The 71014-nt window shown below is 40.7% G+C and overlaps 2 protein-coding genes across 2 annotated transcripts; both read left to right on the top strand.

The window, feature by feature from the left end:
- Positions 1 to 10299: 10299 nt before the first annotated feature.
- LOC309445523 (maltase-glucoamylase-like) lies at positions 10300 to 49711 on the top strand (the record flags this gene model as incomplete). Its single annotated transcript, XM_082064401.1, has 47 exons — positions 10300 to 10423; positions 11461 to 11534; positions 12931 to 13051; positions 13443 to 13552; positions 14172 to 14323; positions 16190 to 16361; positions 17574 to 17673; positions 17946 to 18058; positions 18595 to 18720; positions 19319 to 19450; positions 20044 to 20163; positions 20781 to 20894; positions 21748 to 21832; positions 22277 to 22394; positions 22574 to 22745; positions 24090 to 24206; positions 24687 to 24841; positions 25393 to 25477; positions 26523 to 26579; positions 26847 to 26971; positions 27912 to 28000; positions 29159 to 29208; positions 29820 to 29990; positions 30649 to 30798; positions 31809 to 32021; positions 33670 to 33824; positions 34472 to 34640; positions 35509 to 35605; positions 35713 to 35825; positions 36267 to 36392; positions 37041 to 37169; positions 37398 to 37505; positions 37750 to 37812; positions 38173 to 38307; positions 39082 to 39166; positions 40027 to 40165; positions 40914 to 41047; positions 41498 to 41532; positions 41619 to 41735; positions 42524 to 42672; positions 44357 to 44441; positions 44572 to 44628; positions 45079 to 45203; positions 45848 to 45936; positions 46632 to 46681; positions 48964 to 49134; positions 49649 to 49711. 47 exons carry the CDS (start codon positions 10300 to 10302, stop codon positions 49709 to 49711), a joined length of 5439 nt encoding a protein of 1812 aa, XP_081920527.1.
- Positions 49712 to 54094: 4383 nt separating this feature from the next.
- Positions 54095 to 55336, top strand: LOC309445514 (olfactory receptor 14J1-like; the record flags this gene model as incomplete). The annotated part of the gene is made up of 1 exon (XM_082064387.1): positions 54095 to 55336. The coding sequence occupies one exon, from the start codon at positions 54095 to 54097 to the stop codon at positions 54980 to 54982; it is 888 nt and encodes a 295-aa protein (XP_081920513.1). The 3' UTR covers positions 54983 to 55336.
- Positions 55337 to 71014: the final 15678 nt, after the last annotated feature.

Here is a 71014-nt window from a genome sequence, read left to right as displayed (position 1 = left end):
GATTCATCCATGAAGGGATTTCTCCTGTCCCTGCCATTTTCTCTCATTTCTTCCCTTCTTCACCTTCCTGTGCTGTCACTGTCCATTGCAAGGAAAAGGCCGAGCTCAGAACCCGAGTGAAATATCTCAACAGGGCTTCAAAGGGGCAAACCCCTCACCAGCTGGGGACAAATTTCAGTATTTCTGGGTATGGTCTGAAGATCTAAAATGACTCTGAGCAGGGGGAAGGATCTGCTGAAGCAGAAACTGGGCCCGAAACATGTCAGTCTGGCAGCCTATGACTCACAGCTCTTCAACAAGATGTGCAGTTTCCAGCCTGGCAGCCTTGGATCTCCTGCAATCAATTGTTTCAGGAAGATCCGCCCCTGCAACGTGAAATTCAGCTTTGTAAACCCCCGACACTCGCAGCAGCATCCTGAGGAACAACCTTTGCTCAAGGTCAGGGCTGGAGTTTTTAGAGCAGCATCAGGGTGGTCCCTCTGCCCAGATGCTGGTGAGGGTCCTAAGCAGAAGCTTCCCATCAAGGCCAGTTTGTTTCCTGGGTGGAATAGCATGGGTTTGGGCAAGAAGGAAAATGCTGGGTAACAGCAGGGGACACAAGTGCCATAGTGCTGGGACTGGAGATGGACCTTCTCTCAGCACAGGTGGCCAAATGACAGAGACCAACTTGGATGATTTCATAAGCAGAGATAGAAATTGGATAGAAATTGGTTAATCTGAGAGATAAACAGGACAGTAAAGAACCCTGGCTCTCCCACAAGTGAAAGTCCAGCCTTGCTGTCCTTCCTTCTCTGATCCCTCATGGCCCTGGCCCAAAGCTCAGGTGGTCTCCACTGCCCCGCACGTCAATGTCCTTCATGCCTCCCTGGCTGCACTTTCATCCTCTTCTTTCCCCTCCATCTGAGGCGAACCCCGGCCGGGGCGTCGGTGGCCACAAGGACTCATGGCCATGTTGCACCAAGGAGGAGGCACTGGTGGAGGGTGGGGGCTGCCAGGACCACTCCACCCTGTCTGGAGACCTTGGCCCTGAGCTGCAGGGTGCCCAGGGGGCGAGGAGGGGGGGCGGGGGGAGGAGCAGCCGCGTGTCTCCCAGGTGCTCACTGGGAGGACTGGGGAGTGGGGGGAACTGGTATACTGGGAGGAAGGCCCTTTAGGTACTGGAAGGAGAAGAGTAAACTGGTATGCTGAGAGGTAAGCAGGTTTTTAACAATTATACTGGGAAATACAGCGTTTTTCACTGGTATACTGGGAGGAAAGCGGATTTTAACTGGTATATTGGGAGGATAGCGATTAGTGACTTGTATGCTAGGAATATATTTCTTTTTAACTGGTGTACTGAGAAGACAGAGGTTCTTAAATGGTATCCTGGAAGGAGGACTGGCTTTTCACTGGCATACTGGGTGAAGTTTTCTTTTTAACTGGTATGGTGGGAGGAAGGCCTCTTTCATTGGTATGCTGGGAAAACAAGAATCTTTTCACTGGTGTACTGGGAGGACTGAGCTTTATTACTGGTATACTGAGAGGATGTGAGAGTTTTACCTGGTATACTGGAAGGTCAGTTGTTTTTAACTGGTATACTGAGAAGAAGGGGACTTTTTCTTAGTATACTGGGAGAATGGCAGTTTTTAGCAGGTATACTGAGTAGATTTACGGGTATACTGGGAGGAAGGTGGGTTTTTCACTGGTATACTGGGAGGAGGAGGGAGCTGCCTCAGGCCTGGCATTAATCCAGGGCCATGGGCAGGGGCCAAAAGTCCTGCTAATAAACCCAAAAAAGGGGTAGAAATGCACAGTGAACCCCAATAAATTGTGGGTGCAAGGAACCTCATGCAGAAATTCCTCACAGTGGGCGATTTGACAACAAAGAAAACACTGTATTCCATAAATATGATAACCTGGGGGAGATGCTGTGAGCTCTGTCTGCTAAATAAGACAAATTTAAGTTTCATATTAATAATTTAGCTTAAGAAAATGCATAATAAATAGAATTAATAACTTAGAATTATAAGGTTGTGTGATTTTTAATGTACTCTCTGCCTCACATTATTACTAACTTAGATTTGCTGAAATCCTAAGCCCTGTGTTGTAAAGTGCTGGTCAAATTTACCTAAATTGCATTTACTTCTTGGAAACAAAAGCAGCTGTGATGGACACCTGAAAAACAAGACCTGGTTTGCACTTTATTGAGAAAAACAGAATTTATTCGGGTAAGATGAGGCCTTCAAGACAAGCATGAAGCTGCAGACCACCATGGACACCATCGTGATGAGGCCATTTTAGCACTTTGCTGAGGAACAACAAGGTTAATTTGGGCAAAAAACAAAGGTCCAAGGTCAGTGAAAGGATCCGCTGACCAGGAGAAGAGCCCAGACTTGAGCCCTGAGGTGATCTTGGTGCCCCTGGGGCCACCACTTTGTGTTTTGAGGTGATCTTGGTGCCCCTGGTGCTGCCATTTTGAGCCCTGAGGTGATCTTGGTGGCACCATTTTGAGCTCTGAGGTGACTTTGGTGCCACCATTTTGAACCCTGAGGTGAGGGGCCCAAAACTGACCCCAGGATTCGAGGTCACTGCCCTGGTCCCACTGGCCAGACTCAAATATTGCAATTGGACTGAATCATGGTGTGGGGGATTGGTAAATAGTCGGTAAAGATACAAAATCCCCAGGACTTCTATGCAGGGCTGGAGCCTCTGTGAAGGCACCAGCTCTGGACAACCCTGCTGCTGTACCATTTAATCAAATTATTCACTTCTGCAAACTTTGATGCCTTTGGGTATCTCTCGAGAGACCTGGGATCTCAAGTGGGTCAAGATGCAGAATGATGGAATTTTGAAATCCTGACCAAGCCATATAAAGAATTGTGTCTGCACATATAACCCTTTGGCTATTTGACCTGTTTTCCATCTATGTCTCTTAGACTTAAACCATTGACCAAGCCTGGGATTAAGTTTGGATCCAGTCGCATCCACACTTTTCTGAGGAGTTAAGAAAGCAAGAGGGTCCATTCTGAACCTCGTGACTCAATGGAAGGGCCTCCTCCTGCCATTTTGCATCTCCTGTCCCATAAAAATAATTGAAAACCAATTCTTATGCAATGGTCCTTGACATATTCTGTCCATTAAATGGACCTTGCTGGCGAACTCTGTTCATTTACATTTTTCTTTGCGTTCTAAACACGAACAGGACCCCAAATTGCTTGTCCACAACACCAGGTGAAGGCCACGGAATCCCGGGATGGTTGGGGTTAGAAGGGGCCTCTGGAGATCATCCAGTCCAACCCACCTGCTAAAGGAGGTTCATCTAGAGTGAATCGCACAGCATTGTGTCCAAGCGGGTTTGAATGTCTCCAGAGAAGGAGACTACACACTGATGTCTGCTGTCTACCTTTGAAAGGTCTTGGGAAGTGGCAGAGGTTCCTGAAGACAGGAAGGTAGCAAATGTCGCTCCCGTCCTCAAGAAGGAAGATTCAGGGAACCGCAGGTAGGTCGGCCTGACCTCCACTCTGAGAAGATGATGGAGAAACCTCCCCTGAAAGCATTTCTTGAGGCACGGAGGATGAGAAGGTGGTGGTAGTGGTAGCTTGGAGACGAGCACATTGTGCTTAACCACCAGTTTGCACCAGCTGGAGAGGAGTTTCACCGGGAAGGACCTTGGTTGTGGTGGACACGAGGTTGAACCTGAGCCAGTGTTGTGGTGAAGGCAGCCAATGCTGTCCAGGGCTGTGGTGGGCAGAGTCTTGCCAGAATCACAGAATCATTTTGGTTGGAAAAGACCCTAAAGCCCACCGAGTCCAACTGTTAACCCAACCCCATCACTAACCCATGTCCCTGAGAACCTCATCTCCACATCTGTTCAACCCCTCCAGAGATGGTGACTCCACCACTGCCCTGGGCAGCCTGTTCCAACACCTGATAACCATTTTGTGAAGAAAGCATCTCAAATTTCCCACCTCAACCTGCCCTGCCACAACTTGAGGCCATTCCCTCTCGTCCTATCAAAAGGTTGAGGGACGTGATGCTTCTCCTCTGCTCAGTACTGGAGAGGCCACGGAGTTATGTCCAGTTCTGGGGTCCCCAGTACAAGAGGGACACAGGGATACTGGAGAACATCCAACAAAGGGCCATTAGGATGATGAAGGGCCAGGACCATCTGTCCTCTGAAGAGAGGCTGAGGGAGATGAGGAGACAGAGCTCAGGAGAGCCCATGGATGTGCAGAAACACCTACCTGGTGGGAAGTGATGAAGAAGGTGGACCCAGGATCTTCTCAACGGATCCCTAGAACAGGAGACAAGTGGGCACAAATTAAATCGCATTAAATTCCCAGTTTCTGAGTTTCACAGAGTCCCACAGGCACCCCCCCAAATATCCAAAATCCTCATGGTTCTCTCAGCTCCTCCTCATCAGGTGCAATGTTCAGCTTGGCTTCTCCAGTGCTCCACCTGGAAATGTCCCTCTGACCCACCTGTTAATCACCGAAGACCTTTGATCCCCATCATTGAGTCTGTTATCAGTGGGCCACCCTTGGTGGCTTTGTTTATTGCTACCGGTTTTATTTGTTACCACTCTTGGTAGGCTGAAAAGGTCTTTGAGGAGATAATGTTCGTGCAGCAGATGGTGACACCTTCCACATACTTTTCCACCAACCACTATCACAAAGCTCTACCAAAACTCCTACCCCTGATCCTTACCCAGTCCTCAACCCTGAAATCACGAGGCTGAAGCCCAAAACCACCAACCCTTCCTGTGTCCCTTGTCCTGATTGCTCCACCCTAAACTGGGAGCCAGTTCTCGTCTCGAGACCCACAGAATCACAGAATCATTTTGGTTGGAAAAGACGCTCAAGATCATCAAGTCCAGCCATTAACCCAGCCCCATCACTAACCCATGTCCCTGAGAACCTCATCTCCATGTCTGTTCAATCTCTCCAGCCTGGCTGGGGTTGAAAGGACCTCTGGAGATCATCCAGTCCAACCCACCTGCTAAAGCAGGGTCACCAGAGCAGATCACACAGGATTACATCTTGTTTGAATGTCTCTGGAGAAGGAGACTCCACACCCACCCTGGGCAGCCTGTTCCAGGGCTCTGGCACCTCAAACTAAAGAAGTTTCTCCTCATGTTCAGATGGAACCTCCTGTATTTCAGTCTGGGACTGGGTTAGGACTGGGTTAGGGAGCAATTAGGTAATCTGGACATATATAAATCCATGGGTCCAGATGGCATTCACCTGCGGGTGCTGAGGGAGCTGGCTGAGGTCATTGCTGGACCACTCTCCATCATCTTTGCCAAGTCTTGGGAAATGGGAGAGGTGCCTGAGGATTGGAGGAAAGCAAATGTCACTCCAGTCTTCAAAAAGGGCAAGAAGGAGGACCCGGGTAACTATAGACTGGTCCGCCTCACCTCCATCCCTGGGAAACTGGTGGAATGACTTCTCCTTGGTGCCATCTCAAGGCATATCAGGGATAAGAGGGTCATTAGGGGCAGTCAACATGGCTTCACCAAGGGGAAGTTGTGCTTGACCAACCTCATTGACTTTTATGAGGACATAACAAGGTGGATGGATGATGGCAGGGCAATGGATGTGGTCTACCTTGACTTGAGTAAGGCATTTGACACAGTCTCCCACAGCATCCTCACAGCTAAACCGAGGGAGTGCAGTCTGGATGAGCGGGTAGTGAGGTGGACTGTGAACTGGCTGAAGGGAAGAAGCCAGAGAGCCGTGGCCAATGGGGCAGAGTCCAGTTGAGGCCTGGATCTAGTGCAGTGCCTCAGGGGTCAGTGATGGGGCCTATATTATTCAATATATTCATCAATGACTTGGATGAGGAATAGAGTGACTATCAGCAAGTTTGCTGATGACACCAAGCTGGGATGAGTGGCTGACATGCCAGAAGGCTGTGCTGCCATCCAGAGACCTGGACAGGCTGGAGAGTAGGGAAGGGAAAAATTTAATTAAATATAACAAGGGAAAGTGTAGAGTCCTGCATCTGGGTAGGAACAAGCCCAGGTGCCAGTATAAGTTGGGGAATGACCTATTAGAGAGCAATGTAGGGGAAAGGGACCTGGGGGTCCTGGGGACAGCAGGATGACCATGAGCCAGCACTGGGCCCTTGTGGCCAGGAAGGCCAATGGTACCTGGGGTGGATTAGAAGGGGGGTGGTCAGTAGCTCAGAGAGGTTCTCCTGCCCCTCTGCTCTGCCCTGGGGAGACCACACCTGGAATGTTGTGTCCAGTTGTGGCCCCTCAGTTCCAGCAGGACAGGGAACTGCTGGAGAGAGTCCAGCGCAGCCACCAAGATGCTGGAGGGAGTGGAGCATCTCCAGTGTGAGGAAAGGCTGAGGGAGCTGGATCTCTGGAGCTGGACAAGAGGAGACTGAGGGGGACCTTATTAATGTTTACAAATACATGAAGGGTGAGTGTCAGGAGGATGGAGCCAGGCTCTTCTTGATGACAACCAATGATAGGACAAGGGGTAATGGGTTCAAACTGGAACACAAGAGGTTCCACTTAAATTTGAGAAGAAACTTCTTCTCAGTAAGGGTAACAGAACACTGGAACAGGCTGCCCAGGGAGGTTGTGGAGTCTCCTACTCTGGAGACATTCAAAACCCGCCTGGACGCCTTCCTGTGTAACCTCCTCTAGGTATTCCTGCTCTGGCAGGGGGATTGGACTAGATGATCTTTCAATGTCCCTTCCAATCCCTGACATTCTGTGATTCTGTGCCCATTGTCCCTCATCCTATCTTTGAGCACCACTGAAGAGTCTGGTCCATCCTCTTGACATCCATCCTGGAGATATTTATCACATTGATCAAATCCCTCTCAGTTCCTCCAGCTGAACAGCCCCAGTTTCCTCATCCTTTCCTCATCAGAAAGATGCTCCAAATCCCCCATAATCTTTGTGTCCCTCCGCTGGATTCTCTCCAGTAATTCCTTGTTCTTCTCAAACTGGGGAGCCCAGAACTGCACTCCAGACATGGCCTCACCAGGGCAGAGCAGAGGGGGAGGATTCTCCTTCCTTGACCTGCTGCTCACACTCTTCTCAATGCCCCCCAGGAACCATTGGCCTCTTGGCCACAAAGGCACATTGTTGACTCATGGCCAACCTGTTGTCCACCAGAATTCCCAGGTCCTTCTCCGCAGAGCTGCTTTCCAGCAGGTAGACCCAACTCAATCTCCTCATGCAGGAAGCTCATCGGTAGCCCAAGCGCTCAATGGAAACCCTGAGCAAAAGAACAGCAGCTCTTCATTAGCAAACACAAGCAACTGTTCAACATTCTGCAGTTCAAACCATCACGAAACTTCCTCCTACAGCATGTGACACCACCTCAGTTTCTCTTTGTACTTTCACTAGCAATAAAATAGATTATTATTATTTATTTTTTCCACGTGCAGTAATATAAAATTCACGTTCTCTTGTCGTGTCTGCAGCGAGGTCTCCAGTGGCCACCGTTATCTTTATAGCTTCATGATGAGCGGTTCCCTCAGTTCCTCCTCTGATTCGGTTGGGAATGCGGCCAGTTGGTGCAAGAAATCAAACTAACAAAGAAGTGTAAAAGAACCACTGAGATTCTGGTTCAGATATTGGCTCTCCTAACTATAGTTCTTCATATTAGGCCCCCAAAATGCTATTTTGGCCCATTTTAAAAAACACTAAGATTCAGTTTCAGACCATTGTTATCCTATATATGGTTATTCATATTTGGCCCCAAAAAGTGCAATTTTGGCCCATTTTCAAAACCTCCAAAGTTCTGTTTCAGACCGTGGTTGTCGTATCTATGGTTCTTCATATTTGGCCTAGAAAATGCTATTTTGACCCATTTTCAAAACTGCCAAGATTCAGTTTCAAACCATGGCCCTGCCATCTACAATTCTTCAAACTTGGCCCCAAAAATGCAGTTTTGGCCCGTTTTAAGAACTACCAATATTCCATTGCAGACCGTGATTGTCCTATCTATGGTTCCTCCTATTTGGCCCCAAAATGCTATTTTGGCCATTTTAAAACCCACCAGCATTCCTTTTCAGACTGTGGTCCTTCTCTCTGCGGTTCTTCAAACTTGGCCCAAAAAGTGCAATTTTGGCCCATTTTTAAACACACAGAGGCTTAAATTTTGGTTGAAATTTCAAGACTCAACTAGGAAAACAAATTGAAATTTCTTGGTGTAAAATTGTTCTAGAATGAAAAATCCTGATTTTTGAGCCCAGCTTCACTATGGGATAAACCTTTTTCAGGGTGACCTGTAGGTTGGGGTTAAGCCAGGCTTAGTGGGCTTCTGTTTCCTTGTGTGGAAAATTAAAAAAGCAAAGTAAAAATAAGGGGAAAAATGGATTTTCTGAAGTTTTCATCTGTGTCAGCAGGATCATTGAGTAGTTCTGTAGTTAAACACAAGGGAACATGTAATGGTTTCTCCTCCTTGCTCTTTGCACAAGGAGGAGCTGCAAGTGTTGGGACTTTGAGTCGGGACTTTGTTCCCCACTTTTAACAGAAAAGCAGAAAATTAACCCCGAAAACACCCGCCCTAAAAAAAAAAAAAAAAAAAAAAAAAAGAAAAATAAGATAAACTATTCCATAAAGGGGGAAGTGCAGGAATAGTTTGTATTTTCCTTTTTCTTTCTAATTTTATTTTTTTTTTTTTACTTTCTGAATGAAGCTTTTCAATACAAATTGACATTTGTAATTCATTTTTTTCAATAGAGTTTCTGAATGAGGCTTTTCAAAGTGAATTGACTTTTGTAATATGATTTTTTTTTTTTTTTAGTTTCTGAATGAATCTTTTCAACACTAATTGACTCCTGTAATACAATTTTTTAAATTCTGTTTTTAGTTTTATTTTTTCCCTTTTTCTCCCTGAATGCCCGGGGAAGGCATTGAGACATTTTGGTGTGAGAAAGGCAGATTTTGGGGGTAGACGTGTTGTTCCTAGTGCCTGATTTTTTCTTGGAGGGTGGATTTGACTCAGGGAGGTCCCAGGCAACTTTGCTGAGTTGAAATCAAATTTTCACAGATTTGCCAGAATATTCTTGCCTTCAATTGACCATTTTTCAGGAGATAACTAATAATAATTAAGAATAAATAATTGATAATTAACAATTAATTCCTGCAAATTTAATCAGGATACAAGAAAATACCTTGGATTTTATAGCCTTTTAACTTGTTTTCACAATCCTGACTTTTTCATTCCTGAATTTTGAATTTACAGGATTTTGATTTTGCAGGAAATTTGCAACAGCAGAAAATAGAATTAAAGAAAAACTCTGTTTCTGGTGACTCTGCTGAATCTGCAAAACGAAGTTGTAAATCCTTTAAAAAAAAGAAATCACATGGCTGCCATTGGCCGATGTCGTTAGCAAGTGATGTGCCTGGCTGATAACGAGACGGAATAAAAAGTGGATTTACAGCCAAGTGCAAATGCCAGAAAAGGACAAAAAGGCCGTGAGGTATGTAGGTTATTTTACTGGTTTTCTACGACTTTTTGTTATTTTTGCTGCCTGTTTGCCCAGTGGTCAAAGAGACATTTGTAAGTCAAACATCCTTTTTTTTAGTATTTAAATATTTGGGAAGGAAAGAATGGAAAATTGTATTTTGTGGTGGTTTGGGGTGTGTGCTGTGGGCAAGAAAAATTGTAATAATAAAAAAAAATAAAAAGAAAAATAAAGATATAATAGTAAAAATAAAATAAAAATAAAATAATAAAATGAAATAAGAACAAGAAATAACAACAATTAGAATAAAAATAAATATAAAACCATGAAAACAACAACAGTAATAATAATATTTTAACACTTTTTTTGGTCATTAATTACAATTATAATCATTATTATTTCATTTTTCTTCCAAAATTAATGTTAATTCTTAGGGGTCTTCATCAATATTCAGGCATTGCAGAGGAGCAGAGACTTTTTTTTAAATTTCTATTTTATTTTTCCTCTATTTTACAAATAACTTTCTCACCCTGTAGATATATATAGATAGATATATCTATATAGATCTATATATTAGGGCCAATTAATATTCTCATTTATACAATAGGATTTTGTTTTGTTTGGAAAAAATCAAGCTTACAAAACCAAACTGTGCAGATCGATTCATTTTTAGTTTGGGTGTTTCAGGAAAATGAAAAAAAAATCTTCATAATTAGAGTGGAATGAAAATTTTGCTTTGTGAATATTTAAATGGATTTTGCAGAAAAGGAAAGGAAATGTTTGCACTTGGCCCTTCTGGTAATAGGGATGTAATTTAAGATGGAAATAATTTCTAGACTTTCCCAAAACTGTAATTTTTTTGTTTCCTCCTTCTGGACAGAGATGGAAAAGAGGAAATTCAGCAAATTGGAAATTGTATTTATTGTTCTTTTCTGCCTGGTGGTGGCTGTGGCCTGTGTACTCATTGGGATTTTAGCGACGAGGGAACCTGCATCCCAGAGCACCCGTAAGTGCCAAATTAAAAAAGAAATCAAATGATCTCTTTGATAGAATCAAATTACATGTAAAATTAATATATTAAAATATAGTTACACATAATAGATAATAAACTATATAAATGCATATAGAATTTTAATTTTACTTTTATATATGTCTCTAAAATTATATAGAAATATAAATATTATAGATATAAATACAATTATAATATATATAAAAATAAAATTTTAAAATTATTTAGAATTTTAAAATGATTTTATAAACTGCAGAAATTTGGCACTTTCCCCAGGATCTGATGGGGATTATTTATATGTATGTTATACAAATAAAACTAATATAGATCAAAATACAAATATAAGAGATATAATAGATACAATTTAAAATTTTAAAATATTTAAAATTTAAAAAGTATTTTATCATCTGTGGAAATTGGATGCTGCCCCCAGGATCTGATTATTTTAATGCATTTTGTGATCTAGGTCTTCAGAAATGTGGAAAAATCACCAACTCCTAAAAAAGAAAAAAAGACAATAAACATTTTTCTTCTGCCGTTTGCAGAATTTTTTATGGCTCTTGATGTTTTATCATTAACCAAAGTTGAACCAGAGTCACGTGCTGATAACAAGGATGTTGAACTGTGGAAATACATGAGACACAGTGTAATTAAAGGCAAATTTTATTGCGTAATAAAATAATATTCCCCCTAAACCTCAATTTCCTTTTGCTTCAAATTGGCAAAAGAGGAGGATGAGAAACAACTTGGGAAAATCATTAAAAGGACACTGTATAATAATAAAAATAATAAAATAGAATAACAATAAAAATAATATTAGAATTACAATTAAAAGTAAAAATAGTAGTAAAATTAAAATTAAAAGTAAAAATAGTAGCAATACTAAAATTAAAATGAAAAATAACTTTACAATTAAAATTAGTTGTAGTAGCATTAAAATTAAAATTAAAAATAGTAGTAGTAGTAATAGTAAGAATAATAAAAATTTTAATTTAAAATCTTGAGTTTAATCTCTTAATTTCTCTCCTTCACAGAATTTTCCCCAAATTGCCCCAGTGTGGAAATAACGGAGCGCATCGACTGCATCCCGGATGAAGTTGCCACCAAGGTCTGAAAATGAGAAAAATCTGTAAAAAAAAATGCCACTATAGGCTATAAAACATGGGATCAATTATTCCAATAATTACAAAAGAATATAAACTTTTTAATACTAGAAAAGTGATTTTTTTAACATTTTTTTTGGTGAGGTGCAGCCATCAACAGTCACCAATTTAACCAATTTCAACCCAAGCTGGATTTTTCTCCTCAGAGAAATTTTCTGCAATTGGAGCAGAGACAAAATCTATGTGTTGATTGAAATTTAAATTTTAGGCAGAAATATTGCAATATTTTCTGAAGCAAATTTTATGTCCATTGGTAATGGAGATCAGAATTTAGAAAATCGAGCATTATTTTGGTTTTCTAGCAAAAAACATTATCATACTGTCATAAAATAACATTTAATACAATTTGGCTGTGGAATTCATTTATATTTTTGAACTGTACCAAGTGACCCACAATAAATATTAACTAATAAATAAAGTTATAACAATATAATAATAATAATAGTATTAATAGTACTATTAATAGTAATAGTAATAGTAATAGTAATAGTAATAGTAATAGTAATAGTAATAGTAATAGTAATAGTAATAGTAATAATGGTGATTTGCTACTGCTTGTTTTACTGCTAAGTGGATTCCGGCTTAAATACTCCCTGGGAAAATGACAATGTATTTAAATGACATGTAAGCTCATTCCATGCAATTTATTTAAATAATTATTTAAAAATACATATAAACTATATTAAAAAAATACATTTAAATAACACTTAAAAAGACACTTAAATTACATTTTAAAATTACATTTTAAATTATTTTTTCTTTTTTGGTGGGGATGCAGCAGCTGTTGGGTGGGTTATATGGGCTTTATGGGTGTTTTATGGTTCTTATAGCCCAAAGAGAGTGAATGATTATTTATACAAAGTGATAAATCCTGTCAAAGCCCAAGTTATCAAAGGCAGGGTAATAAATAATAAAATAAAACAAGTCCAAATAAGACATCCAGCTTTTATCCTGCCTTCAGCACATGACTTTTTTCTTATTTTTGCCTCTGTTACCACAATAATTCCCCAATTTCTCTAATTTCTTCACCAAATTCGTGTCACTTGTGGTCTTAAGAAAGACCAAATGCCCAAATTTTCATTTTATTTTCAGAACTAATTAACAATTTTCCACTTCAATTCCCCAAACATCTCCATGCTCTTTGCCACCTGAAAAACCCATTTGGAGCCAAAGTCGAAATATGGAAATGATATATTTGGAGTGGGTGGGCATAATTTTGGCATTTCTCTGTACAAAATGTGGGGTTTTCATCCCCAAATCTGTGTGTTCAAATATACAGAGATATTATAAAAACTGGGGGGGGGTATTATTTGTCCCAAAATGTGGGGTTTTTTGCCCAAGGCGCTGTGCGCACGACGTGGTTGCTGCTGGAGCCCCCTCAGTGCCAGCAGCGCCCCCTGGTGCTTCTTCTCCTCTGACCACGGCTACAGGGTGGACACAGGGCCACGGGACACGCCGCAGGGTGAGTCCACACATTTTATTATTTTATTTTATTTAATTTTATATTTTATTTTATTTTATTTTATTTTATTTTATTTTATTTTATTTTATTTTATTTTATTTTATTTTATTTTAATCTATGTTTTATTTTATTTTTTTATTTAATTTTATTTTATTTTATTTCTTTTAAACTTCATTTCATCTCATTGCATTTCATTTCATTGTTGTATTTAATTCCATTTCTTATTTTATTTCTTCCCTTCCCTTCCCTTCCCTTCCCTTCCCTTCCCTTCCCTTCCCTTCCCTTCCCTTCCCTTCGTTTTCAATTGGGTTTCATTTGTTTTAAATTTCTTTCCGTTTCATGTTATTTTACCTTATTTTAGCTTATTTTAATGTCATTATTTCCCCGCCAGGGCTGGAGGCGACACTGACTCGTCTCCCATCGCCATCACTCTTTGGCCAGGATGTCAGCTCCGTCCTGCTGACCGTGCAGTTCCAGACACAGACCCGGCTGCGCTTCACGGTGATTTGGGCACCAGTTGGGGCAGATGTGGAACTGGGGCAGAATGGGGTGCTGGGGGGGTGTATAAAGGCCAATAATTCCTCTTCTCTCTGAGAAAAATTGCAAATTCATTTCAAAAAAGATCTGATTTTGTCTTCCATTTTTTTAAAACTCTCTTCTTTCTTTTTCATTTTTTGTCTTCCCGTTTCTTCATTTTTTTCTTTCTTTACTGTTTTTCCTTATATTTTTCTCTCTTTTTTAAAAAATTTTTTTCTTTCCTTTTCCTTCTTCTTTTCCTTCTTCTTTTCCTTCTTCTTTTCCTTTTCCTTTTCCTTTTCTTTTTCCTTTTCTTTTTTCTTTCCCTTTCCCTTTTCCCTTTCCCTTTTCCCTTTCCCTTTCCCTTTCCCTTTCCCTTTCCCTTTCCTTTTCCTTTTCCGTTTCCTTTTTTCCTTTTCCTTTTTTCCTTTCCCTTTCCCTTTCCCTTTTCCTTTTCCTTTCCCTTTCCCTTTCCCTTTTCCTTCCTATTTTTCTTTTTATTTTTTATTTTCCTTCATTTTTTCTTTTTATTTTTTTCCTTCCTCTAATCTCCAAATCTCTAATTTTGTTCACTAAACCTCCTTTGTCCTTTAACCCTGCACAGCTCACGGACCCACAGAAACAACGGTTTGAAGTTCCCCACGAGCATGTGGGCCCGTTCATGGCTCCGGCCGCCTCCACCCCGGCCTACACCGTGACCATCCAGGAAAACCCCTTCGGCCTCCGAGTGACCCGGGCCAGCACCGGAAAAGTCGTGTGAGTCATTTGGGGGCTTTTTCTCCAGTGGTAGACTAGTGGTAGTCAATGGTGCGGAGTCTAGTTGGAGGCCAGTATCTAGTGGAGTGCCTCAGGGGTCAGTACTGGGGCCAGTATTATTCAATATATTCATTAACGATTTAGACAAGGGAATAGAGTGTTTGCTGATGACACTAAGCTGGGAGGAGTGGCTGACACGCCAGAAGGCTGTGCTGCCATCCAGAGACCTGGACAGGCTGGAGAGTTGGGCGGGGAATAACCTAATGAAATTTAACAAGGGAAAGTGTGGAGTCCTGCATCTGGGCAGGAAGAACCCCAGGTTCCAGTATAGGTTGGGAAATTACATATTAGAGAGCAGTGTAGGGGAAAGAGACCTGGGGGTCCTGGTGGACAACAGGATGACCATGAGCCAGCACTGGGCCCTTGTGGCCAGGAAGGCCAATGGCATCCTGGGATGTATTAGAAGGGGGGGGGTTAGTAGATCGAGAGAGGTTCTCCTTCCCCTCTACTCCACCCTGGTGAGACCACATCTGGAATATTGTGTCCGGTTCTGAGCCCCTCAGTTCAAGAAGGACAGGGAACTGCTGGAGAGAGTCCAGTGTAGGGCAACGAAGATGATTAAGGGAGTCGAGCACCTCCCTTATGAAGAAAGGCTGAGGGAGCTGGGTCTCTTTAGTCTGGAGAAGAGGAGACTGAGGGGTGACCTTATTAATGTCTATAAATATATAAAGGGTGAGTGCTATGAGGATGGAGCCAGGCTCTTCTTGGTGGCAAACAATGACAGGACAAGGGGTAATGGGATCAAGCTGGAACACAAGAGGTTCCACTTAAATTTGAGAAAAAACTTCTCAGTGAGGGTGACTTTCACATGAATTTGGCCAGATTATGAGATGCAGATGACAAAAATTAGTAGTGGCTCATGATAGTGGCTCATGATCCCTCTGCAGAGGGATCTGGATAGACTGGAAAAATGGGCCGATTCCAATGGGCTGAAGTTCAATAAGGCCAAGTGCCGGGTCCTGCACTTTGGCCACAACACCCCCCTGCAGCGCTCCAGGCGGGGCACAGAGTGGCTGGAGAGCAGCCAGGAAGAAAGGGACCTGGGAGGACTAATGGACAGGAAGCTCAACGTGAGCCAACAGTGTGCCCAGGTGGCCAAGAAGGCCAATGGTGTCCTGTCCTGTATCCAAACCAGCGTGGTCAGCAGGCCAAGGGCAGTGATCCTTCCCCTGTACTCTGCACTGGGGAGGTCACACCTGGAGTATTGAGTTCAGTTCTGGGCCCCTCAGCTCAGGAAAGAGATTGAAGTGCTGGAGCAGGTCCAGAGAAGAGCAACAAGACTGGGGAAGGGACTTGAACACAAGACCCATGGGGAGAGGCTGAGGGAGCTGGGCTTGTTTAGTCTGGAGAAAAGGAGGCTTAGAGGTGAGCTCAGCACTCTCTAGAACCACCTGAAGGGCAGTTCTAGCCAGGGGGCGATTGGTCTCTTCTCCCAGGCAGTCAGCAATAGGACAAGGGGGCTTAAACTTAAGTTTAGGCTGGAGATTAGGAAGCAATTCTTTACAGAGAGAGTGGTCAGGCATTGGAATGGCTGCCCAGGGAGGTGCTGGACTCACCGTCCCTGGAGGTTTTTAAACTGAGATTGGATATGGCACTTAGTGCCATGATCTAGTAAACGGACTGGAGTTGGACCAAGGGTTGGACTGGATGATCTCTGAGGTCTTTTCCAGCCCAGTCGATTCTGTGATTCTGTGATACAAATTCTTAAATAAAAATTTGGGGTTCGGGGGGGGTGGAGTTTAGCAATATGAATGAATAAAATAAAAAATTGTACACAATATTTGATCTTTTTTTTTTTTCCCCCAGGTTTGACACCACCATTGGGCCACTTATCTACTCTGAACAATTTTTACAAATTTCCATCAAACTCCCCAGTGACAACATCTATGGGGTGGGCGAGCACGTGCACAAGCAATTCCGACATGATGTCAACTGGAAAACGTGGCCCATGTTTAGCCGAGACACCGCCCCTTCCGCTGTAAGAACTTAACTTTTTTAGATTTTCCTCCTTTTTCGGTAAATTTTGGAATTCAGCCATAGTTGGCACATCAATATCCACCAAGTTATTTCCCTTAGACGCTCATCGAATGTGACAAAAATTTGAGATACTGCTGAAAAAAAATTCCTGTTGGAGTAGACTTTTGGAAAGATTTGGATTGAATTGCTTGGAGTTTGCAGCAAATGAACAAATTGATATTTCAGCAAATTGCTACATCAATATCCACTGAGTTTTTTTCCCTTAAATGCTCTCCAAGTGTCACAAAAATGTGAGATACCACCAAAAAAAATCCTGTTGGAATAGATTTTTTGAAATATTTGGATTCAATTGGTTGGCTCTTTTCCTGTCCGTGCACCTGTGTGCAAAATTCAGTAGATTTAGAATTTTTCCTTTTGTTGTCTTGTATCTTAAGAAATAATGCAAACGTGCCCTTCGCAGCAGGTCTGCCTGCAATTACTTTTTTCTCCATTTTCTACCTTTTTTCCCCATTTTCTACTTTTTTCCCTAGGTGATTTCTAGGGCACACACTTTTCAAAAAGTGTAAATGCATATTCTTCCATCTGCAATGAGACGTTTTACCCCAAATCTTCATCTGTTTGGCAAAATATCGCTCTATCACTCTGTCAATGTGCAAACTTTTGTGATTTAAAACCAGTATTTCATTTTACATTTGTGATTTCATTTGATTTTCTATTTCAAATCAGCTTTTATATTATTTTGCTTTGTTTATTCCTTTTTCTGACTCAGATTTGCGACAGTTTTTAGGGGGATACACTGAATTCTGAGTGACACGAATGTGATTCAGGGAGCAGCTTGACAGTACTTAATGTCAGCAGCTCATCGTCTATGAGCTGCAATATCTATTTTGTATTTTGAACCAAAAATTGGAACTTACCTTGAGAAAACTTGTAGAAAAGTTCTCCTTTGTTTTCTTTCTGTCCTTACTCGAGATTAAATTTATAAATATTAACTTTGAAATAATTTGTTTTCCTCAAATTTGGGCTTTTGATTTTAAGCAACTCAAAGGCACTCCCAAAAAAGAGAAAAATAAAAATAATGAAACTCATGTCAGTGATTTTATTTTGATTTCCTTTTGACACATTTAACTTCACATGTGGGATATTTTTGAGACACCACAGCATGCATGAATTTTGATTAAAAAAAAGAGTCATATTTTCTGTTTTCCTTTAGAACATGGATAATTTATACGGTGTTCAAACTTTCTTCATGTGTTTGGAAGACACCAGCGGCGCCTCGCTTGGTGTTTTCTTGATGAACAGCAATGCCATGGGTAAGGACATTTCCTCCATAATTACTTAAAGAACAATTATGCAGATGATCTGCAGCACCATGGATAAGTATGTTTGCTCATAAAATATTAAAAAAAAAAATAAATATATTATGTAAATGACAAAGTTTAAAGTTCCAGTAACAGGTTTGGGTTTCCTTCAATATTTTTGTTAGATATTTTCTATAATTTTTCAGTCTTTCATTTCAGTATCACAGTTATTTAAGATTTAGGTAACATCCCAAATGAATTTTGTTGCATTTTTTTGCTCTCAGAGTTTGCCCTGCAGCCGGCACCAGCTGTCACCTACCGAACAATTGGTGGAATTCTTGATTTTTACGTCTTTTTGGGTGACACCCCTGAGCAGGTCGTGCAGGAGTACGTGACGGTATGTTAGAGAATCGTTGTAGAATTTACACATATAGAATAATTATAGAATTTAGAATTACAGAATTATAGAATCATTTTGGAATTTAGAATTATAGAATGACTTTTGGAATTTAGAGTTATAGACTCACGGAATCACTTTAGAAATTATAATTCTAGAATTACAGGATCATTTTAGAATTTAGAATTATAGAATCATTTTAGAATTCAGAATTATGGAATGACTTTTGGAATTTAGAGTTATAGACTCACGGAATCATTTTAGAAATTATAATTCTAGAATTACAGGATCATTTTAGAATTTAGAATTATAGAATCATTTTAGAACTTACAATTCTAGAATTACAGAAACATTTAAGAATGTAGACATATAGAATAATTTTAGAATTTAGAATTACAGATTTATAGAATCATTTTAGAATTTAGGATTATAGAATTATAGGATGATTATAGAATTACAGAATCATTTGAGAGAGAATCAGAGAATTTAGTGTTATCAAACCACCACCACTCACTATTTTGAGGTTGAATTTCCAGTTTATCGGGCTGCCGGCCCTCCCGTCCTATTGGACGCTGGGTTTCCAGCTCAGCCGCTATGGCTACGAGTCGCTGGAGGAGGTAAAGGCCGTCGTGGAGCGCAACCGGGCCATCGGCCTCCCATACGTGAGTAAAAATCAGATTGTTTTCCTCTTTTTTCACTTTTCTGTACAAATTTTAAGTGTCATTCGTTCTTTTTTTCTTTTTTTTTTTTTTGTGTGTGAGCAAATTTTCAGTTCAGTTGTCCAGCTCAATATGTTTATTTCCACGTTTCCTCATTTCTCATTATTTTTCCTCCCAATTTTTAACCCAAATTTTCACCAGTTTTTCACCACAATTTTCACCAAAATTTTAAACCATCTCCTCCCAGGACATCCAGTACACAGGTATTTCTAGCTAAATTTTCCCCAATTCAGCAATGGATATCAGTTAAAAAAAATTCTGTAGGTGCCCATATCCAGCTACTTTTCTGACAATTTTTATCCCCATTTTTTATCAATTTTTAATCACAATTTTAAACAAAATTGATAACCACAATTTTGAACCATCTCCTTCCAAGAAGTCCAGTACATGGATATTTCTTGCTATTTTCTTTTCCCCAATTTAGGAACTGATAGCGATTTAAAAAAATCCTGTGGGTGTCCACATCCTTCTGCTTTTCTGGGAATTTTTAATCCAAATTTTCACCAATTTTTAACCAAAATTTAGAACTGTCTCCTTGCAGGATGTCCAGTACACAGACATCGACTACATGGAGGCCAGAAAAGATTTTACTTATGACAAAGTGAATTACAAAGACCTCCCTAGTTTCCGAAGCTTTCTGCATAATTACGGGAAAAAATACATCCTCATCCTGGTAAGAATTTAAAAATTTATTTTTCCATTTTAAATTGCATTATTTAATTTTAAATATTATTATTATCAGTATATATAGTTCATATATATCTATATTTTAATATGTATGTTGTGACATGAGACATCTTTCCATGTGGCTGCTGGGTCCTACAGAAACAGTGTGGCAACCCAAAAATTGATATAGAGAACAATTACATATAAAAAATATTAATATAACGTAACGTAATGTAATATAATATAACCATTGTATATATTTTATATGTTTATAATAATTTATTTTAATATTATTTTAATAAGTATAGATAATAAGAAATTATATGTTATTAATTATTTTATTCCTTTTTTGCTTATTATTTATTGATTTATTATTATCTGAAATTATTTCTATGTTTTTTATTTATATGTTTTTATTACTATTATTAATATAATAATATATCTGTTGCACCATGAGACATCTTTCTGTGTTGTTGCTGGGCTCTGCGTAATCAGTGGACATTATTTATTATTTTATGTTCATTTTCATGTTCAGACTTGCTGTAGAGAACCAATAACCAAGAGAAACCTCTTCTTTTGGGGTGATTTTTCCCATTTTAGGATCCTGCCATCAGTACTGAGGCTCTGGCTGATGGTTCCCCCTACCTGGCCTACGAGCGGGGCCAAAACCGGAACATTTGGGTTAACGAGTCAGATGGAGTCACACCGTTAGTTGGAGAGGTAAAAAAAATCCATTCAATTTGAGCCATTTTTTGCTATTTTCAAAATTTTGCAACTTTTCCTGTTTTTTTTTTTTTTCATAAATTTTCTTAATATTTTGGTTTTTTCCAAAAGAGAAAGAGATTGTGAAGGTTTGGGAGACACGGGTGGTCAATATATTTTAACTTTCTATTTACTGCTTTGAAAATCTCTTTAGAAAAAGAGGACAAATTTGGAAAATTTTCATTACTTCAAAATAATTTTTGATTTGAAAAGCGAGTTTGGAGTTCAGAACTCATCAGTTACTGAAGCTGCTTTCTGCCTTGTTTCTGTGTGTAAATTTAGGAATAATTAATAACGATAACTCGTATTTATTAGAATGATAATTCATATATTATACTGATAGATAATATTAATAATGATAATTCATATTAATTGATAATGTTAGTGATTCACAGCTCAAAAACCTTTTTCCAGTCATGGTATCAAAGCTGTCCTACAAAATTATTGATTTTATTCCCAAATGCTTCTCCAATTGAACAATGCCCAGAATTTTGAAGGAAATCTGAGAATTTCAATCTTTCTGCATTTTAAAAATTAATTTATTAATTTATTTATTTCCACTTTTTTATTGGCAGGTGTGGCCAGGAAGAACCGTGTTCCCCGACTTCACCAACCCCGTGTGCACCAACTGGTGGGTGGAGGAATGCCAAATGTTTTATAACCAGGTTCCCTACGACGGGATCTGGATTGTGAGTAATTCCCCCAAATTTTCACATTTTGAAAAAAAAAAAAAAAAAAAAAAAAAGGCAAATTGGTCTGGATTGATTCAAAGGAAAATTTCCTGCAAATAACCTGAAATCCATGTGGAATTTGTGTATTTTCTGTTCAATGTGTTTGGGTAAAATCCTTGTTTTTCTGGAGTCGGATGGATTTGTTAGAAATTTAATTTGATGCTTCTTGCAGTAATTTAAAGTAATTGACTGTAATTCAATTTATCCAAGAACTGAGTCCAGGATGGTAATTGCTGATATAGCTTTTAGTTTTAATAAATGCCACATTTTGGGATAAATTATTTCCCTCCAGAAAAATAATTATAATACAATAATATATTTTATTATATACTTTAATTATAATGTATAATTATAATATATTAATTATAATAATTTCCAGGCCAGAACAAATAACATTTGTTCATAACACAGGATTTGGGAACAATTGTTTTACTTATTTTTTTCAGTTTGGATGGAGTGGTCATCGCCACTTAAAATCAGCTTTTTGACATTCAGAAAGATTTAGTAGTAGTAGTTTAGTAGTAATTAGTAATAATTAGTAGTAATGTTTATTTTTATTCTTATTTTTATTTTCATTTTCATGTTAATCTATTTTATTTTTAATTTTATTGTTAATTTTTATTTTAATTATTTTAATTTAGATTCTTAATTATTATATATTTTTAAATTATTTTGTAAATTCATGTCCTCCTTGCTGGATGACATCCTCAAATCGCTACTGGGTTTGTAACTGTATATTGGGCTGAAAACACAGGAATTATTGTTATGCATAAATGTGATATTTGAAATTTGCAATTTACAATTTTTTCAGGATATGAATGAAGTAGCCAGCTTTGTTCCAGGCTCAGCCAGGGGCTGTGAGCAAAATGACCTGAATTATCCTCCTTTCACGCCCCGTAAGTCCCTCGTCTTTAGCTGTGGAGTGGAAAAAAATAGAAATCAAAATATTTGTGAATTATCATCCAATCAGCTAAAAAGTTTAAATTCTTTCTCAAGAAATTGAAATTTGGCACTACATGGTCAGATCAAATTGTTCAGAAATTTGGGGTGTAGTTGTTTTGGGTAAATAATTCTTTGTAGGCAAAATCCATCTGGAAGCTGGATTTAAGTTTATTAAATTGAAAAAATAATCCAATTCCTAAAATTGGAAACTTGCAGTAACATTGTATGACACCACGGAGAAACTGGAGCTTTGATCTTGTGGTTAAAAACTGAGAAAGGGGCAAGATGTCATTCACACACATGAAGAGAAAAAAATTGAACAGAAATACTGGGTTTTTTTCTGTAATTAAATTTAATTAAAAAAAAAAGGCAATTATATCAATTTCAATGCACTGCAGATATTGTTGACAGAGTCCTGTATGCCCAGACACTCTGCATGGACGCGGTGCAGCAGTGGGGGCGACAATACGACGTTCACAACCTGTTTGGCTACTCCATGACCATCTCGACACAACGGTGAGGAATCTGCCTGAAAATTGGGCTGAAAAAAGGGAAATTTTTGTATTTCTTTTTATTGTTATCCTTGTTGCCATATTTTAATTTTTTATTTAATTTTATTCATTTTAATGTTTATATTTTTACTTTATCTTATTATTTTAATTAATTTCCCTAATCTCAATCTCTTTCTCTTCCAGCGCCATTGAACGTCTCTTTCCAGGCAAGCGCAGCTTCCTGCTCTCACGGTCGACGTTTGCGGGGTCAGGGAAATTTGCTGGGCACTGGCTGGGGGACAACGCGGCCACCTGGGAGCACCTGCGCTGGGCCATTCCCGGCATGCTGGAGTTCGGCCTCTTCGGCATCCCATATGTATGGGAACCACAAATATAAAATCCTTAGAAATAGATCTCTAAAAAATTTAAATTAAAAAATCTTGAAAGGATTCAAAAATTTTATAAATTAAACATTTAAATAATTGTATGGATAAACTATGAATTAATACAACAAAATAGAATATGAAAATACAAAGAAAGATGTGTAGATAAAAAATACATATAAAAATAAAAATAAAAAGTCTCAGTAAATGTCTGAGTAAATTATATGAATAAATATAAATTAAAATAGGATATTAAAATGCAAATAAAATGTACAGATAAATAAATATATATAAAATAAAAATATAAATAATCTTATTAATAAGCTGTTGAATTAATAGAAATTAGTCAAGATTTATTAAAATAGAATATAGAATAAAATTAAATAAAATGGTAAATATAAATAATTATATAAAACATTAAAATACATAAAAGCATAAATAAATTAATATTAACTAAGCTAATAAATATAAATAAATATAAATAGTAATATTAATTAAATGTTTAATATTTAATATTAAATAAAAATTAATAAGTAAATTTAAAATTAATAAAATAAATTAATTAATATTAATTAAATACAATCATATAAAGTAAATTATTTTTATTTTATTATTGATTTCATTATTTACCACGGTATTGATTTTTTAATTGATCTTAGTCCATCGCTATTATTTATTTAATTATTTATCTAATTGTTGATTTAATTATTTATTTCATTCTTAGAATTTATTTTATTATCATTTTCATTATTCTTTATTTATGTAATTTATTCTTCTTTATAAAATATATTGGTTTTTAGATTTCCAGGCACTGGTACCTCTGATATTTGTCATTTATTAATGACTGAAGTGAGGCTCATTAAATACCCATTTTACTTTTCAGAATTTGAATTTATGTGACTTTTGAACTACTTTGTGAATGAATAGTCAGTTCATTTTTAATTTCAATTTCAGTTCTTAAGTACAAATTATTCCAATTCCCGTTGTCGAGATAGTGTGGCTATAAAATTAATTTCAGACCTTGGAGGCAGAAAAAAAATACAGAAAAATCTTCTTCTGTTGAAAAAAAAAAAACACAACAGAAATTCTGTGCTTCAACTAGAGGAAAATACAATGGGAAAACGTAGGTACAGACGAATGATTTGGAAGAAGTGTAGAAATGAAAAATTGTAGAAATAAGATTTGGCAGAAATTCATTTTGCAGAAACAAAATTTTGTAGAAATAAAATTTGGTAGAAATGAAATTTTGCAAAAATGTGGTTGAATGTGTTACCCTGGTCAGCAAGTCGGGATGAATTGAAAACAATGTACCAGACATCTTTTCTTGTTATTGCCAGGTGGGAGCAGATATCTGCGGTTTCTTTGAAGATGTGTCAGAAGAACTTTGCAGACGGTGGATGCAAGTGGGAGCATTTTACCCCTTTTCCAGGAATCACAACACTGAGAAACGCATCGTAAGTGGTAAATCCCGCTGCCAAAATTTCTATTCTGAAAATTAAATTAAATTGTGGTAGTTCAATTACTGTCACTGGTGCTTACACTGGTTCAAAATAGTGTTTTGGGAAATCCTTGCTCCAGAAGGTTCAGCTTTGTCAGGTTAATTTTGGGTACCAGGAAGCGCGTTTGGCATCATTTCATTTTCTGAAATTCTGAAATCCTCATGTGACAACAGATTTCGACCTGATGGTGGCTCCAACCAGCAGCGAGTGCTTCATGATTTCGGAACCACCTGCCACTGTCGTATCCTGAATGCACAAGAGCAATGATAATTTTTATTTTTATTTTAAAATAATTTTTAAATTATTTTTTCATTCCTTATTTTTACTTTAATTTTTATTATATTAATATTTTTACTTTATTATTATGTATATTTATGTTATATATATTATGTATATTTAGTTATTTCAATTGTGTTTCTGTCTGTCTCTTTCCAGCCACAGGATCCTGCCGTTTTTGGTGCCGATTCCATTCTGGTGAACTCCTCCAAGCTCTACCTGAGCATCCGCTACACGCTGCTGCCGTATCTGTACACGCTCTTCTACCGCGCCCACACCCGTGGCGACACGGTGGCGCGGCCGCTGCTCCACGAGTGCGAACCACGAATTTCCAGCAACCCCCAGAATTTCCCCAGAAATTATAAATTTACAATTTCCCCATTGGCATCTGTGCAGATGGCTGTATTAACAGAATTATCGAATCATTTTGGTTTAAGAGATCCTCAGGGTCTTATCGAGTCCAGCCATAACCTAAATCTAGCATTGCAAATGTTAATTAAACTTAATTAAATTAATTTAAAAATTAAAAGTAGCAATAAAAATATTCATTTCAAATAATTTCATAGTTACAAAATGCCATTGGCAGTCAATGAAATTCTTCTCTATTTGCATATATATTCTAAAATTTTAATATGTTTTTTTAATCTTAAAGTTTCATTTTATTTATTTTTAAAGTTTTTGATTATTTTTAAAATTTTAATTTATTTTAATTTCTATTAATCTTGCAGCATCACCATATGAAACTTTTCAGCAGTGATTTTAGACATCCATGACCTTGAAACATTAGGATTGCTTCTGATGATATTAATTAAACTGTTATTATGTAAGTGCAATTAATGCTGCTGATTTCCTATATTTTTAACAGGTTTTATTCTGATGAAGTGACATGGAATGTAGATAAACAATTCCTCTGGGGTCCTGGGCTCCTCATCACCCCTGTGCTTGAGCCGGTAATTCTCAATTCATGATTTGTTATTAATTAACCAACACAATGCAAATTATTCGCTCTGTTTGAAACTACCTCTAGATTTTCTCACTTATTCAGACTGGGGCGATATTTTTATTTGCTTAAAAATCTGAATTTCCCTATTTTGTGCAGGTGTATTTCCCTGAACTCACACTCCTGGTCTATTTTTAAAACTGGGAAATAAAATACAAATTTTACTATAAAAATTTTGATAAATTTTCCCCGTTGAACCCAAAAAATTGCTCTGGTCATTATTTAGCCTGAATTGTCTTGGTGACAATGGGAAAGAGAATTCCCTAGGTTTTAAATGTATTTGTATTCATATTTTTTTCACGAGCTTTAATACATCTCCAGTGGAAACACGTCTTAATATAAACTTTAATTATATCTTTCTTTCATACATATTAAACACCATTTTCTCCGAATTCATTATCCTTTAAATTCAATTTTTTCTAAATTTAATGATAACCTTAAACTCCATTTTCTTTTTAAATTTATGTATTATATACTTTGGACTCCTCATTCATATTTTTTTTTCCTTTATTTTCTACTCACTATGAGAGAGCCCGCAATACAATTTTATCACTGTTGAATTAGAAAATTTTGCCCTTTTGCACCATTAAATTTTATATTCCATTATTTCTGCTTTCTTGTCCTTTATCTTCCTCTCCCTTTGCAAAATTCTGCATTTCATTTCTCACCTGATTTCACTTTTTCCCTGTGATTCACCAAGAGAAACATTAAAGTACAAATTGATGCTATTCCCATTGCAAAATCTTGTCCAAAATCCACATTAATTTTTCTTTTGAAAAACAAAATGTGTTGGGTTTTTTTTGATATCTGAAAAGAGACAACATGGAATAAAGAAAACTAAGATTTTACAATGTTTGTGAATAGTAATAATAAAATCAACAATAATATAAAGAATAATATTAATAGTTATAGCAATAATATTAATAAGGAATATAATTAATGGAATCATATATCATAATATTGTTAATAATATTAGTAATATGAATAACTGGCAGGGGGTGGAGGTGATCCAGGCGTACATCCCCGACGCAGTCTGGTACGATTACCATTCGGTGAGTAACTGGGATTAATTAGGGGGTAATGAGGGTGACGGACCTGGGGATTGAGGTTGCTCATTAATTAAATAATCTGCTAGAATAAGGTGAATTAATAAGGTGAAATTCAATAATTAGACTTAGTTATAGATAGAATTTTGTAGTTTTGTGGTCTCTGCTGGTTGGACATTCATGGTCGTTGGTGATACAGATGTTGCAAAAGGGCAAATGAAGAAAGAAGCGACACCTGTGGAGGAAAAATTAATTATTTCCCCTGTTAATTAGGGCGGGCGGCTGTGGGCGCGGAGGCAGCACTGGGACCTGTACCTGCCTGCGGAGCGGCTGGGGCTGCACCTGCGCGGCGGCCACATCTTCCCCATCCAGGGCCCAGCCAGCACGACTACAGACAGGTAAACCCTGTCGGCCTGAGCTGCTGGGTATACTTGCCCTGAATTGAGTAAACGTGACCTGAACTGGGTAAACCAGGCCTAAACTCCTGGGTAAACCCGGCCTGGACTGCTGGGGAGCGAGGGGCAGGAAGGCACTCATGGCCACCTGATCACATGAAAAAAATGGCATTACTCTCATGATTATCATTTCTAGGTTTGTTTTTATATTTTTGAAAGTTTTAAATTTTATTAATTTTAATTTTTGTTTTCTTTTTAATTTTTTGTTTATTTTATTTTTTCTTTTATTTTTATTTTTGTTTTCATTTTTATTTTTATTTTTATTTTTAATTTTTTTTTTGTTTTTTTTGTTGATTATTTTATCTTTATTTTATAGGTTAATGTTAATTTTTTTGCTAATTTTGATATTTAGTATTTTAACTATTGTTTTTCTTTTTTGTTGTTTGGTTTCTATTTCTAATGTTTAAAATTTTTAAATATTATTTTAATGTTGGGGTAAATATTTATTTTTAAGTTTTATTTTAAATTTTGTTTTTATTTTATATTTATTCTTGATTTTATTTTTCTTTTTATTTTTAATTGGGGGGGGGGTATTTTATTTTTCATTTTAATGTGTGTTTATTTTTTTTTTAATTGGAATGATCATAAATATCAGCATGAATATTAACACTACCAGTATTATCAGTAATATCAGTTTTATTACTAGCATTACTCTTAGTATTACCCTTCATCACAACATCACATTATTACCAGTAGCAGTATCTGTGGGTTTGGGTTAGTAATTAGTTAGTAATCTTTAGCATTTGCAATTTGGCAATAACTCCCAGTCACTGCTTGCTGCTGCAGCCGGAGACAAAACACGTTTAATAATGATACTTATTATATACTTTAATTTAAATTAATCATAATTAATTATATTAAATTGTTTTTTTTTTTCTCACAGCCGTAAGAATCCCCTGGGACTCATCATCGCGCTGGATGACGCTAATGAAGCCATTGGGGAATTATTCTGGGATGACGGAGAATCGACAGGTGAGTCAAATGTCAAGATGAAGGAATAATGATAATCCAAATACTAATACTTGCAGATTGAATAGTTGATTTGGTTTCATGGGAGAAGCAAAATTTTAAAAATTGAAATTATTTTTTAAGCTTTAAAAGTAATTTTTTTAATTTGACAATATTTCAAAATTAATTAATTTAAAATTTTAAAATTAATTATATTTTTAAATAATTACATTTTAAATTCAAGTAACTGTAATTAATTTAATTTAAGTGAAATAACTATAAGGAAAAATAAATTAAATTGTGATAATGAAATTAAATTGTCATAAGCAAATTAAATATTAAATTTAATTTTAAATTCAATTAAATAAAATTTAAATTAATTTTTACTTTAATAAAGTTACAACAAGCTATTATTACTACATATAGAAAAATGCAATCTTCTTCGTTTTTAAATTTTTATTTTAGGCTAAATTATTATTCTTTTTTATTGTGCAAACGGGCCTCAGAATGCAGGTGTTTCCAGTCACACCAAGGAAAATATTATTTAAATTTTGAGGTGAAGGAATTTTTGGAGAATTAAGAACTTTGAATTTTTGAGGATTTGCATCCATTTTTCATGAGATTTAATTCACTTTAGATATTTAGATCCTTCGGTGCCTTTTGATTCAAGATACATTCTCTAGAAAAGACAGAATATTTAATATTTATTTGGATTTTATAATATGGATAATTTATTCAATTTAAATTTGTTTAAGTATTACATGACATAAATTATATATATTAGAAAAAACAATTAAATTTATAATATAATGAAAGGGCAAAAATGGGCAGGTTAGGTGTTTTTTGGCACCCCAGCAGCACATATTAATAACATCACATCTCAACTTCTGACCTTGAAAAACTAAAAAATCAAAATTTCAGGAAAATGTAGAAATTTTGACACCCCGGTGAATTTAGTGAAAGATTTGTATTGGCAGGGAGATAATTTTTTTCTCTTCAGACAAAGTTGTAAGTTGCTGCAGTTTGGGGTGGTTTGGAGGTAGCAGAAAGGATAATAATATTAATTATAATGATATAAATAATTATTTAATAATAACATTAATGATTTTTTTTCTCTTCTCACTTTTTTTCATGCCATCTCATTCTGCCCTGGAAATATAATTTTTTTTCCCCACATTTTAGGCACGGTTACTGGCAAAAACTACATTTCCTATGACTTCAAAGTGTCCAGTGTAAGTATAAATATTTTTTTAAAGGATTTAATTTTAGTTTAAAATTTTAATCACTAATACTTGCTCTTGGCATTACCTTTTTTTCCTCTCCCTATTTTTCCTAGTTTTTTTATTAAAAGCGAAGTACCTGAAAAATTGCCATTTCAAAATATTGTCACTTGATCAAGGAGGAAATATAAAATTTGTCTTCCTTTATTTTTTTTTTTAATATCTGGAGATTCCAAACTTTCTCCAGAACTGAAAAAAAAACCCCAAACAAACCAAAACCCCAGAACAACTTTACAGAGATTATAACAGTTTATAGAGCAGAAAAATTGTAAAGCATGAGTGGCAGTTGGGATAAGGAAGGAAATGAATGGATTGTTTGATCTCAAAAATTAGAAAATTTGACAAAAACTCTGGTATATTTAAAAAAAAAAAAAAGTCTACAACGAGTGAGATGAAGAACATGAATTTGTTATATGCCTACGTATATTATGTATATAATACAGAAACATCTATAATTTATGTAAGAATTTTATATATATATAACCCAGAAAAATAATGTTGCTCGCCAACTTAAATCAGGAGAAATTTTGGCAATTCAACAAAATTATTTCATTATTCCTCAGAACGTTCTAGAAATGAACGTCACGCACAACAACTACATGGATCCCAACAACTTGATGTTCGAAGAAATCAAAATTTTGGGATTGCTCCAGGAACCAGAGTTCATCACCGTGTTGCAGAACAACAATGTGCAAAATTCATCACATAATTTCACCTACGATCCTGTAAATAAGGTAAAAAATAGGAAAATTGGACTGACATATTTCTGTATTTTATATATTGAAAAGGAGATTACTCGGTACTATGGCAAATGCCACAGTATAGGTGAGGTGTTTTACTAAAATGTAAAATTATTATATTTACCTGAATAATAATGTTAATTATATTATTAATATTATACATAATTTATTTTAATGATATGCACTTCTGTTTTAATAATATACATAATAACATACAAAAGGATCTCCTCAAACATTACATGCAACACAACTTTCATTTTTGCATTAATTTACATTCATTTATAGGGTGAGCGACAGCTCTAGGATTTTAGTCAATATTGTAGGAGGGTAAATAATATTGACATTTTTCAACAATTATTAATTGGAAAAATTAAACATCGACATTAAAATTTTAAAAATTTAAAATAAACCACACAAAATTTAAAACTTAAAAATAAAAATTTGTTTTTCCGAAGAGTGCACTCATCTGCAGGATCAGATCTTTTTCAGATGTTCCAGACAGGAATTTCAAATATGTAAGTTTGTAAAAATGAAGGTTTCTCTATAGAGCTCCTAAGGTTTGTGGAGGGCAATTTCTTGCTTTTAAGTATCTGAAAAAAAAAAAAAAAAAAAAAAAAAAAATTAATAATGCTTTAATGTTTAACATTTATAGGTTACTCTCATACAAGGGCTCCAGCTGGAACTTGGAAAATCACACTCGTTAAGGTGGAGACTGAGAATCAGCAATAATGAGAAGTTCGATTGTGATCCCAACCCAAGTGCATCCAAGGAAAACTGTGAACAGCTCGGCTGCATCTGGGAAGTAAGAACATTTTCTGAAAACCAATTGGGACTTTTTTTTTTACAACAAAAGAAGCTGTCTCATTTGTTCTTTCAAGGACCTTTTCTGAAAATAACACAATTTTCAACAACTTCTGGCCTTCTGTAGTATGAGAAAAATAGAGGAAAAACTTGGCATTTTTTAAGTTGATAACAAATTCATAAGAAGTCTAATAGACTTGAGATCTCCGAGGCTTATACTCATTGAAAAATAAATAAATCCAAGTAAATAATAAAGGAGCAAATAAATAACGATATTTAAATGACACAGGTTCCTCTGGAATCGAGATTCTCAGAAGAAATCCTTGAATTTTCATCCCCCCTCATTGTAAAAAAATCCCCCTGCTGATTCTTATTTAAATCTCTATTTTTTATAAATCCAGATATTTATATGAATTAATTTTGAGCACATTCTCTTGAAGGTGTACAAAATGTCCAGACAATAGAGATTTAAAGTTGTTTTTTAATATTTGTTTTAGGGTTTTTTTTGAGGTGAAATTCACAGATAGAGGGAATATCAAATCATTGACACTTCATGATGATACCGATGGGACTGAACAGACTTTAACTAATTAATTATAATTAAAATAGTCTAGAGATAGGTGGGTTCAGCACCACTTCTTTATTGTTTCACAACAGCATGAAGATTTTGGGGCCAAATTCAAAATTAATTAGTTACCCGGTTAAAAACCAGGGGTTTGGAATTCTTGCTGCTAAATAAAAATAAAAACAAAAGGTACTTCTAAAAAGTCATCACAACAGAAAGTTTAAATTAATTGAAATAGTTGTCAGTTAATTTATATTCATTTAAATATTGTTTTATTTATATTTTTATTAATTTATTTTATTTGTTTCCATTAATTTAAATAATTAAATTAGTCATTCCTGGCCCAAAATAGAGATTCTTGATTTCTCAACCCAAATATTTTGAAGGAATTTGAGAAAGCGAATATAAATTGAAAGGAATTCACCTCATCCCGTTTCCATCTGCAGGAAGTCACCTCTAATTTTAGCATTCCCTACTGCTACTACAACGGCCCCGACAACGGTTATTCCATTGCTGATGTCATGTACGCGTCGTCTGGTGTGACGGCCAATGTCACCTTCACACAGAAGGATCTCAAAGCGTCCCAGAAATCCACATCACCGATCAGCACCCTGCGCCTGGAGGTGATATATCACACCAACCACATGCTGCAATTTAAGGTGAATTTCTCCAAATTTACATTCTTCCACTGGTCAAAATAACGTGATTTCCAGGAGTAATGTTTTTGGTCAATTTTTTGTTATCTAAGTAAATTTCTCATTTTAACCAAATTGCTTTTATTGCTCCTAGTTTTGAATTGACTCTTGCCAATTTCTATGATACCCGAAGAAAATTCTCTTAAATCTGGCTAAAAATTCAACCCCAAAGTTGAAATTTATTTACCGCGCACAAAAATACATTTAAATCAATATACCTAAATATTTAAATGAGCCATTCCTGGCCCAAAATAAAGGTTCATAATTTCCCAACCCAAATATTTTAAAGGAATCTGAGAAAGTACATATTGAAAGAAAATGCTTATTTCAGGAAATGTCATCAACCATAATTCAGTAATTCATATGTTTTACTGTTATTGGTGAGAAAATTCAGTAGTTCAAGATTTTTTTACTGTTATTGGTAAGAAAAAATGGAACAATTTTCTGTGTCCGTCTCAAAGTCTCTCAGTCTGTAGATTAATTTGTATCAGCCAATAGGAGTATCTAGTGGAGTCCCTCAAGGGTTGGCACTGGGACCAATACTATTCGAAATATTCATCAATGACTTGGATGAGGGATAGAGTGACTGTCAGCAAGTTTGCTGATGACACCAAGCTGGGAGGAGTGGCTGACAAGTTAGAAGGCTGTGCTGCCATCCAGAGACCTGGACAGGCTGGAGAGTTGGGAAGGGAAAAATGTAATGAAATATAACAAGGGAAAGCGTAGAGTCTTGAATCTGGGCAAGAACAGCCCCAGGTTCTGGTATAAGTTGGGGAACGACCCAGAGAAGCAGTGTAGGGGAAAGGGACCTGGGGGTCCTGGGGACAGCAGGATGGCCATGAGCCAGCACTGGGCCCTTGTGGCCAGCAAGGCCAATGGTACCTGGGGTGGGTTAGAAGGGGGTGGTCAGTAGGTCAGAGAGGTTCTCCTGCCCCTCTACTCTGCCCTGGGGAGACCACACCTGGAATATTGTGTCCAGTTGTGGCCCCTCAGTTCCAGCAGGACAGGGAACTGCTGGAGAGGGTCCAGCGCAGGGCAACAAAGATGATTAAGGGAGTGTAGATGGGAAGAACATAAGGCTGTTGTCATAGGATGTAGGGAAGCAATTATGAAAGTTCCCTTCCCTTATGAGGAAAGGCTGAGGCAGCTGGGAGTCTTTAGCTTGGAGGAGACTGAGGGGTGACTCATTCATGGGGATCAATATGGAAAGGAGGAGTGTCAGGAGGATGGAGCCAGGCTCTTCTCGGTGACAGCCAATGATAGGACAAGGGGTAATGCATACAAACTGGAACACAGGAGGTTCCACTTCAATATGAGAAGAAACTTCTTCCTGGTGAGGGTGGCAGAGCCTGGCCCAGGCTGCCCAGGGGGGTTGTGGAGTCTCCTTCTGTGCAGACATTCCAACCCGCCTGGACACCTTCCTGTGTAACCTCATCTGGGTGTTCCTGCTCCATGGGGGGATTGCACTGGATGAGCTTTCCAGGTCCCTTCCAACCCCTGGCATTCTGTGATTCTGTGATTACAAGAAAATGTTTTCACTATTTTTATCATGAATTCTTGAAAACATAACTTGCTAATTTATCCATATTCCATGTGCATTTTCCATGTATAGATTTATGATTATGCAAATGAAAGGTACGAGGTGCCGGTTCCAATAAATCTCCCCACGGCCCCCGAGAGCACAGTCGAGAATCGACTTTATGATGTGGTGGTTCAGGACAAACCATTTGGCATCCAGGTCCAACGCCGAAGCACAGGGACGGTGATGTAAGCCACACTCATTTCATTCAACTTCATTTTTTAATGTAATTTTACTAATTTTATTTTTCCTTTATTTTTTAATTTTGTATTTTTTGTTTAAATTTTTAATTTCGATTAATTAAATTTCATTTTTCTTTTATTTATAAATTTACTTCAATTTCACCTCATTATTTCATTATTTCTTCCTCTTCCCTTTTCTTTCTTCACCTTTTTCCTTTATTTTTTAATTTTCCAGCCAAAATATTTTATTGTCCCTTCTGTTCCAAATGCCACATGACAAGCTTTTGTGTCTGTCCCATAAAACAACCCCACCTGTCAAATACTAAACTCTTCTTTAAAATAATAAAAAATTAACTGCAAATTGACTTACTTTTTGCCAACCAGAGTAAATTATTTATTTCACAATTCAGCCCCCCACATCTATGGCAGTTGCTGGAAGAACTATCAGAGTGTGACTTAGTTTCTAACAGAAAAAAAAAATTATTTACACCCAAGATTTCAACATAATCTGTGCAAAAAATACTTTAAATTCTTAAAAATGTCCTAATGTTGTTAAAGTTTTCTTGATAACCATAAAAGCTTTATTCCAAATGGGGGAATAATGAGATTTTTTAGACACTTTCTGCCATCTTGTTCTATTTCCCCCATTTCAGCTGGGATTCTCAGCTCCCGACCTTCACCTTCAGTGACATGTTCATCCAGATTTCGACACGTTTGGCTTCCCAGTATCTGTATGGATTTGGTGAAACCGAACACACCACATTTCGCCGCAACATGAACTGGCACACCTGGGGGATGTTCACCAGGGACCAACCTCCTGGAGTATGTGGAATTAAAAAAAAGAGTCCATTTTGCTTTCTTACCTGGAATTTCTGCTTTTTTATGTGTGTTTTGAGGTGATTTTGGTGCCCCAGTGCCACCATTTTATGTTTTGAGGTGATTCTGGTGATACCATTTTGTGTTTTGAAGTGATTTTGGTGCTCCTGGTGCTACCATTTTGTGTGCTGAGGTGATCCTGCCACTCTGGTGCTGCCATTTTGAGCCCTGAGGTCCTGCAACTCTAGGACTGAATTCCTACTTATGAATTTAAACAAATAAATAAACAAATAGTCTCAGCATACCCACGTATTTTTAATAGAATCATAAAATCATAGGATCATTTAGGTTGGAAGAGACCCTCAGGGTCACTGAGTTCAACCATAACCTGACTCTAGCACTAATACATAATACAAATATTGACAGTTTGCAAGGGATGAATCATGGAATATCTGTGCATTATTACAGCTATTATTTGAAAATGGAAACATTTTGAGTAAATGAAAAATAAGAGAAAGTCACCAGCTTGTCTTGATGATAACAGCTAACTATGAATACTGGAAAATAATAACATTTTCTCCCAGGGAAGCTCTTTCAAATTAGCAATTTCTGAATCTAGAAATACATTTTCTTCCCTCCACACCTTGAGTGATCTGATACACATCGACCTCAAAATTTGAAGCTGAAAATGTTTTCTCCTGGTCAATTCTTTCCATTGCATGTTCCACGTTCAAGCGTCTCTGCTGCATGCTTGACCGTTGTGTATCAGATCATTTATTAACCTTGTTATTGACAATGGATAATTTGTTGTTAGGTGTAAATAACCAAATGCTTATGATGTCATTCCAACTGAAGATACTTTATTTCTTTGCAGTACAAGTTGAATTCTTATGGTTTCCAGCCATTCTACATGGGTCTTGAAGAAGACGGCAATGCCCACGGTGTTCTCTTGCTTAACAGCAACGCAATGGGTAAAAAAAAAATAATACAATTTTGCTTTCTTTTCTCCATGTGTTTCACTCCAGTGTTCAGTTTTTTGCCTTACACAGGGATTTGTTGCCTTCTCACACTTTTCCAGATGTGACCTTCCAGCCCACGCCTGCTCTGACCTATCGCACAACTGGTGGAATTCTGGACTTTTACATGGTTTTGGGGCCAACGCCAGAGCTTGTCGTTCAGGAATACACTGCAGTATGGTTCTACTTTTGCAAATTCAAAGGGTTTTGGGGTTCTTTTGGTTTGGTTTGGTTCACCTTTTCCTTTTCCTTTTCCTTTTCCTTTTCCTTTTCCTTTTCCTTTTCCTTTTCCTTTTCCTTTTCCTTTTCCTTTTCCTTTTCCTTTTCCTTTTCCTTTTCCTTTTCCTTTTCCTTTTCCTTTTCCTTTTCCTTTCTTTTCCATTTTTTCTCCCTTTTCTTTTCCTTATTTTTCTTTTATTCTTAGTTTTATTTTTATTATCTTTTTTATTCTCTTTTATTTTTTTAACGTTTGATTTATTTTTAATTTATTTTATTTTTTCTGTTTTTTCTTTTTATTTTGTTTGAATTTTTATATTTACCTTTTTAATTGCCATCATTGTTTTCTTCTGTTTTCACCTACTTGCAATAATTATGATGATTTCTTTTCCATTTTCAGCTGGTTGGGCGACCTGTCATGCCACCCTACTGGGCACTGGGATTCCAGTTGTGCCGCTATGGGTATGAAAATGATGCTGAAATCGCCACGTTGGTGGAAGACATGAAAGCAGCCGGGATACCCTATGTACGTTGAGAGTCATTACATATTGCAGTGCTGCTTGAATTTCCAGTTTTGGGGTATTATCTAACTTAAAATAGTAAAAGAAATATTACGATTAATGACACAGTTCAACTTTTCCATGCACTTTGCAGGGAAACAAAACAAAAGCAATTTTCTTTATGTTATACATCATCCTGTGCTGAAAAAGCTACATTTTGGTGTGTTTTGGGGAAAATTACAAAAGCTACCTAAAGTAAGCATGGCTTTCATTTTACAAACATCAGACTTCAATGTTTTAAAAACATCCAATTATTTTGGCATGGAGTGATTCCCTTGTTTCTGAACAGTGTGTAGCAACACAGACGCAGGCAACATCTCTATCAGTATATATTTATACATCTGCACAAATATTTTTTGGTTCACATGTATGAATTTCTGGGTTTTTTTCACCATAAATACAGTGGTGAAAGTTGAATTTCTGACTGGATGGGTTGTGGGAGTTTGTTCATCTGATAACCTGAGCCTTAAGCTGCAGCAGATTCCAATTTTACACTAAAATTAAAAAAAAATCAGTAGCTTGCCTATTTTTGCAAATGGATGATGAACTTGCTGATGGATCGTGTCATTCAGGAAATGACCAAAAAAAGCCCTTTTTTTGTGTGTAACCTACAGGATATCCAGTATGCGGATATTGACTATATGGAACGGCAGCTGGACTTCACCCTCAGCCCGCACTTCACTGGCTTACCAGCTCTAATTAACAAAATCCGAGAAGAAGGAATGAGGTTTATCCTGATCCTGGTGAGTGTCTAATTCTTGTTTTAAATTACAGCTTTAAATTCCGGTTGAATTCTGGTTTTAAGATACAGTACAGCATTGCAGAATACAGAACATATTTAATGGTGTTTCAATGCTTGTCTTTCAAGCATAAAAATTGTATTTATTTTTAAATTATTTTATTAATTAAATAAATTATTTTTTATCATTTCAAAATATTTTTGTATTAATTAATGAATCCTTTAATTTTAGGACCCAGCCATATCTGCTAACGAAACCAATTACCTCGCCTTCACAAGAGCTTTGGAGAAGGACGTCTTCATCAAATGGCCCAATACTGATGACATCATATACGCAAAGGTGGGGTTCTTAAAAAAGAGGATTATTTAACTAAATAAGCATCACGCAAGGTCAGATGTTGGGGAGAAGACGTCTAATTTCACGTACATTCCCAAATTTAGATGACACGTTGAATGCTACAAATGGAAATATACTTGGTTTGCGTCACCATTGGACGACGTGGAAGTGAAGCTTTATTGCTGTTGATCCTCATTTTTTCATCCAGTTTAATTTGATCGTTTTACCATCTCTTTCCTCCTCCGAGGTGTGGCCGGATCTTCCGAACGTCATCGTTAATGACTCACTGGATTGGGACACCCAAGTGGAGGTAAATGCTGATTATCTTTGAGGACTGACACAAATAGAGAGGGAGCAGCAAATTCGTTAAGGTTTATAGAAGTTAAATGTCCAATTAAACTTCCTCTACAAATTCAGATGCCGAAAGTGCCCGTTTTTTCTACCAGAACATCCAAAAAACCTAAATGAAATCAGAGTGAGGTTAATGATGTAAATAAAATCAGAGGTCAGACTCCAACCTTTCTGTCAGAACATCTAAAAACTGTTGCAAACCCATTAATTATTTAAGAAAAAATCAATTTGTATTTTTTAAATAACTAAACTAATCACAACATTTTAGTAGTAGGACACTCCTGTGTCTATACTTCAATGATTCTTTTTTCTTTTCCAGATCTACCGCGCGTACACTGCTTTTCCAGATTTCTTCCGCAATTCCACGACCGAATGGTGGACGAGAGAAATTGCCGAAGTCTACAATAACCCCCACAACGCATCGCAAAGCTTGAAGTTCGACGGCATCTGGATAGTAAGTGTGAAAAATTGTTCTATTTCTGAGATTTTTCCACATCTTTGTATTCCAGGATTGACTCTCAACACCTCAAAACCCTCTTCTGATGCCTTCAAGGAAGGAAGGAAATAGATGTTTAATGCTAAATATAATTTCAAATGTTTAAAAATCCTCCTTTTGAACAGCATCATTATTTCCCCTTTGTTTTCAATGTTGAAAAATTGTACTTTCTCAGATCTTCATTATTTACTTGTAACTCACCTAAAGGCCCTTTTGCAGTGGTGGTGTTGTTCCGTGACTTCCTAAAGTTGTTTTTTTTGGTTTAGGTTTTTGTGTGTGTGCTTGCTGTTTTTTTAATTTTGGTTTTAGGTTATTTTTTACTATTTTATTATATAGTTTTATTTTCTTTTATTTTGTTTTATTGGCAGTGAGAGACTATTTTTTCACCATTATGACTTCTGCAAGGTAAAGTGAGAGAAACAGGTTTAGCTTCCTTATTAAATGACACGGACTTGCAATAGCTGTAGAATCTATTAAATTATATTATATTAAATTATTAAATAATATTTCTATAGAAAACCACAAAACATGTAGAAACCCAGGAGACTATTTAGAATTTCATGTATCATGGCTGCAACCAGAGGATCATGGGCACCGAGGACAAGCTGTACTTGGTCAGCCTGCTGGCAAAGACAATTAAATATTCAGAGCACAACTAAAATACCTGAGAGGAACTAATGTATTAAATTTAAGAGGAATGTGTTAATCTGACATTTCACTTTCTGTTTTCAGGACATGAACGAACCTTCGAGCTTCGTTAATGGTGCTGTTGGCGGCTGCAGAAACCAAGAGCTCAACTTTCCACCATATGTGCCCCGTGAGTCTGATCACTGCCATAAAATTTTAAGCATTTTAAAATAATTTTTTTGGCCAGATTTTTGTACCTATTTTGTATCTTGGGACTTTGCTTTGGACACAGTCCATACTGTGCCTGTCAGGGTTTTGAAAATAAAAAAATGCAGTTAATGAATAAAACTTTCAAAAATATCCTTGTGCCTCCTCTGATGAGTTGTTGAAATATGTAAAATTTTAAGGCCTAATTGAGGAATGATCTTGAAATCCTTGCTCTTCTCAGAAGGGTCTTACTATTGATGTAAGTTAGTGTTAATTAGCAATAACTCACTGCTGCTTGGTTAGAATCCTCCCATTGCCTCCTGATGTGTTGAAATGTAATTTCTCAGGAAGCAGAATATTCAGAATGGACTTTCCTCCAAAGTTCTCTGTGTATATGGTCTTGGTACAAAAAATTTGCAATATTTTCTCACTCAGGATAAATTCTGTTTACTCCTGATCCTCCTCAGTCTAGAACTGAGTTGCTATTAATATGTCTCTCATTGGCCCAGGTACTTGCATGGCATCAGAAATTCCAGCATTGCCTAAAGTTTTGCAATAGAATTCCAGAATTTCCTACATTTCTGAAAAAGAATTTCAGAATTTCCTAAATTTCTGAAATAACTTGTCAGCATTTCCTAAACTTCTGAAATCCAATTTCAGAAAAGCAAAAATGTCATTTTCATTAAAATAAAATAAATGACCATGTAAATACTTCAAAGGGAAGTAAACACTATTAAAAACAAACAAACAAACAGACAAACAAAACCAAGAGAAACCACTTGTTAAAATTCTCCCTGGATGCAAATTATTAAAACACATGTGTTTTCATTCCGTTTCTGCTAGAGCTGGGGTCGCGGTCGGAGGGCTTGGCTTTCAAGACGCTCTGCATGGAGGGGCAGCAATTCCTCCCCGATGGTTCCCCCGTCCGTCACTATGACGTCCACAACCTTTACGGGTGGTCACAAACAAAACCCACCCTCGAGTAAGTAATTTTTTTTTTCATTCTTTCCAAAAAAAGGTGCAAATTAATATTTGGTGTCTCTGTTCTCATGCCAAAAAGTTTCAGAGTAATTTACTGAAAATATTTTTTTCTCATAATTTTTCTATTCATCTGAATATCTTCAGTTCTTCAATTCAGTTGCTTGCAGGTAATTTGATTTGAGTAGTTCAAGCACACAACATTTTTTATTTCTGAAAAAAATTGGTTTATTATAGTGTTGAGCTTCTTTTGGCCTTGCATCACAGGAAGGAAAATGAACATAGATTTTAAAATATAGCCTACAATCCAACCAGACTTATGTGAATTTCATTGAAATAAATGAAATGGTGTTGAAAAGGGAAAATTCACTTCTGTTTTTAGCTGTTGCTGCAAATTGTAATTATTGTAATAATGGACTAATGTGCACTGGACCAGATCATGTAACCCTTAAAAAAAATGTGTAAGTTGGGCCACACTTGTGTTTTCCCATGAAGTCTTAACTGGAAATCCCTAATTTAGTGACACCTGGTTTTGAAAATTCATTTTCTAACAACAAGTTAGTTGACACTTAATTCCGGAGATGTGTGGATCATAATTGCAATTAAAAAAACATACATTTGGTTTACGGCTGCTCCTGGTCACAGGCAGAGCTTCCCTACCGGAAGATGAGCCGTCAGTTTTATTTTCGGAGTCATGAGTAAGACTTTTTACTGTTACTTTTCGTTCTCATCCCATTGGTTTCTCCTCCCAGCGCCTTGCGGAGCATCACGGGGGAGCGAGGAATCGTCGTCACCCGCTCGACCTTCCCCAGCAGCGGGAAGTGGTCGGGACATTGGCTGGGGGACAATACGGCTGCCTGGAACCAGCTGGATAAATCCATCATAGGTACGTTAGTGATAACACAATTTATAAAAATTAATACATTTAATGAAATAAAATGAAAGTAATAACTAAAAAAAAAATATTAATAACTAATTTATTCCATGTTTTGTCTTGATTTCCTTCATTTTTTTTTTTAGCCAAAATGGGCTACCCACTCAGGCAATTGGAATTTACAGCCAATTTCTACTTGACCTCTTTCTTTTTGCCTTTTAAGAAAGTTCATGGTTTCTAATGGCACTGGGTTTGATTTGTGGGTTTGAGCAACACATCGTCCTCAAACTCATCCTCTCCTTTTTACCCCAAATCTGCTGCTTTGCTTCTGAAGAAATAGGGGAATTCTGGAAATTATTTTCCTTTTCTCATCCTGAGAAACCCTCACTATACCAAAAAAAAAGTGTAGTTGTTATTATTGAATTGTTTTTTATTATTGAATTATTTTTTATTTCATTGCAGGCATGTTGGAGTTTAGTCTCTTCGGAATATCTTACGTAAGCTCCCGATTTATTACCTTATATTTGTTATCTTTATTAACAAAATAGTATTGCCATTGTATTTTATTTTATTTAATTTTCAGACAGGAGCTGATATCTGTGGCTTCTTCGGAGACTCGGAGTACGAGCTGTGCGCTCGGTGGATGGAGCTCGGGGCCTTTTACCCGTATTCAAGGAATCACAATGGCAAAGGATCAAAGGTGGGAAACTTCTGTTTGTTTTTATTTTTTCTCGTATTTTCCCCATTTCCTTTATTTTTTATTGCCCATTTATGCCATTTTCATGTAAACACACCACAACTATAAGCATAAAATTGTTATTTTTCACATGTTCCAATTCTACTTAAACATACCAATTCTACAAGATGAAAAGAGTTATTTTAAAATTGTAGTTAATTTTTATTTCCATGTGCCACACTTACAAGACTGAAATAATTACTTTGATGACTACACAGATTTAAAGGGGCAACACTGACCTTAGTATCGTCATCCCTAATTATTAATGATTTTCCAGCAAATTAGAAAAGGGACCAGTACAATGAGATACCTGAGTATCTAAAATTCCTGTACTTTGCCTGCTTCATGCTCTAAAATATTTTATTTATTCTAAGAATAAAAGAAAATAATTGTGTTTTGTGGACTGTGCTGCGGAGTGTATGATAGAAAGTTGTAAAACTGGGAAAATGGCAATAAGGGAAATAGTGCTTTTATTCACGTTAGAACTTTAGGTTGAGCAGAGCTGTTTGGTTTTCATTAAAGAACAGAGAAATAAATGAAAGTACTTGGAATTGAAGGAATTTGCAAAGCTTCACCTGGATCTCCTCAGCTGTGCTTCGCTATGTTGATTTTAAGGCATGTTTGACAAGTACTGCTGCTAAATTATATGAATTGGTGGGTAATAAGATGAAAAAAAGATGCTAAAGTCATTTTTCCCCCATCGCTTCCTAACAAAACAATCCTAATGAATAACAAGAGATTATTTTGTTTAGAGGCAAGATCCTGTTGCCTGGAATTCCACATTTGAAGACATTTCAAGGAACGTGCTGAATATCCGATATTCTCTCCTGCCATATCTGTACACGTTGATGTACGAAGCCAATGCCCACGGCAGCACTGTTGTCCGGCCCCTGCTGCACGAGTACGTGTCGTGTCGTCCATCCCGCTGCATTAACCAGCAGCTCCCAGGGAAATCTGCAGGATCAAGTGAACCCCAGGGAGATGTGGATGATGCCACGTTGGGTGGGAGTGTTGATCTGCTGGGGTGGGAAGGATCTACAGAGGGATCTGGACCTGGGGGTGTTGCTGACAGCAGCTGAACATGAGCCAGCATGTGCCCAGGTGGCCAAGAGGCCACCAGCGTCCTGGCTTGTATCACCACCAGCCGCCTGGCTTGTGTCACCACCAGTGTGGCCAGCGGGACAAGGGCAGTGACCATCCCCTGCGCTGGGCACCGGGGAGGCCAAACCATGAATCCTGGGGTCAGTCTTGGGCTTCTCAGCTCAGGGCTCAGAATGGCAGCACCAGAACCAGCTCAGGGCTCAGAATGGCGGCACCAGAATCAGCTCAGGGTTCAGAATGGCGGCACCAGAATCAGCTCAGGGGTCAGAATGGCGGCACCACAGGTGGCAGGGTCACCTCAGGGCTCAAAACGGAGACCACCATTTTTTTCTTCACTACAAATAAACTTAATATATTAATTTTAAAGCTCATTCTCCTCATCCAGAGTGATATTACTGATACAGGTGTTTGGTTGGTTGGTTGGTTGGGGTTTTTTTGTTTGTTTTAAGCATTTTTTTAGAGTCATAAGACTTTATTTGTACCTGTTCAGAGGGGGCAATATGTGCCAAAAACTGTTTAATGCCTGAATGGTAAAGTCTAATATTTACAAATTCTTATGTTCCCCTAAAAAACACTGAATTGCCAATTTGGAATCCCAACCTATTTTTCCCTAATTTAAGACCTACGCCTGACAAAGTACCTGTCAAAAAAAAGAAAACAATGGTTCAAATCAGAAAGTAACTGGGCTGATACTTATTTTTGCTCCTGCTAATAGCAAGTAAGATTGATTTTTTTTTGTTAAGTTTTGTGCTTTAAATATCCTAAGTAAAAAAGTTAATATATATGTAGATAGGCCAGCAAGCCTAAAGAAATAGCAGAAATGAAAATTAATAGGTGGTATTTCCCTAATGATTTTCACATAAAGATCTCAATACACTTTTTCACATTAGGATGAACCTAATTTCAAAGCTGTGTGATTTCACATTGGGTTAATATTTTTGAAATAACCTGTATAATAATAAAATTTTATACTATATAAAATGTATACTATATAAGAGTATATTATATAGAGAGAATATACAGGCATATAATATATATTTATAATATATAACATTTATTACATATTTACTACTTATTGTTTGCTATATCTTATATTATTTATATTCTGTTATGTATCCTACTATGTAATATTTATTTATAATTATCACCTATTATTCTATTATAATTATGACATAATTATATTACTACATAATATGACGTATAATGTATTATTTTATATATTATACACTGTGCATATAATAATTACTATATGATAAAATTATATATATAAGCAATAACAGCAATAACTATAGATTGTTTTTAATATATATTATTATTTATAGATAATTATAAATTAATAATCATAAATAAATATTAAGTATTATTACTGGGAGCATGCTTACAGTTGAGGAAATGGTAGGTTTTTTGAGAAAAAATGCTTCAAGGAGGAAATATTTAGGGAAATGCTGACACTGAGGGTTCCATCACTTTTTCTTGTTTTACAGGTTTGTGGATGACAAACTGACATGGGAAATCTACAAACAATTTCTGTGGGGACCAGCACTGCTCATCAGCCCTGTCCTGGAACAGGTGAGTTATCAAAAATAGAAAAAAAATGGTGTAAAATTTAGACAATATTAGAAATTGATGAAAATATTAGAAGTGATCTAAATGTTACTTTTGGGTTTTAATAGATTTAAAACAAAATGTTTTATTCCAGGGTGCTGTGGTGGTGAACGCTTACCTGCCCAGTGCCCGCTGGTACGATTATCACACAGTACGTAATTTTAAAAAATCTATTATATTTCTTAAACCCTTCAATGAAAATTATAATTTATTTTCCAAAAATGGAGGGGAAGAATACAAAAAATGTAAACAGTTTGTATGGCCTCAGGCTTCACACATCACTCTGATCATCAGGTGTTGTGCAATTGGTTTATGTATGTAGAATTTCAGATTTTATAGTGGAAATACGTAGTCCTGCATTAAAAGGGATTTGCAGTAACAACTTATTTAGGATGTATTTATGTTTCTTTTGTATTTATTATATATTCATTATGTATTTATTTTCTACATTATTATGCATTTATATATTTATTTATTGCTATATGATATATTTATATAATATGTATAATATAAATAACATATATATAATATCTTTAGTCTGTATTTACAACAAAGAGACTATATTTTTAAAAATTATTTTTAACTTATTAATCATAAATAGGATGAATATATTGGCTTTAGGGGACAATTTAGAGATTTATCGGCTCCTTTGGGACATATCAACCTGCACATCCGAGGCGGCTACATCCTTGCTCAGCAAAGTCCTGCTAATACCACATTTTACAGGTGGCTATTATTATTATTATTATTATTATTATTATTATTATTATTATTATTATTATTATCCTTTTCCAAAGGAGATATTTAATTAGTGGCCTGGCAAATAATTTGTGTCTTAATTACACAGCGAGAGCATTTTTTTGCCCTCCTTAATTTCAACCTGGGAAAAATCAAATTTTCTGCTTAATTTCAACCTGGGAAAAATCAAATTTTCTGCTTTCATATCTCCCATTTCATGTGAACATTTGCAGTCCTGAGATAATAAACCTTAATTATATGATTGCTTTTTTTTCTCTTTTTCGTTTCCTTGCTGTGGTCACATTTAAATGCTCTGGATTGGGGAAGGTTGGTACCAGCGATTGTGTAAAATGTCTAGAAAAAGAATGTCTAGAATATATAGCACCTGAGAACCATAAAATGTGATTTTCCAATAATATTATTATTATTGTTATTATCATTTCTATTTCTATTTCTATTTCTATTTCTATTTCTATTTCTATTTCTATTTCTATTTCTATTTCTATTTCTATTTCTATTTCTATTTCTATTTCTATTTCTATTTCTATTTCATTTCTATTTCTATTTCTATTTCTATTTCTATTTCTATTTCTTTCTATTTCTATTTATCATTATTTTCTTTTATTTCATAGCCGAAAAAACCCGTTGGCACTTATTGTTGCATTGAATGACAGTTCAGCTGCAGAAGGGCAGCTTTATTGGGACGATGGGGTGAGCATCGGTAAGTACATCATCTAGTTTTTACATGCTAAATAAATTCAGCATCAACGGTATATAAATTTTGCCATTTTTCCAACATGAGCAGTTAACTTTTGTTTTGGGATTATTGTGTGATTGGAAAAACATGGCATAAGAAGCATGAGCACAAATCAGAAAAAATATTACAGTTCAATGATTTAACTTAGTTAATGAAACTAAAAAAAAATTTAGTTGTAATAATTTTAATTATTCTAGATGTACAGTAAAATGTAAAATAAAAACAGGATAAAATGCAAAATGAATGCAGTGATGGTGAAATAATAACTATGTTGTTATTTATAGAACATGTATTTTCCATAAATTAAATTGTGCCCTGGACATAAATGTTTATAATATTTATAATAAGAATTTATTTTCAAACTTGTGGGGAATGTATCTATAGATTAATTTAACTAATTTCCTTTCTATTAATAAATTCAAATTATCTTCAGATAGCACCTACCTAGAAGTCTCGTAATAACTATAAATTATTTCCTGCGATTATCACAAGTAATACACAGAATTGTGATTTTTTTTAACATACAAAATGTTGAAGGCTCTGCAAAACCCATATACGTGCATATATATATATTCTTCTATTTAATTAAAAATTCTATTTAATTGAAAAGATAAAGGTGACCAGCAAATCCATTTTGTTTTGCTGTGTGCTTTTACCAGAGGCGTATGAAGCTGGGCAGTACCTGCTGACGTCATTTACGGCTCGTCAGGTACGTCATGGCAACAAATACCCAGGGTGACTACCCCGGTATGTTTAATTAAAGTATTTTAATTCGGCATTTTAAAAATGTGTCAATATCCCAATGTGCTGCTGATTCTGTGGGATGGACAGGCTATTACCAGTGTCCTGGAAATGGTTGCAGTTATTTTGGGTTTATTATTTTATTTTGTTTAATTTATTTAATTTAATTTGTTTTATTTTACTCTATTTTATTTTGGTTTTCTTTCTTTTGTTTGGTTTGGGTTTGTTTTCTTTTTAAAGTTTTATTTTATTTAGCTTTATTTTTTGTTTTATTTTACTTTGATTTAGTTTCTTTTTTATTTTGTTCTTGTTTGTTTGCTTGCTTTTGGTTTTTTATTTATTATTTTTTTTTGTAATTTTATTTTTATTTTATTTTTATTTTATTTTATTTTATTTTAATTTAGTTATTTTATTTTATTTTATTTTATATTATATTATTTTATTTTATATTATTTTATTTTATTATTTATTTTATTTTATTTTTTGTTTAATTTTTTTTCAAAGAGACAATATATGCAATAGTGTATCCTACATGGATAAAGTAATTTTGCAAAAAGTTGGGGAAACTTAATTTATGTCAATGAGGCTGTTCCACATATTTGTATTTATATTTATGAAGTAGCTGGCCCAGCCTGAGACCTCCAAGCTCGAAAGTGATTCAGCTGCGTCACCTGCACATTAGTTTTCAACCATTTTTGTAAATTAAGACATTTTAGCCAATCAGCTCGTACATATTTTATTGCCTCAATTTAGCATAAGTCTACATAGACACAAATTCATTGGATAGACTGGAAGCTCCCTCAACAAACAAACATTTATTTATAAATTCTGGATACTGTACTATTATGTAAATTAGAAACCATACACAAACCCAGAAATTAAAAGAGGATAAAGATACAATAGATAATATTATCAAAATATTTTAAATTTTATTTATTAATAGTACAGAAATATTTGCTTCTCACACCTCAGCTTTTTGGACAAGATTTTCTGCTCCCACCATCCGATGTCCTGATAGAAAAGAGCCAGTTGGGCAAAAAATGTTTAGTTTTGTTTAATTTTTGTTAACAATTGTTAATTGTTTAAAGGTCCCAGCAGGACCTTTGAACGGAGGCTGGTGTGGAGTCACTGACTCTATTTGTGACAAATTTTTATTCTTAATTTTCAATTTTAATTTTTAATTTTAATTAATTTAATTAATTTAATTAATTTTTAATTTTAATAATTATTCTTTTTTTAATCACTATTATTAATTTTTATTGCTATTCTTAATTATTATCGTTTTTTCTTGACCACAGAAAATAGACCACGGAGCAAATATTGTGTAATAAAGTCAGTGATTGGTGCTGCTTATTACAATTATTGCAATTTCCTGCATATTAGCTTTAAATTTTTGGTTTAGGCAGTTGAATAGCTGGAATTAAATTAGATGGGAATTATACAGACTATCGATTTAAAATAAATGCTTTGTAAGAAAAATTGTGTTGTTTCATTTTCCTGGTGGTTAGAATTTGTTATTCTTAATAGTAATTTTAATTTGCATTTTAATTTTAATATTTTATCCATGACACTCGTATTTCCCATTCATTTTGACTTTGTCAAGTCATTGGACATTAACTGCTAAGGGAGAAAAGGTGGTTTTTTTGCTCTTTTCAGTTGTAAAATTACATAATAAATGCACGTTTTCCTGCTTTTACAGAAAGCTGTTAAGGAAAAGCTTAATTAAAACAGTTGTAAATCGATCAGTAATGAAGAATGCAATAAAATAACTGTATTATTATTAATTAAGTTTGGGAATGAAGAGCTTCATAATCTATTTTAAGCATATTTTTTTTTTGCATTTGTAAAAGGCAAATTAAAAATAAATCAGCAAAATGCCCGCAGGACTTCAGCAATAACCGGTGGTTGCACAAAAATCTTTCCACTGAATTCAGTAGTTTGGGAAACTCCAGAGAAATACTGGAAAATCAGGGAAAAAAAAAAAAGAAAAGTTTGAATTATGAAAACAAATTGTTTTAATCCTTTCCTATGCTGCAAAATTCACATCGGGACAAATCTGTTTAATATTCAGCAGCAGGGGATGCAAAGGAACGGGGAAAATCAAAACTGCCAACATTCGGAAAATAAATAACAGCACTTTTTTTTAATTGAAGAAGAAAAAAATTGTGAGCCACAAGTGAAAAAGCATTTTCTGACCAATAACTGCCCAAGCAGAAAATCACTGATACGTTTTTATTTCTTTTCCTTCAGGATGTTTTAGAGATAAAGGTTTTGCACCAAGGTTACACTGATCCAAATAATCTGAGGTTCACCCAAATTAAAATTTTGGGGCTGAGCTCAGCCGTCCAGAGGGTGATGGTGTCGCAGGACGGGCAAGAAATTCCATCTCTTCACGTCGTGTCCTACAACAGTGAAAAACAGGTATATCCATTTAGTTTTCCTCCAGAATTAATGATTCTAGTCACAAATCATGGTTGTGCTGTTCAGTGAGACCCCCGGAGCTAAAGTCCATTGATGTTTAATTTAATTGACTATTATTCAGTTATGAATTTATGACTCAGTGTTCTGTTGAGTTGTGTTTCCGTCTGCCTTTCAGCCAAAAGACAATGTGTTAATATATTAAAATTTAGAATTATTATAGGAAAGGAATATTGATAATAGAAATATAATATGTAAAATCAACAGGAGCATAACATAATATACTATAATATAATGTGATAATATAATATGCTATAATGTAACATATGATATAATTATTATAATTAATATAGTATAATAGGATAGAATATAGTAGGATGCAAGATAACATGATATAATAGGATAGGATATAATATAATATCAAAAAAGATAAATTAAGAAGGTAATGAGAAGCAATCTGAAATAAGAACTGTCGATTTTTTATAATACGGCTTTTTTTAAAATTTGTTTTCCCAAGGTCCTTGAAATCACTGGCCTGGAACTTCGATTAGGCCAAGGCTACACATTGCAGTGGAGTTAAAATGCCCACAAATCCCATGGAACTTCCTCATGTTCACAAATTATTTTTGAATTCTTCAGATATTTTGTGGTAAAAACATGTACAGGGGGGTTGTTTTAAGTTATTTTGTGCAGAACAGAGTTGTGGTTTTGTGTTGGCCTTGTAATGCAGAATTTCTAAATGAATTTGACAAACTTGGTCTTTCCAAATGAAGAGATGAACGTGGAATGAGGTGATTTCCCTAACTCAAATTTTATTTTATTTTATAAAAATATTGTCATGAACTGAGGGCATGTGGGGCAATAAATCTGCCCACATTTTTCTTCCCTGCTTGTTTATGAGTTGAGATTACAGATAATTATTTAAGGGCAATCACATGAACTGATTTAAAAGATTCTGCAGTTGTTGATCTATAAAATATTAAGGCACTTGCAAGAAATCCTCAGGAGCTTTGCCCGGCCTTAGCCAGGCACTCAAGTACTCCAACATTTTGATCTGAAGTGTGTAAAATTAAACATGACATTTGAATGTTAACTAAAAACAAAACAAAAAAATAAAAAAAAAATAAAAAAAAAAAGAAGTTTTATTGAAGTTTTTATTGAATTTTTATTTCATGGAAGGTAATGTCGCAAATTTACTGGAATTAGTGTTTCACACAACAGCAGGTGGAAGAGGGGAGGGAGGAAACGTGAGAGAAAAGCACTGCAGACACCAAGGTCATATCCCATAGGACCCAAGCAGGTCCCTCAGCAGGCCAAAGCTTGCTCTCCTGAAATCCTGCTCTTGGCCTTGTGAATCTCCCAGGAGCCTCAACTCCACTTTCCCGTCCCTGACTGTTCCATCCTGACCAACTCTTTCTGGTTTGTAAGTGTGAAGTCCCACGGGGCACCTCACCTCACTGACTCCTCAGTCACCCATGTCAGGAAGATGTTGTCAATGAGCTCCAAACCCTCCTAGATAGCCGGTTCCTTGCAGATATTGGGATATCTCAGGTCTGCCATGAGGACACAGCCTGGAAACATGAGGCTTCTTTCATTTGTCTGAAGGAGGCCTCATCTCATTCCTCTTCCTCATCAAATTCCTCTTCCTCATCAGTGAGTCTGTAGCTGATGTCCAGTCACCACAACACTGCCCATGTTTTTCTGCCCTCTCATGCTGACTCTTCAACCTTCAGCTGACAATGTCTGTCCCCAGGCAGAGCTCCACACATTCCTGCTGCTCTACCATATGAATGGAAACTTTCCCTCACAGTACAGACATCTGGCATTATGGGTACTGGATGCCCAAGACTCCACATTTTCTCTAGGAGACGGTATTTGTAGTGCCCTGTAACTCCTTATTCTGTTTTCTTGGGAGAGACACCCTAATCAGGATAAGCCGTCTGCATGGAAACATTAACAGCTGAGCGAATGGAGCTTCAGTCAAGGGAGAGACGCAACTTTGAGGAAATCTGGAATTCACCCATCAGAAAGATCTGAAGTTTGGTAAGAGGAAGTGGCCAATTCTGTATCAGGGTGGCACAAAAACCCCATCGATCAGGACAGAGCAGGACCTGACACGCTGAGCAGTGACTCTGAGGAGAAGGGCCTGGGCACTACAAGGTCCCCACACCAGCCCATGGTGCACGCTCACCATGAACAAGGCAGATGCACACGGGGCTGCATGAGGAGGAGCGTGGGGACCCAGACACCTGCAGTTCTCATCCCGTTTGGTTCAGCACTGGTGTGACCCCACACACACGGGTGTGTGCCAGTGTGCGGCTTCCCAGCTTGGAGAAGCAGGGAGGAACTGGAGAGTGCAGGGCTCTGCCAAGGCAGGTTCAGGACCTTGTGCACATGGTGTGGGGTGCTGAGGGACCTGGGCTGCTTTGGCCCAGCAGCGCTGGGGAGGCTGCAGCAGTGCAGGACTAGCCTGAGAGTGCTTGAAGGGCGGTTTCAGAGATGGTGGAGGTTTCTTCATAGTGGGAAAGAGCTTGAGAAAGAAATAATGGCCCAAAGTGCAGCTGGGGAGGTCCAGGCTGGACATGAGCAGAAAGGAATGTGATGGAAGGGCAGTGCTGTGGTGGAGCAGGTCAGCAGAGGGAGTCTGCATCAGCCCAACGCTTTGTGCTTCAGGAACACCTGGGGAGGATGGAGACATCTCAGCAAAGGAAGGAAGATGCTCAGACAAGAGCAAGGTGGGGCAGCGGGGGGGGATGTCTCCAGCCTGCAGGGAAAGAGGTGCAGGGGATGCCACAGCACAGGACAGGCTGTCGTGGAGATGATCAAGGGATGTAAAGAGGCTGAAAGCCCCACCAGACATGAGCTCCTTCTCCCCTTGGCTGTGGCTGTTGTCTGCACCTCAGATGCCTGTGAGGAGACACCTTGTCCTTGCAGCACAGGGGCCTCATGGCCTCCTTGTCCCCAGCCAGGAACCTGGGAGGTGTGGGACCATAGTCCTGCCCTTGGCCTTGCACAGCCCCACATCACACTGTCCAGGAAGGGCCCTGGGCAACGTGGGAGGGACAGGATCTGATTTCCAAAGGGGAGTCAAGGTTTGGTCCTTTGGTTAATGAAACACATCCAGGTTTACTGAGCATCAGAGAGACCTTTGCTTTTCCTGATCTGTCATCATTGTCTCCAGTTTTCTGCTCTAAACAGACCCTGGGACAGTTTCTCAGTTGTTTGCCTCAGTGGGACCCATTAACATTACAAGAAACTTTGGACTTTGCATCTGACTTGGACTTCTTGAGAAGTTTCTTCAGCTTCCCCTCAGGGTCTGAGGTCCATGGGCTCAGCACCAAACCCACCAAAGGGGTCATTAAAGCGCCTTGTGCTGCTCCTGTGCTGCTGAGCTGGGCTGGGCTCCTGGGACACAGGGAGCTGATGGCAGCGGCAGCGCTGCAGAGAGACAGCTCTGCCCAGGAGCAGCTCCTCTGCACACGCAGCAGGGCTGAGGGCTCTGCCTGGGGATCTCAGGAGATGAGCAAGGCAGAGAGAGATTAAAGGTGGTCAGGACTGGGAGGATGACTGAGAGCTCACTGGAGGAGAAACCTTTGCAGCCCTTGCCATGGTAAGTCTCTGGGTGCAGGGCAGTGCAGCTGTAGCTCCTGGAGGCATCTCCTGAAACTGGCACAGGCACAGCTGGTGGGATCTGTAAGGACAGGGCTCTTGTCAGGCCATGTTGAACAGCTGTGAAGCCGGGTGAGCACCCAGGGGTGCCCAGGGCTGTCCTGCAGAGCAGGGTCCCTGCACCCCAGGGCTGTGCCGGGCAGGGACTCTGCCGCCTGCCAGGGTCAGCGCTCAGCCTGCCCGGGAGATCCCATGGCAGCAGCTGTGGGGGGAATGAGCGACCCCTGGCAGGGCAGGCAGGGAGCTTGTGGGGTTGAAGGGGGCTGTGTGGGTCAGGGCTGCTCAGAGCTCCAGATCCCCCCACAGACATGGCACAGGGTCCTTCTGAACAACAACATTGAGACAGCAACAACTGCAAGGGAAGGAGTCTGTGCTTTCAGTTTTCCACTCTTGGTTGGCTGGGGTGCAGTGGGAGATGGGGATTTATTTCTCTCTTTGGAGAAGACACTGAGACCCCAGTTCTCATTAGGACTTGTCTGAGCTGCTCCTGAGCCCCTGCACACACAGAGCTGCCCCTGGGCAGTGCCAGGAGGTGTGAGCGGACAGAGCTGAGCACACAGCGGGTGGGACGGGGTCTGTGACACTGACAGGGAGCAGACCAGGGACAGACACACAGCTGCAGGCAGCACAGACATGGGCAGGGAGAGAAAGCTGTGACCAGAAATGCTGGGGATGGGATTCAGGAACCCCCTGCCATTCCCTGCAGTGCAGACACATTTCCCAGTGCAACCCCTGGTCTCCTCTCCTCCCCAGCAGACCCTCTGCCCCAAAGCCATGGGGTCCAGGTCACGAGTCTCCACCTCAGCAGCTGGACCTCCAGGTGAAGGGTTCCTGGAATGTGGTACACAAAAAAGGTGCTAAAAGTACTTGCTCCACAGTGTCTTTATGTGAGTGGCAGCAGCACAGCCGGGTCAGGGGAAGGTTCCACAGCATGCCCGTCTGCCTTTCTGTCCTTGCTTTATTTTCTGGTTGCACTGCAGTGTTCTTCCCTGTTTCTCCACCTGTCCCGGGTGCTCTTGCTCTCTGGGGTTGGAGTGGGGATGTGGGTCGGTTTTTGTTCTGACACCAGTTCAGTTGATCTTGCCTCACAGGTGTGTTCATGGAAACCAGATGCCCAAGCTGCATTTTAAACTGTGATGAATTGTTTTTCTCACTTGGTAGAAAGAGAGAATGAGCTCCATCAGGGAAGAGGTTTTCAATGAGAAACAGGACCTTTATTTTCCCCAGAGAACTCTCCCCTAACTTGTCACTGCCTTTTCTTCCTTGTACAGATCCTCATGCCCACAGGCAGCCAATGTCCAACAGCAGCTCCATCATCCAGTTCCTCCTCCTGCCGTTCACAGACACACGGGAGCTGCAGCTCTTGCACTTCTGGCTCTTCCTGGGCATCTACCTGGCTGCCCTCCTGGGCAACGGCCTCATCATCACCACCATAGCCTGGGACCAGCACCTCCACACCCCCATGTACTTCTTACTCCTCAACCTCGCCCTCCTCGACCTGGGCTCCATCTCCACCACTCTCCCTAAATCCATGTCCAATTCCCTCTGGGACACCAAGACCATCTCATACTTGGGATGTGCTGCACAGCTCTTTTCATTTGTCTTCTTGATAGTGGCAGAGTATTCTCTTCTCACCATCATGTCGTACGACCGCTACGTTGCCATCTGCAAACCCCTGCACTACGGGACCCTCCTGGGCAGCAGAGCTTGTGTCCACATGGCAGCAGCTGCCTGGGCCACTGGGTTTCTCAATGCTCTGCTGCACACGGGCAATACATTTTCACTGCCCCTGTGCAAGGGTGATGCTCTGGGCCAGTTCTTCTGTGAAATCCCCCAGATCCTCAAGCTCTCCTGCTCACACTCCTACCTCAGGGAACTTGGGCTTATTGTGGTTAGTATATTAGTAGTATTTGGCTGTTTTGTGTTCATTGTACTGTCCTATGTGCAGATCTTGAGGGCCGTCCTGAGGATCCCCTCTGAGCAGGGACGGCACAAAGCCTTTTCCACCTGCCTCCCTCACCTGGCCGTGGTCTCCCTGTTTGTCAGCACTGCCATATTTGCTGACCTGAAACCCTCATCCATTTCCTCCCCAACCCCGGATCTGGTGGTGTCAGTTCTGTACTCGGTGGTGCCTCCAGCAGTGAACCCCCTCATCTACAGCATGAGGAACGGGGAACTCTAGGAGTCTGTAAGGAAAGTGATGACTGTTCACTTTTCAAAAGCTGTAATGAAGTGACCTCCTGCTTCTGCATGTCACTTGTAATATAACGCATTACTTGTTCAACCTGAGTTCTGTAGCTTTTGTGGTTTTGTTTTTGTTTTTCTGTTTTTTTGTTTGTTTGGTTGGGTTTTTTTGTTTTGTTTTGTTTTGTTTTTTCTCTTTGGTGTTTGTTTTTCTTGGTTGTATTAATGCTATCCACAAGCAAAATTATTTTTCTTCTTATGGCTCAGTCCATATCTACCTGTCTGGTGTGTCCCATAGTCTTTGTGTAAATAAGGAGCTGTACTCTCTGTGTGTATAAATGAAATAAAGGACCCTGCACTGACTTGTTTGCCCAGAATCCTCTCTCTGTGATCTCTGGGGCTGCAGGAGCCATGGCTGTGTGCTGAGCGGGAGTGAGCAGGAGCCATCCTGAGCTGGGTCTTCCTCCCATCCTGACCAACGTGAATCTGCGGACTCACCCCATGGCTCTGGGCACCACAGCCCACTTGCTCTGCAGAGCAGCACCGCCAGGTCAGAGCTGTATGGAGTGTGGGAAGGGGGGCAGGAACAGCTGGCCAGGTCAGCATAGCTCAGGTCTCTTGGGAAAGGGCTCTGTGGGGAGATGGGATGTTCCAGGAGAAGAGTGGGGTGTATGTGTGCAGGAAAGACATGGAAAGAGAAACCCTTTGCTGCAGGTGCAGCTTGGGGCAGGTGGCCCTGGCACTGTGGCCGCAGGACCTTCCTGAGGATCCCCTAGGCCAAATGCCTCATGCTGTCCTGGGGAGCCAGTCTGGACCTGGGTCTGCAAGCTGCCTGTGCTGGAGACCCACTCAGCTCGCTGGCTGGATGAACATTCTCACTGTCCTTCATTCTCACTGGTCCCCACTGCTGTGGGACCAGTTCCAGTGTGGCTGCTCTGCTGGGCTCGGCTGGGGAGGGGGCAGGGGAGTGGCACAATTCAGGAGGGGGTGGGAGGGCTGAACTGGCAAATGCCCCAGAGAAGAAAATACCAGTGAACGGCTGAAGTGTGTGAGTGTGCAGGGCTGGCACTCAGCAGTGTCCTCTCCCAGCCAGGTCTCCTGGGAGAGCCCTGAAGCAGCAGCAGAGCAGGGGCTGGTGTGTGCCCATGTTCATGGGACAACTTGGGGAAGTTGTCCCAGCACAGTCATCACAGACCAGCCCCTCAAAACCACCATTTCCAGCACTGGCCCTTCACCCTAACTGAGAGAGGTTGTTCATCCCTCAACACAAGGACACTGAATGAGTAAGTCAGAAGCCAATGTTTCCACCGTATGGGTGAGATATGAGCATGCATTTAATGTACATAAGATGAACCCGACTCAGTACAAACACCATCAGCTATTCCTGCAGGTTCCATGAAGGCCTGAGTGCAGCACTAGGATGTTCTGCCTTGAACTGAGGTCCCCATGTCCATTCCTCATGACGTGGGACATGAGGATGGCCATACTTAGGGATCTGGAGCGGCTGGATCGTTGAGCTGAGGCCAGTTGTCTGAGGTTTAACAAGGCCAAGTGCTGGGTCCTGCACTTGGGTCACAACAACTCTATGAACGCTACAGGCTCAGGGAAGAGTGGCTGGAAAGCTGCCTGGTGGAAAGGGATCTGTGGGTGTTGACTGACAGTAGATGAACAGGAGCCAGCGTGTTCCCAGGTGGCCAAAAAGACCAACAGCATCCTGGCTTGTATCAGGAATAGTGTGGCCAGCAGGACTAGAGAAGTGATTGTGCCGCTGTACTCAGCACTGGTGAGGCCGCACCTTGAATCCTGTGTTCAGTTGGGGGCCCTCATCATAAGAAGAACATTGAAATACTAGAGAGAGTGCAGAGGAGGCGACAAAGCTGCTGAGTGTTTGGAGCACAAGCGTGATGAGGAGCGGCTGAGGGAGCTGGGGCTGTTCAGCCTGGAGAACAGGAGGCTGAGGGGAGACCTTCTCGCTGTCTACAACTGCCTGAAAGGAGGTTGAACATGGAGGGGGTTGGTCTCTTCTCCCAAGTAGCAAGTGATAGGACAGGAGGAAATGGCCCCAAATTGCACCAGGGGAGGTTTAGATTGGATATTAGGAAAAAATATTTCCTGGAAAGGGTTGTCTGGCATAGGAACAGGCTGCTCAGGGCAGTGGGGGAGTCACCACCCCTGGAGGGATTTAAAGGTGTTTAGACAAGGTTCTCAGGGACATGGTTTAGTGCGAGAGCTGGGCTATGGTTGGACTCAATGATCCCAAGGCTCTCTTCCTATCAGAGTATTCTATGATTCTATGATTCTGCCTCAGATGAGAGTCCACAAAGCCAACTCAGTTATGGATACCTGGCACAACCCTGACATTTCTGTGTGTGACTCTGGGAACAAACCCCACTGACCCAGTGAGATTCACCTCAGTTGCCCTGTGATTCTGGATTGTGTTTTCAAAATGACAGTGCAATCGAGGAGGTCCTGGCATCCGTCAAAACCATCTTCAAGAAAGGCAGGAAGGAGAATGGGGAGAATCACAGGCAGGTCAGCTTGTCTCTGTCCCTGGGAAGGTGATGGGACAAGTCCTCCTGCAGCCATCTGCAGACACTTGAAGGACAAGAAAGAGACTTGTGAACCAAAATGGGCAGGGGAAAGACAGGCATGTTGTGTGTATTAAATTGTGCCAGGCCTTGGACATGGTCTCCAGTGGTGTCCTTATAGCCCGATTGATGCTGTTTGGGCTGAAGAAGTGGATGCTTGGTGGGAAGTTCACTGAAACATCTGCGATGCAGTGTTCTCTGTGCAGTTAGTGTGTCATCCCCCAGCATTTGGGCCAAAACTGCTGAAGGTCTTTATTCTCCCTTCTGTGCTGTGATGAAGATGATGCAAAGCTGAGCAAAGACCTTGAAGAACCTCACCTGGTCACCCTGCTTTGGGAAGAAGAGTGAAACAGAATGTTCAGGGCTCTCTTCAAACCTGACTGACTCTATGATTCAACGAATCTTTCCCCTGGACACGTTTTTGAATATAGAATATCTGCAGAAAAGAAAAAAAAAAAAAAAAAAAAAAAAAGAGGCAGAAGAGGAGATAGAAATGATGTCAACATAAAAACAACAGTTACTGCAAAGAAAGTTTCTCCACTCAAACATTTAGAGAGAAATACATTTGTTTAATTCGATACAACAAGCATACTCTTATCTGGTCAGGCCCTGGGCTATGGGGAGGGGGATGGATGGGTTCGGTATTATGAGGTCAGCTGAGTCTCTGAAACTCATAATCCAGTCAGAATCATGTGGCTGTGAAAGGGACAGTGGGGTCAGTTCTGTGTCTGGAGGTGACAGCCCAGCAGCAGGGACATGGCTGGGAAAGAACCTCTGCCCAAGTGCCCACAGGTCTTACCCAGGGAGAGAGATGGGTTGTCATGTCCTTCCCATCTGAGAACATGACGGGACATCGGCAGGGACATGGTCGTGTCTGTCAGAGAAGCTGAAAGGCTGGCAGCACTCATGGGATTTAGGAGCTCATGGTGAGGTGACTTCTCTCTGGTCAGGTAAAAGACCACAAGAAGCCTAACGGTTTGGGTTCCCTGCATGAAGGGCAGTTTATGAGGTGATCGAGCTTTTCTTGATAGTGGGAAAAAACAGGAAAGAGAAAAAAGAAGTCTACTTGGAAGGTGAGGAATGGATATGAGGAGGAAGAAATGTCACTGGAAGGGCAGTGCTGTGGGGCAAGAGGTGACCCAGAGGGAGCTGGATCAGCCCATGGTTTGTGTTCCAAAGAGCAGCCAGTGAGGGTGCAGACACAGCAGTGAAGGTGCAGAAATGCTGGGGTGAGAGCAGGTGGGGAAGCGAGATGGGTGTCTGCAGCCTGCAAGGGAAAGAGTCTGGAGGTCATGGCTTCTCCTTTCTGCTTCAGAATGCAAACCAAGGGGTTTCTTACCATCAGAGCTGAAGAAAAGACTAAAAGGAGACCTCATGGTGGCTACAGCTTCCTCACAAGAGCAGAAGGAGGGGAAGGTACTGATCTCTTCTCTCTGGTGACTAGTGAAGGAGCCCAAGGTAATGGCAGGAAGATGTGTCAGGGGAGGTTTAGGTTGGACATGAGGAAAAGGTTCTTCCCCCAGAGGTGCTGGACACTGAACAGGCTTCCCAGGGAGGTGTCAAGGCCCCAACCTGACAGTGTTCAAGAAGAGACTGGACAACGTTCTCAGACACACGGTGTGAACTGTGGCGTGTCCTGTGCTGGGACAGGAGTTGGACTCCATGATCCTTGTGGGTCCTTCCATCTCAGAACATTCTATGATTCCATGAAACACTAGGTCAAAAGTCCATGTTTTCATTGTGCAGATGAGATGTAAACACACACATCATGTGCATGTCCACTGTGTGCCTGTGGTGAGATGAACCCAAGTGAGCACAAATGCAATCAGCTATTCCTTGGGGTGCCATAAATGTCAGTGGGACAGAGATGGTGTTCAGGGGTCTCTTCAAACCTGAAGGCCATGTAGAGGGATCTGGACCCACTGGATCATTGGGCTGAGGCCATTTGTATGAGGTTTGACCAGACCAAGTGCCGGGTCCTGCACTTGGGTCACAACAACCACAGGCTCAGGGAAGAGTGGCTGGAAAATTGCCTGGTGGAAAGGGATCAGGGGGTGTTGATCAACAGCAGCTGAACATGAGCTGTGTGTGCCCAGATGGCCAAAAAGGCCACCAGCATCCTGGCTTGTATCAGGAATGGTGTGGCCAGCAGGAGTAGCGTGATTGTGCCACTGGTCTCAGTGCTGATGAGGTCGCATCTTGAATCCTGTGTTCAGGTTTGGGCCCTGCATCATAAGAAGGACATTGAGGCACCAGAGAGAGTGAAGAGGAGCGACGAAGCTACTCAGTGCCTGGAGCACAAGTGTGATGAGGAGCGGCTGAGGGAACTGGTGGGTTCAGCCTGGAGAACAGGGGGCTGAGGGGAGACCTACTCGCTGTCCACAACTGCCTGAAAGGAGGTTGAACATGGAGGGGGTTGGTCTCTTCTCCCAAGTAGCAAGTGATAGGACGAGAGGAAATGGCCTCAAATTGTGCCAGGGAAGGTTCAGATTGGATATCAGGAAAAAATTCTTCCTGGAAAGGGTTGTCAGGCATTGGAACAGGCAGCTCAGGGCAGTGGTGGAGTCACCATTCTTGCAGGGGTTTATAAGATGTTTAGACGAGGTTCTTAGGGACATGGTTTAGTTCTAGATTTAGGTTGTGGTTGGACTCAATGCTCCTGAGGTTCTCTTCCAACTGAAATAATTCTATGATTCTCTATTATCAACTGGAATATTCTTCTATCACATCTTCTAAGTGCTCTTCACATATCTGCCTCTTCACCTACAGTCCTGAAACTTAGCTAATTAGATGCACAAGTGTTGAATACTAATTATAAATGATGAAAGCACCATCGCTCTGTCAGTCTGGTCTGATACCTGCCAGTCCCAGGCAAACACCTCAGGTACACGGGAGTTTCTTGAGGTTTGTACTGGGTGCTTATAGTGAGACCATGGAGCTCAGCCCAAAAACCTGAGAATTCCCCTCAAAACTTAAAAACCAAACCAACAACAACAAGAACAAAAAGCCCCCACTCTTTTTTTCATCAGATGAAATAATTCACTATTTCCAATAAAATGTCTGTGGAATTTCTATTCTGCCAAAATATGAATTTTCAGAATGTGTATGTACTGTGGGAGATGAAACATTGGCCTTTCCCTGTGCTTGCAGTGCCAGAACTCTGTCTATCACTACGTGTATTTAATCCCCTGGACATCCAGGAGTTTCCACCTGTCCTTACCCAGCTCACCGTGTCTGAACTCATCTCTTCAGAAGCCTGTCTGGACATTTGCACTTTCCATCACTCCCCAGAGGTTCTTCACCTCTCACTCTTGGCTCATTCAGAGCCTCTCAGCTCTCACTCTGCTTTGAGCTTCAGGCAGGTAAAGTCTTTCAGCAGTTGCTCTTGTACTCCCTATAGGCAACTCTTCAATTATGGCAATGGACCTTGCTGGAAACTAATTTAACCACAGAACTGAGAAACATCATTAAGTTCTTTTTTTTTTTTTTCTTTTTTCTTTCCTCTAATTAAAAATTCCCCGGTGCCTGTTTGCATCCAGTTCTCTAAGGAAACATGAAGCAATTCCTGCAAAGAAGCTGTAACAATCAGTGCAAACTTCAGTGCAGAATCTGATGTAAAGAAATGTGCTGTAAATCCCAGGGGCCAATGAGCAGAACAGGGAGTTTGGGGAGCTGGTTATAGATTTCCTGCTAACAATTTGAGCAGAGAAACATTCTTCACAGAACTGCTCTGTTTATTTGACACCTTTTAGGTCTCCTCCTCTGCCTGTATTTTTATTTTCTTGTTCCTCCACCTCTTCCTTCTTCCAAAACGTTTCCAAAGGAAAGATTCCTGAAATCACAGAGCAACTCAGGTTTGAACATCATCTTGTCTCACTGTCCTGCTCAGGGCAGGGTGACCCAGGTGAGGTTGTCCAAGGCCTCTGCCCAGCTTTGCACCATCCACTAAGGAGGTGAAGGCTCACTGCGTCACATCATACAGGGGGAGAATAATGACGTTCAACAGTGTTGGCCCAAGTGCTGGTCCCTGAGGGATCCCACTGGTAGCTGGCTCTGTGAGCACTTTTACCACTGGTGACATTTGGGCTCTACGGGGGACTATAAATGCTATATAAAATGCTATATAAAAAGATGTGCTCATGCTTTTGTGACACTAGTGTATTGAAAAATTAAAATGTCATGAGTTTGCCTGTTTAAGAGTTGGGGTGTTCAGCTGGAGAAGAGAGGCTCCTGGGAGACCTTATTGCAGCCTTTCTGGACTGAAAAGGGACCAATAAGAACAATGGGGACAGACTTTTGAGCAGGGGCTGTTGTGATAGGACAAAGGGTGACGGTTTAAACTAGAAGAGGGGAGAGTCAAGGAATGAAATGAGGAAGAGACTTTTTACACTGAGGGTGGTAAAACACTGGGACAGGCTTCCCAGAGAGGTGGTGGATGAACCATCCTGGAGACATCCCAGGCCAGGCTGGATGGGGCTCTGAGCAACCTGAGCTGCTGAAGATGTCCCTGATTGCTGAGGCGAGTTGGACCAGAGGGGCTGTGAATGTCACTTCCAACTCAAACTACTTTGTGATTCTAGGATTCAGTGACAGGAAAGACTGGATGCATCGATGCTGATAACCAGAAAAGGTCTTGTCTGGCTTGTGCGAGCCAGGCCAGCAGCTTCACCCAGCAGCTCTGCCCACCCGAGTGGAGAGCTGACCCACTTGTGTACAACCGACCCTGCCCCTGCCCCACAGTGCCCAGAGGATGCTGCCCAGGGCCCCAGGATGGACATTTGTGGGGGAGTATTGGGAGCATGGGAGGTTTACTGGGAGCACTGGGGGTTTACTGGGACTTCTTGGAGGTTTACTGGGAACAATGGGAGTTGCTGGGATCACTGGAGAGGATAGTCGGGGTTACTACGTACACTAGAAAGATTAGTGGGGGAGTACTGGGAATACTGGGAGGGTTACTGGGAGCATGTGGGGTTGCCTGAGTGTTACTGGGAGTACTAGGTGGTTACTGGGAGCACTGGGAGGGCTACTGGGAACACTGGGAGGTTTACTGGGAGGATTACTGGAAACAGTAGGACGATTAGTGGGGGTTAATGGGAACACAACATGGTTACTGGGAGCACTGTGGGGGCCTGCTGGGAGCACTGGAAAGGTTAGTTGGGGGCTACTGGGAGCACCGGAGGGGTTAATGGGAGGGTTACTGGGAGCACTGGAGGGGTCAGTGGGAGGGTTACTGGGAGCACTGGAGGGGTTAGTGGGAGGGTTACTGGGAGCACTGGAGGGGTTAGTGGGGGTTACTGGGAGCACTGGAGGGGTCAGTGGGACAGTTATTGGGAGCACTGGAGGGGTTAGTGGGGGCCACTGCGTGCTCTGGGGAGGTGTCTGGGAACACTGGTGGTTGCTGGGAAGTTACTGGGAGCACTAGGTGGTTACTGGGAGCACTGGGAAGGTTACTGGGAACAGTAGGTTTATTAGTGGTGGGTTTCTGGGAACACTGGGAGGGTTACTGGGAGCACTGGAGGTTTACTGGGAGTTCTTGCAGCATTACTGGGAACATTCAGGGTTGCTGGGGCTTTACTGGGAGGGTTATTGGGAGTGTAACTGGGAACATTAGAAGGATTAGTGCAGGGTTATTGGGAACATTGTGGGGGTTACTGGGAACATTCCAGTTGGTGGGGGTTTACTGGGAGCACTAGGTGGTTGCTGGGAGCACTGGGAGGGTTATTGGGAGCACTGAGGGTTTATTGGGAATTTTTGGAGGATTACTGGGAACAATGGGGGTTGCTGGGAGCACTGGAGGGGTTAGTGGGGGGTTACTGGGAGAACTGGGAGGGGTTACTGGGAAGAGTGGGGGTTGCTGAGGGCTCACATGAAAGCACTAGGTGGTTACTGGGATCACTGGGAGGGCTAGCGGGGGATTACTGGGAGCAATGAGGGGGTTGCTGGGGCTCACTGCGAGCACTGGGGGCGTTGCTGGGAGCACTGGGGGCATTGCTGGGAGCACTAGGAGGTTTACTGGGAGGATTACTGGAAACAGTAGGACGATTAGTGGGGGGTTAATGGGAACACAGCATGGTTACTGGGAGCACTGTGGGGGCCTGCTGGGAGCACAAGGACAGTTAGTGGGAGCACTGGGGGTTAACTGGGAGTTCTTGGAGGATTACTGGGAACAATGGGGGCTGCTGGGAGCACTGGAAAGGTTAGTTGGGGGCTACTGGGAGCACTGGAGGGGTTAATGGGAGGGTTACTGGGAGCACTGGAGGGGTTAGTGGGAGGGTTATGGGGAGCACTGGAGGGGTTAGTGGGAGGGTTATGGGGAGCACTGGAGGGGTTGCTGGGAGCACTGGAGGGGTCAGTGGGACGGTTACTGGGAGCACTGGAGGGGTCAGTGGGAGGGTTACTGGGAGCACTGGAGGGGTTAGTGGGGGTTACTGGGAGCACTGGAAGTGTTAGTGGGAGCATTACTGGGAGCACTGGAGGGGTTAGTGGGGGTTACTAGGGGCACTGGAGGGGTGAGTGGGAGCATTACTGGGAGCACTGGAGGGGTTACTGGGAATACTGGAGGGGTCAGTGGGAGAGTTACTGGGAGCACTGGAGGGGTTACTGGGAACACTGGAGGGGTTAGTGGGAGCATTACTGGGAGCACTGGAGGGGTTAGTGGGGGTTACTGGGGGCAGTGGAGGGGTGAGTGGGAACATTAGTGGGAGCACTGGAGGGGTTATGGGAGCACTGAGGGGTTACTGGGAGCACTGGAGAGGTCAGTGGGAGGGTTACTGGGAGCACTGGAGGCGTCAGTGGGAGGATTACTGGGAGCACTGGGAGCATTAGGGTGATACTGCTGTGGGTGTCCATCACAACCCGCCAGCTCAGGGTGAGGACGTTGCCGAGGCCTCTCCAGCAGCTGAGAGCGGCCTCAGTCACAGGCCCTGCTTGTCGTGGGGGTTTGAACTGCCCTGATGTTTCTGGAAGGACGACTCAGCCAGACACAGTCCAGGAGGTTCAGCAAGTGCATCCATGGGAACTTCCTGATGCAAAGGGTGGAGGAGCCGACCAGGAGAGGAGCTGCTGGACCTCATCCTCACTAACAAGGAGGGGCTGGTTGAGGTGGTAAAGGTTGAGGGCTGCCTTGGCTGCAGCGACCATGAGATGGTGGAGTTCAGGATCTCGTGTGGCAGGAGCAGGATAGCAAGCAGAATTGCAACCCTGGATTTCAGTAGGGCAAACTTTGGCTTTTTCAGGCAATTGCTGGGGGAAATCCCGTGGGCAAGGCTGCTTGAAGGTAAATCCATAAATCCATCGGTCCGGATGGGATGCACCAGTGGGTGCTGAGGGAGCTGGCTGAGGTCCTTGCTGGGCCGCTCTCCATCATCTTTGCTAAGTTGTGGCAAATGGGACAGGTGCCTGAGGACTGGAGGGAAGCAAATATAACTGCAGTCTTCAAAAAGGGCAAGAAGGAGGACCCAGGGAACTCTAGACAGGTCAGCCTCGCCTCCATCCCTGGGAAACTGATGGAACGACTTCTCCTTGGTGCCATCTCAAGGCATATCAGGGATAAGAGGGTCATTAGGGGTAGTCAACATGGCTTCACCAAAGGGAAGTCGTGCTTGACCACCCACATTGACTTTTATGAAGAGATAACGAGGTGGATACATGATGACAAAACAGTGGATGTGGTCTACCTTGACTTCAGTAAAGCCTTTGACACAGTCTCCCACAGCATCCTTGCTGCTAAAATCAGGAAGTGTGGACTGGATGAGCGTGTAGTGAGGTGGACTGCGAACTGGCTGAAGGGAAGAAGCCAGAGAGCCGTGGTTAGTGGGGCAGAGTCCAGTTGAGGCCTGTAGGTAGTGCAGTGCCTCAGGAGTCAGTGCTGGGGCCAGTACTATTCAATAAATTCATCAGTGACTTGGATGAGGATATAGAGTGACTGTCAGCAAGTTTGCTGAAGACACCAAGCTGGGAGGAGTGGGTGACACTGGAAGCTGTGCTGCCATCCAGAGACCTGGACAGGCTGGAGAGCTGGGTGGGGAAAATGTAATGAAATAGAACAAGGGCAAGTGTAGAGTCTTACATCTGGGCAAGAAGAACCACAGGTTCCAGTGTAAGTTGGGGAAGGACCTGTTGGAGAGCAGTGTAGGGGAAAGGGACCTGGGGAACCTGGGGACAGCAGGGTGACCATGAGCCAGCACTGGGCCCTTGTGGCCAGGAAGCCAATGGTACCTGGGGTGGGTTAGAAGGGGGTGGTCAGTAGGTCAGAGAGGTTCTCCTGCCCCTCTACTCTGCCCTGGGGAGACCACACCTGGAATATTCTCATACCAATTTTTTTTTTACTAGCAAGAATACAATGCTGGCAAGAAGTATCTCTGCAGAGCAGACACAACTAACATTACTGATTACTTGAGGTTTTCTCAAAGGATGTGCCCCTGGAGAGGCCCAGGGACACCTGGAGGGAGCCCAGACAGGACAGAGAAAGGGACATCATGGGCTGCTCCTGTGCTGCTGAGCTGGGCTGGGCTCCTGGGACACAGGGAGCTCATGGCAGCGGCAGCCCTGCAGAGAGACAGCTCTGCCCAGGGCAGCTCCTCTGCACACGCAGCAGGGCTGAGGGCTCTGCCTGCAGCACCGAGGGCACAGGAGCCAGGCACAGAGAGGGAAACGCAGTCTGGGGTGGGAGGATTCTGAGAGATCACTGGAAATGAAATCCTCTTGGATATGAAGCCTGTGGCTGCAGGGCATTGCATCTGCAAATCTTGGTAGGATCTCAGAAAGCTGTCACATTGCAGAGCCTGCGAGAGATGTAAGTACAGCTCTCAGAGATTCCCTGATGCAGAGGAGAAGATGTGCTGCAGAGCAGGGTTTGCCTTCTGCACTGTCAGAGTGACGTGAATGCTGCGTTCTCCCCAGGGTGGCTGTGGGGTGTAAATGTAAATGTGCAGGCAGGGGTGCCCAGGGCTGTCCTGCAGAGCAGGGTCCCTGCACCCCAGGGCTGTGCCGGGGCAGGGACTCTGCCTCCTGCCAGGGTCAGCGCTCAGCCTGCCCGGGAGATCCCAACAGCACTGAGGGGAGAAGCTGTCGTGTGAAGGAGCAAACCCTATTGTGCAGGAAAGGTCCTTCTACTGTGGAGGGTGCTGTGTGGGTCAGGGCTGCTCACACATCCAGATCACCTGCAGGATTTTTCTAAGGCGATGCCTCAAGGAGAAGATCAATGCAAGGATTACCAGGCAGATAAGGAGCTTTCCTGAGCCTGTCTTTTCAGTTTCCTCTCCCAAGGGGTGGGGGCTGCAGGAAAGGATAAAATGAAAATGAGTCCTCATGCTTAAACAAGTCACTGAGACTCCTGAACTGCAACTCTGAGTTGTCAGAGTGGTCAGTACATCTGCCAGAAGGCTCATGACATCCCTTCCCAACCCCTCTGCCTGCGCACAGCACCTGCATCACCTTGGCTGGACCCGTCAGCCTTAGTCTGACCTGTCCTGTTTTCCAGGCTGCAAACAGGAAGATGCCCCCAGGCAGTGCCCTGTGAACAGGCAGGATCTGTAGGGCCAGGGGGAGGGCACAGAGGGTGGGATGGTCTGTGAGCACTGACAGGGAAGAGACATGGACAGGGAAACACCTCCCAGGGGGAGAATCTCCAGGCAGCAGGGAAATGATCAGAAATGAGAGGAAACCAAACCCGGAATTGTTATGGGAGGGAGAACAGAGAAAAGTCCCTGTGATCCCCTGCAGGTCAGATCCCTCCTGTGAGCAGCCCCCTGGCCTCCTGTCCCACCCAGCAAAGCCTCTGCCCTCAGGGCCGGGGGCTCCAAGGCATGAAGCAGCTCCTGTGCAGCCAGAGCTCCAGTTCCTCTGCAGAGCACAGGGGCTGAGAGCAGCTGCCCGGCAGTGTTGGTGTCTGGGAGGCGGCTGCACAGCTGGGGAAGGGTGACGCTGTCTGAGTGCCCGGCTGCCTCTGCCCTGGCCTCTCTCACACCCACCCTCACCGCATTTTCCTTCTTGCTCCCCTGCCCTGGGTCACTGCTGTTGGGATCTTGTTCTTGCTGTCAGGCTCTCTGGGGATGGCAGTTTCAGCTGCAGAGTCACACCCTGATCTTGTGGGTCCTTTCCTGCAGGTGTGTCCATGGGAACACCTGTCCCAGCTTTGCTCTGACCTGTGGGCTGTGGGCAATGAAGTCTGTGGGGTTGAATTTCCCTGAATGAAATGCCATCATTAGCACACTTGGCTATCTGCATGAGGTTTCCATCCCAGCTGTGAGCTACCCTCCGGGATGCAAACCCAACCTATAGCATCTTTGTGTTATCTGAATGTCTCAAGGAGAAGCGCAGAAATGGTGCGACAGTCAAAATTCTGTTTGGTTTGTGAAATGAGCTACTTCTGCGCTGGGCTAAATGTGGGCTGGCTGCTGAGACCTTAGAAAACAGTGAGATGTGTAGTGGTCTGAGGCGGATCCCTCTGCTCTCAGCAGTGTCTGGTGGCTTTTCAGGGTAACATGGGAGTGTGAAATAAATAACTTACGCTTTTTCTATGGATAAACAACATTTAATCCAATTCCTTGTATTCCTTAAACACGTGTTCATTAGAGCATAAGCAAAACAGCGCTGGGTGCGCGGGGGATTCACTCCACCCAACACGCACACCTTTAAACAATAAGAAGTGTGCTTAAATACAGTAAGGTGTTACATATTCACAATGACCCCAGGAACGCCTATACATATTCATAACCTTTCCCCGCTTCTGATTAAAATGAGTCTCAGATAACCATTTCCATAGACCCTCCCCTGTTGCGCCTGCGCAGTGCCACTTGGTGAATTTGAGGAGGGGTCTTTGGGGGTCTTTGGATGAAGGCTCCTTCAGCTTCATCACAGTGAACTTTTTACCTTTGGCTCATTATGTTGAATTGACTGGGACCCAAGCTGCCAAGTTGAATGAAACCAGACTGGCGCCCCCTTTTGCTGTAAATCTTCGTTATCTTGTCTCCTCAAGTTTACAGCTAGGTGCAGTAAAACTTCTTATCTTGGCATTCAATGGGGTTCTGTTCTTCTTAACATAAAGCTCTAAACTAAGCATTTATTGTGTGGCTAAGCCTTAAAGTGTTAGTTCCTTAGCAGGCACCCATTATATGTTTAGTTAACCCTTAAAATGTTAGTTCCCTCTGTCAATATAACTTCATAAGTAAGTTTCATAACTTTTTACATAGAACTTAACCACCTTTTTCCAGGTTCAGAGCCCGTGCCTCATTTGGTTATATCTGTAAACATTAAACATCTTAGCACGAATCACAACTGCATTTTTCACAAGTGTGATCACCCTCCATCTCAGAAAGGAGCCAGCCAAGGGCAGCTGGAGCAAGACAGAGGGACAGACCAGCCCCCCTCACTCTGCACTGACCCACAGGCATCCTCTTGCCTTGCAGGACTCGCTCTGTTCTCCCTGAGTGCAGCAGAAATGCTGATGGTTTCTGACATCCAAGAACATTCCCCAGGGTGAGAGGGGAGAAGGCGCTGTAAAAAACCCCAAACCTCTCAGACTGCCTTCTGCCATCTCATTTCCTTATCCCTGGGAGTGCAGATGCTGACAGGTATTTCTGTTCCAAGAGCAGCTTCATGTGACAAAGCTGAACCCCAGAAGTGTCCCCTGCCCCCATTCCCATGCCCCCTGCTGCAGAGCAGGGCTGACTCCTCAGCAGCCAGAGGGAACAGTCTCTGCTCCTCACGGCACCTCCAGCCAGCACCGCCCAGGGCTCAGACACCGAGCTGAGGAAAAGGACAAGGGGGTGTGGAGCAGGGGGAGGGTGTATGAGAAATGGCTTAGACTTTTCTCAGAGAAGCATCACCTAACATCTCACTGGCTTTTCCTTCTGTAACAGTACCCTATGCTTGGAGGCAGCAAATGTCCAACAGCAGCTCCATCATCCAGTTCCTCCTCCTGCCGTTCACAGACACAAGGGAGCTGCAGCTCTTGCACTTCTGGTTATTCCTGGGAATCTACCTGGCTGCCCTCCTGGGCAACGGCCTCATCATCACCACCATAGCCTGGGACCAGCACCTCCACACCCCCATGTACTTCTTACTCCTCAACCTCTCTGTCATTGACCTGGGCTCCATCTCCACCACTGTCCCCAAATCCATGGCCAACTCCCTCTGGAACACCAGGGCCATCTCCTACACAGGATGTGCTGCCCAAGTGTTTCTGGTTGTCTTTTTAGCTTCAGCAGAGTATTGGCTCCTCACCATCATGTCCTACGACCGCTACGTTGCCATCTGCAAACCCCTGCACTACGGGACCCTCCTGGGCAGCAGAGCTTGTGTCCACATGGCAGCAGCTGCCTGGGCCACTGGGTTCCTCTATTCTCTGCTGCACACAGCCAATACATTTTCACTGCTACTCTGCAAGGGCAATGTCCTGGACCAGTTCTTCTGTGAAATCCCCCAGATCCTCAAGCTCTCCTGCTCAGACACCTACCTCAGGGAAGTTTGGTTTCTGGTGGTTTCTTTCTTAGTAGTCTTCAGCTGTTTTGTTTTCATTTTCTTCTCCTATGTGCAGATCTTGAGGGCCGTCCTGAGGATCCCCTCTGAGCAGGGACGGCACAAAGCCTTTTCCACCTGCCTCCCTCACCTGGCCGTGGTCTCCCTGTTTGTCAGCACTGTCATATTATCTCACTTGAAGCCCCCTACCATCTCCTCCCCATCCCTGGATCTGGTGGTGTCTGTTCTGTACTCAGTGGTGCCTCCAGCAGTGAACCCCCTTATCTACAGTATGAGGAACAAGGAGCTCCAGGATGCAGTGTGGCAACTGATGACTGGCTGCTTTCCAAAGCAATAACCTGCTCATATCTTCTGCATAGCATATGTAATGTAAATCATTTTCTCATTGAGTGGTTGTGCCCATGTCCACTGGACAACCTAGAGAACCTGCTGCAGGTTAATCGTCATGGACTGGCCTCTCTCAACCACCATTTCCAGCACTGGCTTCTCATTCAGCTTGAAGAGGTTCTTTGTCCCTCCCTGGCAGCACAACTAATGAGTAGGTCAGATGTCCATGTTTGCAATGTGTAGACAAGAAGTAAACAAACGCACAAAGTGCTTCTGAGGTGATGAACCCCAGTGAGCAGAAACACCATCAGCTATTCCTTGGGGTTCCATGAAGGTCAGTGGGACAGACAGTGTCTTGGTGTGATTTCATGTTCAGAGTAACATCCTTTGGGGAACCACCTGAATGTAGCACTGGGATGTGCTTCCTAGAACAGAAGATCCCATGTCCATTCTTCATGCCATGGGGCATCTCATGTAAGTGCAGAGAAGGGTGACAAATGGCAGGGCTGAGGTGCCTCCCAGCCTCCTGGAGTGGCAGCAGGAGGTCAGAGAGACACCGTGACTCCTGCATCTGTGTGTACAAGGGAAACACTCTGTCTCTCAACATCCATGGGTGCATAAGGACTCCATGGTGA

Source organism: Streptopelia decaocto (genome assembly GCF_964273445.1).
Source record: "Streptopelia decaocto genome assembly, chromosome: 13".
NCBI classification, from domain to species: domain Eukaryota; kingdom Metazoa; phylum Chordata; class Aves; order Columbiformes; family Columbidae; genus Streptopelia; species Streptopelia decaocto.
The sequence above is the reverse complement of the archived record's forward strand: the minus strand, read 5'-3'. Positions and strand labels throughout refer to the sequence as shown.